The sequence below is a fragment of the Triticum aestivum genome, chromosome 7A (genome assembly GCF_018294505.1).
Source record: "Triticum aestivum cultivar Chinese Spring chromosome 7A, IWGSC CS RefSeq v2.1, whole genome shotgun sequence".
Taxonomy (NCBI): Eukaryota; Viridiplantae; Streptophyta; class Magnoliopsida; order Poales; family Poaceae; genus Triticum; species Triticum aestivum.
The window spans coordinates 23,913,484-23,985,572 of record NC_057812.1 but is presented as its reverse complement, the minus strand read 5'-3'; the positions used below and the strand labels follow the sequence as shown (position 1 = coordinate 23,985,572).

General features: G+C 43.6%; 3 protein-coding genes across 3 annotated transcripts; all 3 read right to left on the bottom strand.

Annotated features, from left to right (window-relative positions):
• Nucleotides 1-52,268: 52,268 nt before the first annotated feature.
• Nucleotides 52,269-53,958, bottom strand: LOC123152871 (uncharacterized). Its single transcript, XM_044572269.1, has 5 exons — nt 53,641-53,958; nt 53,320-53,538; nt 53,147-53,235; nt 52,951-53,053; nt 52,269-52,863 (listed from the first exon to the last, which is right to left on the bottom strand). Exons 1-5 carry the CDS (start codon nt 53,956-53,958, stop codon nt 52,405-52,407), a joined length of 1,188 nt encoding a protein of 395 aa, XP_044428204.1. The 3' UTR covers nt 52,269-52,404.
• Nucleotides 53,959-57,862: 3,904 nt separating this feature from the next.
• Nucleotides 57,863-59,828, bottom strand: LOC123152870 (uncharacterized). Its single transcript, XM_044572268.1, has 5 exons — nt 59,648-59,828; nt 58,935-59,538; nt 58,557-58,859; nt 58,375-58,483; nt 57,863-58,306 (listed from the first exon to the last, which is right to left on the bottom strand). Exons 1-5 carry the CDS (start codon nt 59,826-59,828, stop codon nt 57,878-57,880), a joined length of 1,626 nt encoding a protein of 541 aa, XP_044428203.1. The 3' UTR covers nt 57,863-57,877.
• Nucleotides 59,692-63,592, bottom strand: LOC123153426 (uncharacterized). Its single transcript, XM_044572554.1, has 3 exons — nt 63,420-63,592; nt 63,093-63,238; nt 59,692-61,422 (listed from the first exon to the last, which is right to left on the bottom strand). Exon 3 carries the CDS (start codon nt 61,416-61,418, stop codon nt 60,150-60,152), a length of 1,269 nt encoding a protein of 422 aa, XP_044428489.1. The 5' UTR covers nt 61,419-61,422; nt 63,093-63,238; nt 63,420-63,592; the 3' UTR covers nt 59,692-60,149.
• Nucleotides 63,593-72,089: the final 8,497 nt, after the last annotated feature.

The following is a 72,089-nucleotide window of genomic DNA, read 5'->3' as shown; positions in this document are numbered from 1 at the left end:
AGAAGTGATCCTAGAACAACCTACGTCAAGCATAACTCCAACACCGTGTTCACTTCCCGGACTCCGCCGAGAAGAGACCATCACGGTTACACACGCGGTTGATGTATTTTAATTAAGGTCAACTTCAGGTTTTCTACAACCAGACATTAACAAATTCCCATCTGCCCATAACCGCGGGCACGGCTTTTGAAAGTTCAAATCCCTGCAGGGGTGTCCCAACTTAGCCCATCACAAGCTCTCACGATCAACGAAGGATATTCCTTCTAGCGGGAAGACCCGATCAGACTCGGAATCCCGGTTACAAGACATCCTCGACAATAGTAAAACAAGTCCAGCAAGACCGCCCGCTGTGCCGACAATCCCAATAGGAGTTGCACATGTCTTGTTCTCAGGGCACACCTGATAAGCTAAGCGTACGCGAGCCAACGTAACCCAAGTTTCCAAGGAACGGCCCCGCACGGTGCTCTGGTTTGGACCAACAGTTAGACAAGCACTGGCCCGGGGGGGTTAAAATAAGATGACCCTTGGGCTGGCCTAACCCAAGGAAAAAAGAGGCTAGGTGGCAAATGGTAAAACCAATGTTGGGCCTTGCTGGAGGAGTTTTATTCAAAGCGAACTGTCAAGGGGTTCCCATTATAACCCAACCGCGTAAGGAACGCAAAATCCGGGAACATAACACCGATATGAGGGAAACTAGGGCGGCAAGAGTGGAACAAAACACCAGGCATAAGGCCGAGCCTTCCACCCTTTACCAAGTATATAGATGCATTAATTAGATAAGAGATATTGTGATATCCCAACAAGTAAACATGTTCCAACAAGGAACAACATCTCCATGTTCCAACAAGGAACAAACTTCAATCTTCACCTGCAACTAACAACGTTATAAGAGGGGATGAGCAAAGCGGCAACATAGCCAGACAACGGTTTGCTAGGACAAGGTGGGTTAGAGGCTTGGTTCAACAATATGGGAGGCATGATAAGCAAGTGGTAGGTATCGTAGCATAGGCATAGCAAAAGAGCGAGCAACTAGCAAGCAAAGATAGAAGTGATTTCGAGGGTATGGTCATCTTGCCTGAAATCCGCAAGGAAGAAGAACGAGTCCATGAAGAAGACAAACGGACGTAGTCGAACGGTTCCTCACAAACGTGACGTTACCGGAACCAACCCGAAGAAGCAACACTGGAAAGAAGCACACAACATAGTAAACAACCACCACATAAGCATGACATGATGCACAACCAAGTATGATGCATGTCCGGTTTAATGAAGCATGGCAAAGTGCACAAGCAATCCTACAAATTAAGTGGAGCTCAATATGCAACGAGTTGCATATTGACGGAACACCACATCAATTATTTGGTTCACTCCCGGTTAGGTACTCAACAATATTAAATTTTGTTTAAACATGGCAAGAGGTGAAGCATGATGAAACTATCTAATCTAGGCAAGTTTAAATGAGGCCGGAAGCAACGAACAACAATTCCGGGAAAACCCCATATGCATATATTAGGTTTGTTACTGTTCTGACCTAAACACAATTTTAGAGTTATTAAACATGCAAAGTAAAGCCACCATGTTAAACTAGGCATTTTTCTACCCCATTTACATGTAAAGTTTATTAAATTCCGAGTTACAGTTATTTAGTTATGAATTAAACATTTTAGCAAGTTATTTAAGAAAATTTAAACAAACAGCATATTAAACATTTTAAACATGGATGGAAAAGACATATTATGAAACTAGATGAAAAACTAAGCAAGTTTCATATTAAGTTTGTTTAATTTGGATGCACGATTTGAGAGTTATTAAATGCATGAACAGCAGGGGGTTTTCTGCAAAACTGCTCTCCTCTGGAAAAAGGAAAAACGCTGAAAGGAAAAAAACAGAAGCAGGCCAAAATTGTTGGGCCCAAGGTGCACAGGAGAGGGGGCGGCTCACCCATGGGCCGTGGCCCGGCTCGGTGGAGGGGATTGGGCCTGCTGGCGCTCGAGGGAAAGCAGCCCAGGCGCGGTGTGGTGGTCAACACGGACGAGCAGGCGAGCGCTGCTGCCCTCGTCTCTGAAAAGCAGAAACAGCAGTGGGGGCGCAAGGTACAGAGCGGCGGATGGCGGAAATGGCTGCCGGCGACGTGGGACTTGGCGACGGCATGCTTGATGGCGAGCGCCAGATCGACGCAGGGGCTTGGTTCTCCAAGGCGGCGACCGCCCACTCGAAGCAGAGGCGGGGTGAAGCTAGCGATGAATAGGGACCGCGCGTGTAGGGGTAGCAGGTTTGATGGCGGCGACGGAGCTTGCAGGGAGGTCTGACGACCTGGGGAACGGCTCCGAGCGGGTCAAAGCTTGGCGGCGAGGAACTCCGAGTCGGCGGTCGGGGTCCATGGAGGTCGCTGCCACGGCAAAGCTCTGTGCCTCGGGCTGCCATGGTGGTCTCCTGTTTCTGCGGGTTACAGAGAGAGATGGGGATCTTAGGAGATAGGGAGAAGAAGGAAAAGAGAGATGGGTAGAGTAGGGACCAGGGACGCAGCAGAGGCGGTGGTTCAGCGATCTGGTAGGCTTCGATGTGGACGAGGCGGCGGAGGGGACTCGGTCGGAAGCTCGGGGCTGCGCTCGTGGAGGCCTCGATCCGATCTGAATCGAGCGCTGTGGGAGGCTCGGGCGCTTTGGTGGCCGTTGGATCTCCATCCGGCGGTCACAAACGGATGGATCAGAGGCTGGGTGGACGGGGAAAACGATGAGGATCTGGGAAGATGGCTGGCTGCGCGTGGGTTGGTTCGGGTGGGATCCCGAGGGCGATGCTGCTGGCGGCGGCGTGAGGGACAAACAGCCTAGAATTTAGGGTTTGTCCAAAATAGGCTAGGAGTGGAGTATATATACATCACAGATTAGGTTAGGGGCTACCTCGACCCTACAATTGCAATCAGACGATTGCGGATAAAATAGCTAGGGAGTCCAAAAAAGAAAACGGTGATGTTTTGTAGACGTTTGGGGATGATTCGGATCCAACGGTGACGACTGCCCGGGTCGGCTCCGGGACAGTTTCGGACGCGCACGTGAGGGGTTCAATGCACTATGCAGAGAGGGTTTTGGGGCCTAGCGGTTGTCAGCGAACTGTGCAGAAAGCTTTGGGCTGAGAGAAGAGGAGAGAGAGACCCGGCGACTGTTTACGGAGACCGAAAACATCCGACATGTGCCCGGCTATAATGCCGCTATAGTTTAACGTTGGGGCGTCGAACGGACTCCGAATGCGGTGAAACTTGGCAGGCGACCTACTAACAACATAACAACACCGCATGCCAACTTTCAACCCATTCCGAGAACATTTTTCGGCCACTTATAAAATAATATTTCAGACGTGCCGCGGGCGCGTGCAAGTGTGTCTGGGCTCAGAACGAACAACGGACGGAACTGGGGGAACCCGGACGGATGCAAGTTTTAAAACATGATGATGCAATGCGGATGATGACATGATGAAAAGCAACACGCAAGCAAAAGACAAGCCAACAACAGCGAATAAGCGGAGGACACCTGTTACGTCGATCTCGGGGCGTTACAGTCTTCTTCTTGAAGATCGATTTATTCTCAATTGCTTGCCGATCTTTGGGCAAGTCAACCAAAGTCCATACTTTGTTCTCATACATGGATCCCATCTCAGATTTCATGGCTTCAAGCCATTTTGCGGAATCTGGGCTCACCATCGCTTCTTCATAGTTCGTAGGTTCATCATGATCTAGTAGCATGACTTCCAAAACAGGATTACCGTACCACTCTAGTGCGGATCTTACTCTGGTTGATCTACGAGGTTCAGTAGTATCTTGTTCTGAAGTTTCATGATCATCATCATTAGCTTCCTCACCAATTGGTGTAGGTGTCACAGAAACTGGTTTCTGTGATGTACTACTTTCCAATAAGGGAGCAGGTACAGTTACCTCATCAAGTTCTACTTTTCTCCCACTCAATTCTTTCGAGAGAAACTCCTTCTCTAGAAAGTTTCTGAATTTAGCAACAAAAGTCTTGCCTTCGGATCTCTGATAGAAGGTGTATCCAATAGTTTCCTTTGGATATCCTATGAAGACACATTTCTCCGATTTGGGTTCAAGCTTATCAGGTTGAAGCTTTTTCACATAAGCATCGCAGCCCCAAACTTTCAGAAATGACAACTTTGGTTTCTTGCCAAACCACAGTTCATAAGGCGTCGTCTCAACGGATTTTGAAGGTGCCCTATTTAACGTGAATGCGGTCGTCTCTAGAGCATAACCCCAAAACGATAGCGGTAAATCAGTAAGAGACATCATAGATCGCACCATATCAAGTAAAGTATGATTACGACGTTCGGACACACCATTACGATGTCGTGTTCCGGGTGGCATGAGTTGCGAAACTATTCCGCATTGTTTCAAATGTACACCAAACTCGTAACTCAAATATTCTCCTCCACGATCAGATCGTAGGAATTTTATTTTCTTGTTACGATGATTTTCAACTTCACTCTAAAATTCTTTGAACTTTTCAAATGTTTTAGACTTATGTTTCATTAAGTAGATATACCCATATCTGCTTAAGTCATCTATGAAGGTGAGAAAATAATGATATCCGCCACGAGCCTCAACATTCATTGGACCACATACATCTGTATGTATGATTTCCAACAAATCTGTTGCTCTCTCCATAGTACCGGAGAACGGTGTTTTTGTCATCTTACCCATAAGGCACGGTTTGCAAGTACCAAGTGATTCATAATCAAGTGGTTCCAAAAGTCCATCAGCATGGAGTTTCTTCATGCGCTTTATACCGATATGACCTAAACGGCAGTGCCACAAATAAGTTGCACTATCATTATCAACTCTGCATCTTTTGGTTTCAACATTATGAATATGTGTGTCACTACTATCGAGATTTAATAAGAATAGACCATTCTTCATGGGTGCATGACCATAAAAGATTTTACTCATATAAATAGAACAACCATTATTCTCTGATTTAAATGAATAACCGTCTCGCATCAAACAAGATCCAGATATAATGTTCATGCTCACCGCTGGCACCAAATAACAATTATTCAGGTCTAATACTAATCCCGAAGGTAGATGTAGAGGCAGCGTGCTGACCGCGATCACATCGACTTTGGAACCATTTCCCACGCGCATCGTCACCTCGTCCTTAGCCAATCTTCGCTTAATCCGTAGTCCCTGTTTCGAGTTGCAAATGTTAGCAACAGAACCAGTATCAAATACCCAGGTGCTACTGCGAGCATTAGTAAGGTACACATCAATAACATGTATATCGCATATACCTTTGTTCACCTTGCCATCCTTCTTATCCGCCAAATACTTGGGGCAGTTCCGCTTCCAGTGACCAGTCTGCTTGTAGTAGAAGCACTCAGTTTCAGGCTTAGGTCCAGATTTGGGTTTCTTCTCTTGAGCAGCAACTTGCTTGCTGTTCTTTTTGAAGTTCCCCTTCTTCTTCCCTTTGCCCTTTTTCTTGAAACTAGTGGTCTTGTTGACCATCAACACTTGATGCTCCTTCTTGATTTCTACCTCCGCAGCTTTCAGCATTGCGAAGATCTCGGGAATAGTCTTATTCATCCCTTGCATATTATAGTTCATCACGAAGCTCTTGTAGCTAGGTGGCAGTGATTGGAGAATTTTGTCAATGACGCAATCATCTTGAAGATTAACTCCCAATTGAATCAAGTGATTATTATACCCAGACATTTTGAGTATATGCTCACTGACAGAACTATTCTCCTCCATCTTGCAGCTATAGAACTTATTGGAGACTTCATATCTCTCAACCCGGGCATTTACTTGAAATATTAACTTCAACTCCTGGAACATCTCATATGCTCCATGACATTCAAAACGTCGTTGAAGTCCCGATTCTAAGCCGTAAAGCATGGCACACTGAACTATCGAGTAGTCATCAGCTTTGCTCTGCCTGACGTTCATAACATCTGGTGTTGCTCTAGCAGCAGGCCTGACACCCAGCGGTGCTTCTAGGACGCAATTCTTCTGTGCAGCACTGAGGATAATCCTCAAGTTACGGACCCAGTCCGTGTAATTGCTACCATCATCTTTCAACTTTGCTTTCTCAAGGAAGCATTAAAATTCAACGGAACAATAGCACGGGCCATCTATCTACAATCAAACATAAACAAGCAAGATACTATCAGGTACTAAGTTCATTATATTACTTAAGAACTCCCACTTATGTAGACATCCATCTAATCCTCTAAGTGATCACGTGATCCAAATCAACTAAACCATGTCCGATCATCACGTGAGATGGAGTAGTTTCATTGGTGACCATTACTATGTTGATCATATCTACTATATGATTCACGCTCGACCTTTCGGTCTCCGTGTTCCGAGGCCATATATGTATATGCTTGGCTCGTCAAGTATAACCTGAGTATTCCGCGTGTGCAACTGTTTTGCACCCGTTGTATTTGAACGTAGAGCCTATCACACCTGATCATCACGTGGTGTCTCAGCACGAAGAACTTTCGCAACGGTGCATACTCAGGGAGAACACTTCTTCATAATTAGTGAGAGATCATCTTAAAATGCTACCGCCAATCAAAGCAAGATAAGATGCATAAAAGATAAACATCACATGCAATCAATATAAGTGATATGATATGGCCATCATCATCTTGTGCTTGTGATCTCCATCTTCGAAGCATCGTCATGATCAGCATCGTCACCGGCGCGACACCTTGATCACCATCGTAGAATCGTTGTCGTCTCGCCAATCTTATGCTTCCACGACTATCGCTACCGCTTGGTGATAAAGTAAAGCATTACAGCGCAATTGCATTGCATACAATAAAGCGACAACCATATGGCTCCTGCCAGTTGCCGATAACTCGGTTACAAAACATGATCATCTCATACAATAAAATTTAGCATCATGTCTTGACCATATCACATCACAACATACCCTGCAAAAACAAGTTAGACGTCCTCTACTTTGTTGTTGCAAGTTTTACGTGGCTGCTACGGGCTTAAGCAAGAACCAATCTTACCTACGCATCAAAACCACAACGATAGTTTGTCAAGTTGGTGTTGTTTTAACCTTCGCAAGGACCGGGCGTAGCCACACTCGGTTCAACTAAAGTTGGAGAAACTGACACCCGCCAGCCACCTGTGTGCAAAGCACGTCGGTAGAACTAGTCTCGCGTAAGCGTACGCGTAATGTCGGTTCGGGCCGCTTCATCCAACAATACCGCCGAACCAAAGTATGACATGCTGGTAAGCAGTTTGACTTATATCGCCCACAACTCACTTGTGTTCTACTCATGCAAATAACATCAACACATAAAACCTAGGCTCGGATGCCACTGTTGGGGAACGTAGTAATTTCAAAAAAATTCCTACGCACATGCAAGATCATGGTGATGTATAGCAACGAGAGGGGAGAGTGTGATCTACGTACCCTTGTAGACCAACAGAGGAAGCGTTATGACAACACGGTTGATGTAGTCGTAGATCTTCACGGCCCGACCGATCAAGCACCGAAACTACGGCACCTCCGAGTTTTAGCACACGTTCAGCCCGATGACGATCCCCGGACTCCGATCCAGAAAAGTGTCGGGGAAGAGTTCCGTCAGCATGACGGCGTGGTGATGATCTTGATGTTCTACCGTCGCAGGGCATCTCCTAAGCACCGCTACAATAATATCGAGGAGTATGGTGGAAGGGGGCACCGCACACGGCTAAGAAAACGACCACAAGGATCAACTTGTGTGTCTAGGGGTGCCCCCTGCCCCCGTATATAAAGGAGCAAGGCGGGACGCCGGCCGGCCCTAGGGCGCGCCAAGGAGGAGGAGTCCTCCTCCTAGTAGGAGTAGGACTCCCCTCTTTTTGTTGGGGAACGTAGTAATTTCAAAAAAAATTCCTACGCACACGCAAGATCATGGTGATGCATAGCAACGAGGGAAGAGTGTGATCTACGTACCCTTGTAGACCGACAGCGGAAGCGTTAGCACAACGCGGTTGATGTAGTCGTACGTCTTCACGGCCCGACCGATCAAGCACCGAAACTATGGCACCTCCGAGTTTTAGCACACGTTCAGCTCGATGACGATCCCCGGACTCCGATCCAGCAAAGTGTCGGGGAAGAGTTCCGTCAGCACGATGACGTGGTGACGATCTTGATGTACTACTATCGCAGGGCTTCGCCTAAGCACCGCTACAATATTATCGAGGATTATTGTTGGAAATATGCCCTAGAGGCAATAATAAATTAGTTATTATTATATTTCCTTGTTCATGATAGTCGTTTATTATCCATGCTAGAATTGTATTGATTGGAAACTCAGATACATGTGTGGATACATAGACAACACCATGTCCCTAGTAAGCCTCTAGTTGACTAGCTCGTTGATCAATAGATGGTTACGGTTTCCTGACCATGGACATTGGATGTCGTTGATAACGGGATCACATCATTAGGAGAATGATGTGATGGACAAGACCCAATCCTAAGCCTAGCACAAGATCATGTAGTTCGTATGCTAAAGCTTTTCTAATGTCAAGTATCATTTCCTTAGACCATGAGATTGTGCAACTCCCGGATACCGTAGGAATACTTTGGGTGTGCCAAACGTCACAACGTAACTGGGTGGCTATAAAGGTACACTACAGGTATCTCCGAAAGTGTCTGTTGGGTTGGCACGAATCGAGACTGGGATTTGTCACTCCGTATAAATGGAGAGGTATCTCTGGGCCCACTCGGTAGGACATCATCATAATGTGCACAATGTGATCAAGGAGTTGATCACGAGATAATGTGTTACGGAACGAGTAAAGAGACTTTCCGGTAACGAGATTGAACAAGGTATCGGGATACCGACGATCGAATCTCGGGCAAGTATCGTACCGATAGACAAAGGGAATTGTATACGGGATTGATTAAGTCCTTGACATTGTGGTTCATCCGATGAGATCATCGTGGAACATGTGGGAACCAACATGGATATCCAGATCCCGCTGTTGGTTATTGGCCGGAGAGTTATCTCGGTCATGTCTGCATGGTTCCCGAACCCGTAGGGTCTACACACTTAAGGTTCGATGACGCTAGGGTTATAGGGAATAGATATACGTGGTCACCGAATGTTGTTCGGAGTCTCGGATGAGATCCCGGACGTCACGAGGAGTTCCGGAATGGTCCGGAGGTAAAGATTTATATATGGGAAGTCCTGTTTTGGTCACCGAAAAAGTTTCGGGGTTTATCGGTAACGTACCGGGACCACCGGGAGGGTCCCGGGGGTCCACCAAGTGGGGCCACCAGCCCCGAAGGGCTGCATGGGCCAAGTGTGGGAGGGGACCAGCCCCAGGTGGGCTGGTGCGCCCCCCCACCAAGGCCCAAGGCGCAAGGAAGAGGGGAAGGGGGCAAACACCTAGGGCAGATGGGCCCTAAGGCCCACCCTGGTGAGCCTCCCCCTCTCCCCTCCCCTTGGCCGCCCCTAGATGGGATCTAGGGGGCTGCCGCCACCCCTAGGGAGGGAACCCTAGGAGGGGGCGCAGACCCTCCCCTTCCCCTATATATAGTTGAGGTTTGGGCTGCCCAATACACACGAGTTCCTCTCCTTCTTGGCGCAGCCCTACCCCTCTCCCTCCTCGTCTCTTGCGGTGCTTGGCGAAGCCCTGCTGGAGTAGCACGCTCCTCCACCACCACCACGCCGTTGTGCTGCTGATGGATGGAGTCTTCCTCAACCTCTCCCTCTCTCCTTGCTGGATAAAGGCATGGGAGACGTCACCGGGCTGTACGTGTGTTGAACGCGGAGGTGCCGTCTGTTCGGCACTAGGATCTCCGGTGATTTGGATCACGACGAGTACGACTCCTTCAACCCTGTTCTCTTGAACGCTTCCGCTTAGCGATCTACAAGGGTATGTAGATGCACTCTCCTTCCCCTCGTTGCTGGTCTCTCCATAGATAGATCTTGGTGACACGTAGGAAAATTTTGAATTTCTGCTACGTTCCCCAACAGGTGGAAGGGGGCACCGCACACGGCTAAGAATATGATCACGTGGATCAACTTGTGTTCTAGGGGTGCCCCCTGCCCCCGTATATAAAGGATCAAGGGGAGGAGGCCGGCCGGCCCCTATGGCGCGCCAAGGAGGAGTCCTCCTCATAGTAGGAGCAGGACTCCTACTAGGAGGGGGAAAGAAGTGGGGAGGGAGAAGGAAAGGGGGGCACCCCCCCCCCCTCATAGTCCAATTCGGACCAGGGGGGAGGAGGCGCGTGGCCCACCTTTGGCTGCCCCTCTCTCTCTACACTAAGGCCCATATGGCCCATTACTTCTCCCGGGGGGTTCCGGTAACCCTCCGGCTCTCCGGTTTTCTCCGAAATCACCTGGAACACTTCCGGTGTCCGAATATAGCCGTCCAATATATCAATCTTTATGTCTCAACCATTTCGAGACTCCTCGTCATGTTCGTGATCACATCCGGGACTCTGAACTAACTTCGGTACATCAAAACTCATAAAGTCATAATATAACTGTCATCAAAACCTTAAGCGTGCGGACCCTATGGGTTCGAGAACAATGTAGACATGACCGAGACACGTCTCCGGTCAATAACCAATAGTGGAACCTGGATGCCCATATTGGCTCCTACATATTCTACGAAGATCTTTATCGGTCAGACCGCATAACAACATACGTTGTTCCCTTTGTCATCGGTATGTTACTTGCCCGAGATTCGATCGTCGGTATCTCAATACCTAGTTCAATCTCGTTACCGGCAAGTCTCTTTACTCGTTTCGTAATACATCATCTTGCAACTAACTCATTAGTTGTAATGCTTGCAAGGCTTATGTGATGTGCATTACCAAGAGGGCCCAGAGATACCTCTCCGACAATCGAAGTGACAAATCCTAATCTCGAAATACGCCAACCCAACATGTACCTTTGGAGACACCTATATAGCTCCTTTATAATCACCCAGTTACGTTGTGACGTTTGGTAGCACACAAAGTGTTCCTCCGGTAAACGGGAGTTGCATAATCTCATAGTCATAGAAACATGTATAAGTCATGAATAAAGCAATAGCAACATACTAAACGATCGAGTGCTAAGCTAACGAAATGGGTCAAGTCAATCACATCATTCTCCTAATGATGTGATCCCTTTAATAAAATAACAACTCTTTGTCTATGGTTAGGAAACATAACCATCTTTGATTAACGAGCTAGTCAAGTAGAGGCATACTAGTGACACTCTGTTTGTCTATGTATTCACACATGTATTATGTTTCCGGTTAATACAATTCTAGCATGAATAATAAACATTTATCATGAAATAAGGAAATAAATAATAACTTTATTATTGCCTCTAGGGCATATTTCCTTCAGTCTCCCACTTGCACTAGAGTCAATAATCTAGTTCACATTGCCATGTGATTTGACACCAATAGTTCACATCATTATGTGACCAACACTCAAAGGGTTTACTAGAGTCAATAATCTAGTTCACATCGCTATGTGATTAACACCCAAAGAGTACTAAGGTGTGATCATGTTTTGCCTGTGAGAGAAGTTTAGTCAGCGGGTCTGCCATATTCAGATCCGTATTTGTTTTGCAAATTTCTATGTCAACAATGCTCTGCACGGAGCTACTCTAGCTAATTGCTCCCACTTTCAATATGCATCCAGATTGAGACTAAGAGTCATCCGGATCAGTGCCAAAACTTGTATCGACGTAACCTTTTTACGACGAACCTTTTGTCACCTCCATAATCAAGAAAAATATCCTTATTCCACTAAGGATAATTTTGACCGATGTCCAGTGATCTACTCCTAGATCACTATTGTACTCCCTTGCTTAACACAGTGTAGGGTATACAATAGATCTGGTACACAGCATGGCATACTTTATAGAACCTATGGCTGAGGCACAGGGAATGACTTTCATTCTCTTTCTATCTTCTACCGTGGTCGGGCTTTGAGTCTTACTCAATTTCACACCTTGTAACACAGCCAAGAACTCTTTTCTTTGACGATTCCATTTTGAACTACTTCAAAATATTGTCAAGGTATGTACTCATTGAAAAAACTTATCAAGCGTCTTGATCTATCTCTATAGATCTTGATGCTTAATATGTAAGCAGCTTCGCCGAGGTCTTTCTTTGAAAAACTTCTTTCAAACACTCCTTTATGCTTTGCAGAATAATTCTACATTATTTCCGATCAATAATATGTCATTCACATATACTTGTCAGAAATGCTGTAGTGCTCCCACTCACTTTCTTGTAAATACAGGCTTCACCACAAGTCTGTATAAAACTATATACTTTGATCATCTCATCAAAGCGCATATTCCAACTCCGAGATGCTTGCACCAGTCCACAGATGGATCGCTGGAGATTGCATATTTTTTTAACATTTTTAGGATTGACAAAACCTTCTGGTTGCATCATATACAACTCTTCTTTAAGAAATCCATTAAGGAACGCAGCTTTGTTTATCCATTTGCCAGATTTCATAAAATGCGGCAATTGCTAACATGATTCGGACAGACTTAAGCATAGATACGAGTGAGAAATTCTCATCGTAGTCAACATCTTGAACTTGTCAAAAACCTTTTTGCGACAGTTCTAGCTTTGTAGATAGTAACACTACTACCAGCGTCCGTCTTCCTCTTGAAGATCCATTTATTTTCAATTGCTTGTCGATCATCGGGCAAGTCAACCAAAGTCCATAATTTGTTTTCATACATGGATCCGATCTCAGATTTCATGGCTTCAAGCCATTTTGCGGAATCTGGGCTCACCATCGCTTCTTCATAGTTCGTAGGTTCATCATGATCTAGTAGCATGATTTCCAGAACAGGATTACCGTACCACTCTGGTGCGGATCTCACTCTGGTTTACCTACGAGTTTTGGTAGTAACTTGATCTGAAGTTACATGATCATCATCATTAGCTTCCTCACTAATTGGTGTAGTAGTCACAGGAACAGATTTCTGTGATGAACTACTTTCCAATAAGGGAGCAGGTACAGTTACCTCATTAAGTTCTACTTTCCTCCCACTCACTTCTTTCGAGAGAAACTCCTTCTCTGGAAAGGATCCATTCTCAGCAACGAATATCTTGCCTTCGGATCTGTGATAGAAGGTGTACCCAACATTTTCTTTTGGGTATCCTATGAAGACGCACTTCTTCGATTTGGGTTTGAGCTTATCAGGATGAAACTTTTTCATAAAAGCATCGCAACCTCAAACTTTAAGAAACGACAACTTCGGTTTCTTGCCAAACCACAGTTCATATGGTGTCGTCTCAACGGATTTAGATGGTGCCCCTTTTTTTAACGTGAATGCAGTTGTCTCTAATGCATAACCCCAAAACTTTAGTGGTAAATCGGTAAGAAACATCACAGATTGCACTATATCCAATAACGTACGGCTATGACATTTGGACACACCATTATGCTGTGGTGTTCCAGGTGGCATGAATTTGTGAAACTATTCCACATTGTTTTAATTGAAGACCAAACTCGTAACTCAAATATTCATCTTCTGCGATCATATCGTAGAAACTTTTATTTTTGTTACGATGATTCTCCACTTCACTCTGAAATTCTTTGAACTTTTCAAATGTTTCAGACTTGTGTTTCATCAAGTAGATATACTCATATCTGCTCAAATCATCTGTGAAGATCAGAAAATAATGATACCTGCTATGAGCCTCAATATTCATCGGACCACATACATCAGTATGTATGATTTCCAACAAATCTGTTGCTCGCTCCATTGTTCCGGAGAACGGAGTCTTAGTAATCTTGCCTATGAGGCATGGTTCGCAAGCATCAACTGATTCATAATCAAGTGATTCCAAAAGCCCATCAGCATGGATTTTCTTCATGTGCTTTACACCAATATGACCTAAACGGCAGTGCCACAAATAAGTTGCACTATCATTATTAACTTTGCATCTTTTGGTTTCAATATTATGAATATGTGTATCACTATGATCGAGATCCAATGAACCATTTTCATTGGGTGTGTAACCATATAAGGTTTTATTCATGTAAACAGAACAACAATTTATTCTCTTACTTAAATGAATAACTGTATTACAATAAACATGATCAAATCATATTTATGCTCAACGCAAACACCAAATAACACTTATTTAGGTTCAACACTAATCCCGAAAGTATGGGGAGTGTGCGATGATGATCATATCAATCTTGGAACCACTTCCAACACACATCGTCACTTCACCCTTAACTAGTCTCTGTTTATTCTGCAACTCCTGTTTCGAGTTACTAATCTTAGTAACTGAACTAGTATCAAATACTGAGGGGTTGCTATAAACACTAGTAAAGTACACATCAATAACATGTATATCAAATATACTTATGTTCACTTTGCCATCCTTCTTATCCGCCAATCACTGGGGGTAGTTCCGCTTCCAGTGACCAGTTCCTTTGCAGTAGAAGCACTTAGTCTCAGGCTTAGGATCAAACTTGGGCTTCTTCACTTGAGTAGCAACTTGCTTGTCGTTCTTCTTGAAGTTCCCCTTCTTCCCTTTGCCCTTTTTCTTGAAACTAGTGGTCTTGTCAACCATCAACACTTGATGCTCTTTCTTGATTTCTACCTTCATTGATTTCATCATCATGAAAAGCTCGGGAGTCATTTTCGTCATCCCTTGCATAATATAGTTCATCATGAAGTTCTACTAACTTGGTGATGGTGACTAGAGAATTTTGTCAATCACTATTTTATCTGGAAGATTAACTCCCACTTGATTCAAGCGATTGTAGTACCCAGACAATCTGAGCACATGCTCACTAGTTGAGCGATTCTCCTCCATCTTTTAGCTATAGAACTTGTTGGAGACTTCATATCTCTCAACTCGGGTATTTGCTTGAAATATTAACTTCAACTCCTGGAACATCTCATATGGTCCATGACGTTCAAAAACGTCTTTGAAGTCCCGATTCTAAGCCGTTAAGCATGGTGCACTAAACTATCAAGTAGTCATCATATTGAGCTAGCCAAACGTTCATAACGTCTGCATCTGCTCCTGCAATAGGTCCGTCACCTAGCGGTGCATCAAGGACATAATTCTCACTTAGATAGACATCCCTCTAATCCTCTAAGTGATTACGTGATCCAAATCAACTAAACCATGTCCGATCATCACGTGAGATGGAGTAGTTTCATTGGTGATCATCACTATGTTGATCATATCTACTATATGATTCACGCTCGACCTTTCGGTCTCCGTGTTCCGAGGCCATATCTGTATATGCTTGGCTCGTCAAGTATAACCTAAGTATTCTGCATGTGCAACTGTTTTGCACCCGTTGTATTTGAACGTAGAGCCTATCACACCCGATCATCACGTGGTATCTTAGCACGAAGAACTTTCACAACGCTGCATACTCAGGGAGAACACTTCTTGATAATTAGTGAGAGATCATCTTAAAATGCTACCGTCAATCAAAGCAAGATAAGATGCATAAAAGATAAACATCACATGCAATCAATATAAGTGATATGATATGGCCATCATCATCTTGTGCTTGTGATCTCCATCTTCGAAGCACCGTCGTGATCACCATCGTCACCGGCGCGACACCTTGATCACCATCGTAGCATCGTTGTCGTCTCGCCAATCTTATGCTTCCACGACTATCGCTACCGTTTAGTGATAAAGTAAAGCATTACAGTGCAATTGCATTGCGTACAATAAAGCGACAACCATATGGCTCCTGCCAGTTGCCGATAACTTGGTTACAAAACATGATCATCTCATACAATAAAATTCAGCATCATGTCTTGACCATATCACATCACAACATGCCCTGCAAAAACAAGTTAGACGTCCTCTACTTTATTGTTGCAAGTTTTACGTGGCTGCTACGGGCTTAAGCAAGAACCAATCTTACCTACGCATCAAAACCACAAAGATAGTTTGCCAAGTTGGTGCTGTTTTAACCTTCGCAAGGACCGGGCGTAGCCATACTCGGTTCAACTAAAGTTGGAGAAACTGTCACCCGCTAGCCACCTTTGTGCAAAGCACATCGGGAGAACTGGTCTCACGTAAGCGTACGCATAATGTCGGTCCGGGCCGCTTCGTCCAACAATACCGCCAAACCAAAGTATGACATGCTGGTAAGCAGTATGACTTATATCGCCCACAACTCACTTGTGTTCTACTCGTGCATATAACATCAACACATAAAACCTAGGCTCGGATGCCACTGTTGGGGAACGTAGTAATTTCATGGTGATGCATAGCAATGAGGGAAGAGTGTGATCTACGTACCCTTGTAGATCGACAGCGGAAGCGTTACCACAACGCGGTTGATGTAGTCATACGTCTTCACGGCACGACCGATCAAGCACCGAAACTACGGCACCTCCGCGTTTTAGCACACGTTCAGCTCGATGATGATCCCCGGACTCCGATCCAGCAAAGTGTCGGGGAAGAGTTCCGTCAGCACGACGGCGTGGTGACGATCTTGATGTACTACTGTCGCAGGGCTTTGCCTAAGCACCGCTACAATATTATCAAGGATTATGGTGGAAGGGGGCACCGCACACGGCTAAGAATATGATCACGTGGATCAACTTGTGTTCTTGGGGTGCCCCCTGCCCCCGTATATAAAGGATCAAGGGGAGGAGGCCGGCCGGCCCCTATGGCGCGCCAAGGAGGAGTCCTCCTCCTAGTAGGAGTAGGACTCCTACTAGGAGGGGGAAGAAGTGGGGAGGGAGAAGGAAAGGGGGGCGCCGCCCCCCCTCTCCTAGTCCAAGTCGGACCATGGGGGAGGAGGCGCGCGGCCACCTTTGGCTGCCCCTCTCTCTCTCTCTCCACTAAGGCCCATATGGCCCATTACTTCTCCCGGGGGGATTCCAGTAACCCTCCGGCTCTTCGGTTTTCTCCGAAATCACCCGGAACACTTCCGGTGTCCGAATATAGCCGTCCAATATATCAATCTTTATGTCTCGGCCATTTCGAGACTTCTCGTCATGTCCGTGATCACATCCGGGACTCCGAACTAACTTCGGTACATCAAAACTCATAAACTCGTAATATAACTGTCATCGAAACCTTAAGCGTGCGGACCCTACGGGTTCGAGAACAATGTAGACATGACCGAGACACGTCTCCGGTGAATAACCAATAGCGGAACCTAGATGCTCATATTGGCTCCTACATATTCTATGAAGATCTTTATCGGTCAGACCGCATAACAACATACGTTGTTCCCTTTGTCATCGGTATGTTACTTGCCCAAAATTCGATCGTCGGTATCTCAATACCTAGTTCAATCTCGTTACCGGCAAGTCTCTTTACTCGTTTCGTAATACATCATATTGCAACTAACTCATTAGTTGTAATGCTTGCAAGGCTTATGTGATGTGCATTACCGAGAGGGCCCATAGATACCTCTCCGACAATCTGAGTGACAAATCCTAATCTCGAAATACGCCAACCCAACATGTACCTTTGGAGACACCTGTAGAGCTCCTTTATAATCACCCAGTTACGTTGTGACGTTTGGTAGCACACAAAGTGTTCCTCCGGTAAACAGGAGTTGCATAATCTCAGTCATAGGTGTCAGGGAACGTAGTAATTTCAAAAAAATTCCTACGCACATGCAAGATCATGGTGATGCATAGCAACGAGAGGGGAGAGTGTGATCTACGTACCCTTGTAGATCGACAGCGGAAGCGTTAGCACAACGCGGTTGATGTAGTCGTACGTCTTCAGGGCCCGACCGATCAAGCACGAAACTACGACACCTCCGAGTTCTAGCACACGTTCAGCTCGATGGCGATCCCCGGAATCCGATCCAGCAAAGTGTCGGGGAAGAGTTCAGTCAGCACGACGACATGGTGACGATCTTGATGTACTACTGTCGCAGGGCTTCACCTAAGCACCGCTACAATATTATCGAGGATTATGGTGGAAGGGGGCACCGCACACGGCTAAGAATATGATCACGTGGATCAACTTGTGTCCAGGGGTGCCCCCTGCCCCCTTATATAAAGGATCAAGGAGGGGGTGCGGCCGGCCAGGAGGAGTGCGCGCCAGGAGGAGTCCTACTCCCACCGGGAGTAGGATTCCCCCCTTTTCCTAGTTGGAATAGGATTCGGGAAGGGGGAAAGAGGAGAGAGAGAAGGAAGGGGGGCGCCGCCCCCCTCTCCTTGTCCTATTCGGACTAGGGGGAGGGGCGCGCGGCCCAGCCCTGGCCACCTCTCCTCTCTTCCACTAAACCCCACTAAGGCCCATATACCTCCCGGGGGGTTCCGGTAACCTCCCGGTACTCCGGTAAAATCCCGATTTCACCCGGAACACTTCCGATATCCAAATATAGGCTTCCAATATATCAATCTTTATGTCTCGACCATTTCGAGACTCCTCGTCATGTCCGTGATCACATCCGGGACTCCGAACAAACTTCGGTACATCAAAAAAGCATAAACTCATAATATAACTATCATCGAAACCTTAAGCGTGCGGACCCTACGGGTTCAAGAACAATGTAGACATGACCGAGACACGTCTCCGGTCAATAACCAATAGCGGAACCTGGATGCTCATATTGGCTCCTACATATTCTACGAAGATCTTTATCGGTCAGACCGCATAACAACATACTTTGTTCCCTTTGTCATCGGTATGTTACTTGCCCGAGATTCGATCGTCGGTATCTCAATACCTAGTTCAATCTCGTTATCGGCAAGTCTCTTTACTCGTTTCGTAATACATCATCTCGCAACTAACTCATTAGTTGCAATGCTTGCAAGGCTTATGTGATGTGCATTACCGAGAGGGCCCAGAGATACCTCTCCGACAATCGGAGTGACAAATCCTAATCTCAAAATACGCCAACCCAACATTTACCTTTGGAGACACCTGTAGAGCTCCTTTATAATCACCCAGTTACGTTGTGACGTTTGGTAGCACACAAAGTGTTCCTCCGGCAAACGGGAGTTGCATAATCTCATAGTCATAGGAACATGTATAAGTCATGAAGAAAGCAATAGCAACATACTAAACGATCGGGTGCTAAGCTAATGGAATGGGTCATGTCAATCAGATCATTCTCCTAATGATGTGATCCCACTAATCAAATGACAACACATGTCTATGGCTAGGAAACATAACCATCTTTGATCAACGAGCTAGTCAAGTAGAGGCATACTAGTGACGTTTGGTTTGTCTATGTATTCACACAAGTATTATGTTTCCGGATAATACAATTCTAGCATGAATAATAAACATTTATCATGATATAAGGAAATAAAATAATAACATTATTATTGCCTCTAGGGCATATTTCCTTCAGTCTCCCACTTGCACTAGAGTCAATAATCTAGATTACATGGTAATGATTCTAACACCCATGGAGCTTTGGTGTTGATCTTGTTTTGCTCGTGGCAGAGGCTTAGTCAACGGGTCTGCTATATTCAGATCCATATGTATCTTGCAAATCTCTATGTCTCCCACCTGGACTAGATCCCGGATGGAATTGAAGCGTCTCTTGATGTGCTTGGTTCTCTTGTGAAATCTGGATTCCTTTGCCAAGGCAATTGCACCAGTATTGTCACAAAAGATTTTCATTGGACCCGATGCACTAGGTATGACACCTAGATCGGATATGAACTCCTTCATCCAGACTCCTTCGTTTGCTGCTTCCGAAGCAGCTATGTACTCCGCTTCACATGTAGATCCCGCCACAACGCTTTGTTTAGAACTGCACCAACTGACAGCTCCACCGTTTAATGTAAACACGTATCCGGTTTGCGATTTAGAATCGTCTGGATCAGTGTCAAAGCTTGCATCAAGGTAACCTTTTACGATGAGCTCTTTGTCACCTCCATATATGAGAAACATATCCTTAGTCCTTTTCAGGTATTTCAGGATGTTCTTGACCGCTGTCGAGTGATCCACTCCTGGATTACTTTGGTACCTCCCTGCTAGACTTATAGCAAGACACACATCAGGTCTGGTACACGGCATTGCATACATGATAGAGCCTATGGCTGAAGCATAGGGAACATCTTTCATTTTCTCTCTATCTTCTGCATTGGTCGGGGATTGAGTCTTACTCAATTTCACACCTTGTAACACAGGCAAGAATCCTTTCTTTGCTTGATCCATTTTGAACTTCTTCAAAACTTTGTCAAGGTATGTGCTTTGTGAAAGTCCAATTAAGCGTCTTGATCTATCTCTATAGATCTTAATGCCCAATATGTAAGCAGCTTCACCGAGGTCTTTCATTGAAAAACTCTTATTCAAGTATCCTTTTATGCTATCCATAAATTCTATATCATTTCCGATTAGCAATATGTCATCTACATATAATATTAGAAATGCTACAGAGCTCCCACTCACTTTCTTGTAAATACAGGCTTCTCCAAAAGTCTGTAAAAAACCAAATGCTTTGATCACACTATCAAAGCGTCTATTCCAACTCCGAGAGGCTTGCACCAGTCCATAAATGGATCGCTGGAGCTTGCACACTTTGTTAGCTCCCTTTGGATCGACAAAACCTTCCGGCTGCATCATATACAACTCTTCTTGCAGAAATCCATTCAGGAATGTAGTTTTGACATCCATTTGCCAAATTTCATAATCATAAAATGCGGCAATTGCTAACATGATTCGGACAGACTTAAGCATCGCTACGGGTGAGAAGGTCTCATCGTAGTCAATCCCTTGAACTTGCCGAAAACCTTTTGCGACAAGTCGAGCTTTGTAAACTGTAACATTACCGTCAGCGTCAGTCTTCTTCTTGAAGATCCATTTATTCTCAATTGCTTGCGGATCATTGGGCAAGTCAACCAAAGTCCATACTTTGTTCTCATACATGGATCCCATCTCAGATTTCATGGATTCAAGCCATTTTGCGGAATCTGGGCTCACCATCGCTTCTTCATAGTTCGTAGGTTCATCATGATCTAGTAGCATGACTTCCAGAACAGGATTACCGTACCACTCTGGCGCGGATCTTACTCTGGTTGATCTACGAGGTTCAGTAGTATCTTGTTCTGCAGTTTCATGATCATTATCATTAGCTTCCTCACTAATTGGTGTAGGTGTCACAGAAACAGGTTTCTGTGATGTACTACTTTCCAATAAGGGAGCAGGTACAGTTACCTCGTCAAGTTCTACAAAAGTCTTGCCTTCGGATCTGTGATAGAAGGTGTATCCAATGCTTTCCTTTGGATATCTATGAAGACACATTTCTCCGATTTGGGTTCGAGCTTATCAGGTTGAAGCTTTTTCACATAAGCATCGCAGCCCCAAACTTTCAGAAACGGCAACTTTGGTTTCTTGCCAAACCACAGTTCATAAGGTGTCGTCTCAACGGATTTTGATGGTGCCCTATTTAACGTGAATGCGGCCGTCTCTAGAGCATATCCCCAAAACGATAGCGGTAAATCAGTAAGAGACATCATAGATCGCACCATACCTAGTAAAGTACGATTACGACGTTCGGATACACCATTACGCTGTGGTGTTCCGGGTGGCGTGAGATGCGAAACTATTCCACATTGTTTCAAATGTACACCAAACTTGTAACTCAAATATTCTCCTCCATGATCAGATCATAGGAATTTTATTTTCTTGGTACGATGATTTTCAACTTCACTCTGAAATTCTTTGAACTTTTCAAACGTTTCAGACTTATGTTTCATTAAGTCGATATACCCATATCTGCTTAAGTCATCTGTGAAGGTGAGAAAATAACGATATCCGCCACGAGCCTCAACATTCATCGGACCACATACATCTGTATGTATGATTTCCAATAAATCTGTTGCTCTCTCCATAGTACCGGAGAACGGTGTTTTTGTCATCTTACCCATAAGGCACGGTTCGCAAGTACCAAGTGATTCATAATCAAGTGGTTCCAAAAGCCCATCAGTATGGAGTTTCTTCATGCGCTTTATACCGATATGACCTAAACGGCAGTGCCACAAATAAGTTGCACTATCATTATCAACTCTGCATCTTTTGGCTTCAAAACTATGAATATGTGTGTCACTACTATCGAGATTTAATAAGAATAGACCACTCTTTAAGGGTGCATGACCATAAAAGATATTAATCATATAAATAGAACAACCATTATTCTCAGATTTAAATGAATAACCGTCTCGCATCAAACAAGATCCAGATATAATGTTCATGCTTAACGCTGGCACCAAATAACAATTATTTAGGTCTAATACTAATCCCGAAGGTAGATGTAAAGGTAGCATGCCGACTGCGATCACATCGACTTTGGAACCATTTCCCACGCACATCGTCACCTCGTCCTTAGCCAATCTTCGCTTAATCCGTAGTCCCTGTTTTGAGTTGCAAATATTAGCAACAGAACGAGTATCAAATACCCAGGTGCTACTGCGAGCATTAGTAAGGTACACATCAATAACATGTATATCACATATACCTTTGTTCACCTTGCCATCCTTCTTATCCGCCAAATACTTGGGGCAGTTCCGCTTCTAGTGACCAGTCTGCTTGCAGTAGAAGCACTCAGTTTCAGGCTTAGGTCCAGGTTTGGGTTTTTTCTCTTGAGTAGCAACTTGCTTGTTGTTCTTTTTGAAGTTCCCCTTCTTCTTCCCTTTGCCATTTTTCTTGAAACTAGTGGTCTTGTTGACCATCAACACTTGATGCTCCTTCTTGATTTCTACCTCCGCAGCTTTCAGCATTGCGAAGAGCTCGGGAATAGTCTTATTCATCCCTTGCATATTATAGTTCATCACGAAGCTCTTGTAGCTTGGTGGCAGTGATTGGAGAATTCTGTCAATGACGCAATCATCTGGAAGATTAACTCCCAATTGAATCAAGTGATTATTATACCTAGACATTTTGAGTATATGCTCACTGACAGAACTGTTCTCCTCCATCTTGCAGCTATAGAACTTATTGGAGACTTCATATCTCTCAATCCGGGCATTTGCTTGAAATATTAACTTCAACTCCTGGAACATCTCATATGCTCCATGACGTTCAAAACGTCGTTGAAGTCCCAATTCTGAGCCGTAAAGCATGGCACACTGAACTATCGAGTAGTCATCAGCTTTGCTTTGCCAGACGTTCATAACATCTGGTGTTGCTCCAGCAGCAGGCCTGGCACCCAGCGGTGCTTCCAGGACGTAATTCCTCTGTGCAGCAATGAGGATAATCCTCAAGTTACGGACCCAGTCCGTGTAATTGCTACCATCATCTTTCAACTTTGCTTTCTCAAGGAACGCATTAAAATTCAACGGAACAACAGCACGGGCCATCTATCTACAATCAAGCATAAACAAGCAAGATACTATCAGGTACTAAGTTTCATGATAAATTTAGGTTCAATTAATCATATTAGTTAAAGAACTCCCACTTAGATAGACATCCCACTAATCCTGTAAGTGATTACGTGATCCAAATCAACTAAACCATGTCCGATCATCACGTGAGATGGAGTAGTTTCATTGGTGAAACTTCACTATGTTGATCATATCTACTGTATGATTCACGCTCGACCTTTCGGTCTCCGTGTTCCGAAGCCATATCTGTATATGCTTGGCTCGTCAAGTATAACCTGAGTATTCCGCGTGTGCAACTGTTTTGCACCCATTGTATTTGAACATAGAGCCTATCACACCCGATCATCACATGGTTGTTGGAAATATGCCCTAGAGGCAATAATAAATTAGTTATTATTATATTTCCTTATTCATGATAATCGTTTATTATCCATGCTAGAATTGTATTGATAGGAAACTCAGATACATGTGTGGATACATAGACAACACCATGTCCCTAGTAAGCCTCTAGTTGACTAGCTCGTTGATCAATAGATGGTCACGGTTTCCTGACTATGGACATTGGATGTCGTTGATAACGGGATCACATCATTAGGAGAATGATGTGATGGACAAGACCCAATCCTAAGCCTAGCACAAGATCATGTAGTTCGTATGCTAAAGCTTTTCTAATGTCAAGTATCATTTCCTTAGACCATGAGATTGTGCAACTCCCGGATACCGTAGGAGTGCTTTGGGTGTGCCAAACGTCACAACGTAATTGGGTGGCTATAAAGGTACATTACAGGTATCTCCGAAAGTGTCTGTTGGGTTGGCATGAATCGAGACTGGGATTTGTCACTCCGTGTGACGGAGAGGTATCTCTGGGGCCACTCGGTAGGACATCATCATAATGTGCACAATGTGATCAAGGAGTTGATCACGGGATGATGTGTTACGGGACGAGTAAAGAGACTTGCCGGTAACGAGATTGAACAAGGTAGCGGAATACCGACGATCGAATCTCGGGCAAGTATCGTACCGATAGACAAAGGGAATTGTATACGGGATTGATTAAGTCCTTGACATCGTGGTTCATCCGATGAGATCATCGTGGAACATGTGGGAGCCAACATGGGTATCCAGATCCTGCTGTTGGTTATTGACCGGAGAGTCATCTCGGTCATGTCTGCATGTCTCCCGAACCCGTAGGGTCTACACACTTAAGGTTCGGTGACGCTAGGGTTATAGAGATATTAGTATGCGGTAACCCGAAAGTTGTTCGGAGTCCCGTATGAGATCCCGGACGTCACGAGGAGTTCCGGAATGGTCCGGAGGTAAAGAATTATATATAGGAAGTGCTATTTCGGCCATCGGGACATGTTTCGGGGTCACCGGTATTGTACCGGGACCACCGGAAGGGTCCCGGGGGTCCACCGGGTGGGGCCACCTACCCCGGGGGCCACATGGGCTGTGGGGGGTGCGCCTTGGCCTATATGGGCCAAGGGCACCAGCCCCTAGAGGCCCATGCGCCAAAGGGACAAGAGGAGGGGAGAGTCCTAAAGGGGGAAGGCACCTCCGAGGTGCCTTCGGGAGGATGGACTCCTCCTCCCCTTGGCCGCACCCTTCCTTGGAGGAAGGGGTAAGGCTGCGCCCTCCCCCTCTCCCTTGGCCCTATATATAGTGGGGGGAAGGGAGGGCAACCAAACCTAAGCCATGGCGCCTCCCTCTCCCTCCCATGACACATCTCCCTCCTCCCGCAGCGATTGGCGAAGCCCTGTTGGAATCCCGCTACTTCCACCACCACGCCGTCGTGCTGCTGGATCTCCATCAACCTCTCCTCCCCCCTTGCTGGATCAAGAAGGAGGAGATGTCGCTTCTCTGTACGTGTGTTGAACGCGGAGGTGTCGTTCGTACGGCGCTAGGATCATCGGTGATTTGGATCACGACGAGTACGACTCCATCAACCCCGTTCTCTTGAATGCTTCCGTGCGCGATCTACAAGGGTATGTAGATCCACTCCTCCCTCGTTGCTAGATGACTCCATAGATAGATCTTGGTGACACGTAGGAAAATTTTGAATTTATGCTACGTTCCCCAACAGTGGCATCATGAGCTAGGTCTATGCGTAGTTTCTATGCACGAGTAGAACACAAAGTAGTTGTGGGCGTTGATTTTGTTCAATATGCTGACCATTACTAGTCCAATCTTGATTCGGCAGCATTGTGGGATGAAGCGGCCCGGACCGACCTTACACGTACTCTTACGTGAGACTTGTTCCACCGACTGACATGCACTTGTTGCATAAGGTGGCTAGCGGGTGTTTGTCTCTCCCACTTTAGTCGGATCGGATTCGATGAAAAGGGTCCTTATGAAGGGTAAATAGCAATTGGCATATCACGTTGTGGTCTTTGCGTAGGTAAGAAACGTTCTTGCTAGAAACCCATAGCAGCCACGTAAAACATGCAAACAACAATTAGAGGACGTCTAACTTGTTTTTGCAGGGTATGCTATGTGATGTGATATGGCCAAAGGATGTGATGAATGATATATGTGATGTATGAGATGATCATGTTCTTGTAATAGGAATCACGACTTGCATGTCGATGAGTATGACAACCGGCAGGAGCCATAGGAGTTGTCTTTATTTATTTATGACCTGCGTGTCAACATAAACGTCATGTAATTACTTTACTTTATTGCTAACCGTTAGCTATAGTAGTAGAAGTAATAGTTGGCGAGACAACTTCATGAAGACACGATGATGGAGATCATGATGATGGAGATCATGGTGTCATGCCGGTGACGATAATGATCATGGAGCCCCGAGGATGGAGATCAAAAGGAGCAATATGACATTGGCCATATCATGTCACTATTTGATTGCATGTGATGTTTATCATGTTTTTGCATCTTGTTTACTTAGAACGATGGTAGTAAATAAGATGATCCCTCATAATAATTTCAAGAAAGTGTTCCCCCTAACTGTTCACCGTTGCGATAGTTCGTTGTTTTGAAGCACCACGTGATGATCGGGTGTGATAGATTCTAGCGTTCACATACAACGGGTGTAAGACAGATTTACACACGCGAAACACTTAGGTTGACTTGACGAGCCTAGCATGTACAGACATGGCCTCGGAACACAAGAGACCGAAAGGTCGAGCATGAGTCGTATAGAAGATATGATCAACATGAAGATGTTCACCGATGATGACTAGTCCGTCTCACGTGATGATCGGACACGGCCTAGTTGACTCGGATCATGTAATCACTTAGATGACTAGAGGGATGTCTATCTGAGTGGGAGTTCACAAGATGAACTTAATTATCCTGAACATAGTCAAAAGGTCTTCGCAAATTATGTCGTAGCTCGCGCTTCAGTTCTACTATTTAGATATGTTCCTAGAGAAAATTTAGTTGAAAGTTGATAGTAGTAATTATGCGGACTAGGTCGGTAAACTGAGGTTTGTCCTCATTGCTTCATAGAAGGCTTATGTCCTTAATGCACCGCTCAGTGTGCTGAACCTCGAACGTTGTCTATGGATGTTGCGAACATCTGACATACACATTTTGATAACTACGTGATAGTTCAGTTAAACGGCTTAGAGTTGAGGCACCAAAGACGTTTTGAAACGTCGCGAAACATATGAGATGTTTCGAGGGCTGAAATTGAGATTTCAGGCTCGTGCCCACGTCAAGAGGTATAAGACCTCCGACGATTTTCTTAGCCTGCAAACTAAGGGAGAAAAGCTCAATTGTTGAACTTGTGCTCAGATTGTCTGAGTACAACAATCGCTTGAATCAAGTGGGAGCTGATCTTCCAGATGAAATAGTGATGGTTCTCCGAAGTCATTACCACCAAGCTGCTTGAGCTTCGTGATGAACTATAATATATCGGGGACATATATGATGATCCTTGAGATATTCGTGATGTTTGACACCACAAAAGTAGAAATCAAGAAGGAGCATCAATTGTTGATGGTTGGTGAAACCACTAGTTTCAAGAAGGGCAAGGACACGAAGGGATACTTCATGAAACGGCAATTCAGCTGCTGCTCTAGTGAAGAAACCCAAGGTTGAACCCAAACCCGAGACTAAGTGCTTCTGTAATAAGGGGAACAGCCACTGGAGAAGAATTACCCTAGATACTTGGTAGATGAGAGGGCTGGCAAGGTCGATAGAAGTATATTGGATATACATTGTGTTGATGTGTACTTTACTAGTACTCCTAGTAGCACCAGGGTATTAGATACCGGTTCGGTTGCTAAGTGTTAGTAACTCGAAATAAAAGCTACGGAATAAACGGAGACTAGCTAAAAGGTGAGATGACGATATGTGTTGGAAGTATTTCCAAGATTGATCAAATATCGTACGCTCCCTCTACCATCGAGATTGGTATTAAAACCTAAATAATTGTTATTTGGTGTTTGCGTTGAGCATAGACATGATTGGATTATGTCTATCGCGACACAGTTATTAATTTAAGGAGAATAATGGTTACTCTGTTTATTTGAATAATACCATCCCGATCGTAGTGATACACATTTTCATGCCAAAGGTATAAGATAGTAATGATAGTACCACCAACTTGTGGCACTGCACTTAAGTCATATCGGTATAAAACGCATGAAGAAGCTCCATGTTGATGGATCTTTGGACTCACTCATTTTTGAAAAGTTTGAGACATGCGAACCATGTCTATTGGTGTATATGCATGAAGAAACTCCATGCAAATGGACCGTTTTGACTCACTTGATTTTGAATCACTTGAGACATGCAAATCATACCGCATGGGCAAGATGACTGAAAGCCTCATTTTCAGTAAAATGGAACTAGAAAGCAACTTGTTGGAAGTAATACATTTTGATGTGTGCAGTCCAATGAGTGCTGAGGCGTGTAGTGGATATCGTTATGTTCTTACTTCACAGATGATTTGAGTAGATGTTGAGTATATTTACTTGATGAATCACGAGTCTGAATTATTGAAAGGTTCAAGTAATTTCAGGGTGAAGTTGAAAGATCGTCGTGACAAGAGGATAAAATATCTATGATATGATCATAGAGATGAATATCTGAATTACGAGTTTGGCACAGAATTAAGACATTGTGGAAATTGTTTCACAACTAATACAGCCTGGAACACCATAGTGTGATGGTGTGTCCGAACATCATAACTGCACCCTATTGGATATGATGCATACCATGATGTCTCTTATCGAATTACCACGATAGTTTATGGGTTAGGCATTAGAGACAACCACATTCACTTTAAATAGGGCACCACGTAATTCCGATGAGATGACACCATATGAACTATGGTTTAGAGAAACCTAAGCTGTCATTTCTTAAAAGTTTGGGGCTGCGACGCTTATGTGAAAAGTTTCAGGCTGATAAGCTCGAACCCAAAGCGGATAAATGCATCTTCATAGGACACCCAAAACAGTTGGGTATACCTCCTGTCTCAGATTCGAAAGCAATAAGGGATTGTTTCTAGAATCGGGTCCTTTCTCGAGGAAAAGTTTCTCTCGAAAGAATTGAGTGGGAGGATGGTGAAGACTTGATGAGGTTATTGAACCATCTCTTCAACTAGTGTGTGGCAGGGCACAGGAAGTTGTTCCTGTGGCACCTACACAAATTGAAGTGGAAGCTTATGATAGTGATCATGAAACTTCAGATCAAGTCACTACCAAACCTCGTAGGATGACAAGGATGCGTACTACTTCAGAGTGGTACGTAATCCTGTCTTGGAAGTCATGTTGCTAGACAAAAATGAACCTACGAGCTATGGAGAAGCGATGGTGGGCCCGGATTCCGATAAATGGCTCGAGGCCATAAAATCCGAGAGAGGATCCATGTATGAAAACAAAGTGTAGACTTTGGCAGAATGGCTCGATGGTCGTAAGGCTATTGAGTACAGATGGATTTTAGAAGGAAGACGGACAATGATGGTAAATGTCACCATTAAGAAAGCTCGACTTGTCGTTAAGATGTTTCCCGACAAGTTCAAGGAGTTGACTACGATGAGACTTTCTCACTCATAGCGATGCTAAGAGTCTGTTGGAATTATATTAGCGATTACTGCAAATCTTGCAGATAGCATGTCAGAACATTGTTTCCTCGACGATTTTCTTGAGGAAAGGTTGTATGAGATACAACCGGAAGGTTTTTGTCAATCCTAAAAGATGCTAATAAGTATGCAAAGCTCCAGCAATCCTTCTAAGGACTGGAGTAAGCATCTCGGAGTTGGAATGTATGCTTTGATGAGATGATCAAAGATTTTGGGTTTATACAAAGTTTATGAGAAACTTGTATTTCCAAAGAAGTGAGTGGGAGCACTATGGAATTTCTGATGAGTACATGTTGTTGACATATTGTGGATCAGAAATGACGTGGAATTTCTGGTAAGCATATAGGGTTATTTGAAAAGTGTTTTTCAATGGAAAGCCTGGATTAAGCTACTTGAACATTGAGCATCAAGATCTATAAGGATAGATCAAAACGCTTAATGGTACTTCCAAATGAGCACATACCTTGACATGATCTTGAAGGTGTTCAAGATGGATCAGTCAAAGAAGGAGTTCTTGCCTGAGTTGTAAGGTATGAAGTTAAGACTTAAAGCTCGACCATGGCAGAATAGAGAGAAAGGACGAAAGTCGTCCCCTATGATTAAGACATAGGCTCTACAGTATGATATGCTGTGTACCGCACCTGAAATGTGCCTTGCCATGAGTCAGTCAAGGGGTACAAGAGTGATCCAAGAATGGATCACAAGACAGTGGACAAAGTTATCCTTAGTAACTAGTGGACTAAGGAATTTTCTCGATTATGGAGGTGGTAAAAGAGTTCGTCGTAAAGGGTTACGCCGATGCAAACTTTGACACTAATCCAGATTATTTTGAGTAGTAAACTGGATTCGTATAGTAGAACAGTTATTTGGAATAGCTCCAATTGTAGCGTAGTAGTTGCATCTACAAGATGACATAGAAATTTGTGAAGTACATATGGATCTGAAAGATTCAGACCCATTGACTATAACATCTCTCACAAGCATAACATGATCAAACCCAGAACTCATCGAGTGTTAATCACATGGTAATGTGAACTAGATTATTGACTCTAGTAAACTCTTTGGGTGTTAGTCACATGGGGATGTGACCTTGAGTGTTAATCACATATCGATGTGAACTTGATTATTGACTCTAGTGCAAGTGGGAGACTGTTGAAATATGCCCTAGAGGCAATAATAAATTAGTTATTATTATATTTCCTTGTTCGTGATAATCGTTTATTATCCATGCTAGAATTGTATTGATAGGAAACTCAGATACATGTGTGGATACATAGACAACACCATGTCCCTAGTAAGCCTCTAGTTGACTAGCTCGTTGATCAATAGATGGTCACGGTTTCCTGACCATGGACATTGGATGTCGTTGATAACGGGATCACATCATTAGGAGAATGATGTGATGGACAAGACCCAATCCTAAGCCTAGCACAAGATCATGTAGTTCGTATGCTAAAGCTTTTCTAATGTCAAGTATCATTTCCTTAGACCATGAGATTGTGCAACTCCCGGATACCGTAGGAGTGCTTTGGGTGTGCCAAACGTCACAACGTAACTGGGTGGCTATAAAGGTACACTACAGGTATCTCCGAAAGTGTCTGTTGGGTTGGCACGAATCGAGACTGGGATTTGTCACTCCGTGTAACGGAGAGGTATCTCTGGGCCCACTCGGTAGGACATCATCATAATGTGCACAATGTGATCAAGGAGTTGATCACGGGATGATGTGTTACGGAACGAGTAAAGAGACTTGCCGGTAACGAGATTGAACAAGGTATCGGGATACCGACGATCGAATCTCGGGCAAGTATCGTACCGCTAGACAAAGGGAATTGTATACGGGATTGATTAAGTCCTTGACATCGTGGTTCATCCGATGAGATCATCGTGGAACATGTGGGAGCCAACATGGGTATCCAGATCCCGCTGTTGGTTATTGACCGGAGAGTCATCTCGGTCATGTCTGCATGTCTCCCGAACCCGTAGGGTCTACACACTTAAGGTTCGGTGACGCTAGGGTTATAGAGATATTAGTATGCGGTAACCCGAAAGTTGTTCGGAGTCCCGGATGAGATCCCGGACGTCACGAGGAGTTCCGGAATGGTCCGGAGGTAAAGAATTATATATAGGAAGTGCTATTTCGGCCATCGGGACAAGTTTCGGGGTCACCGGTATTGTACCGGGACCACCGGAAGGGTCCCGGGGGTCCATCGGGTGGGGCCACCTACCCCGGGGGGGCACATGGGCTGTGGGGGGTGCGCCTTGGCCTATATGGGCCAAGGGCACCAGCCCCTAGAGGCCCATGCGCCAAAGGGACAAGAGGAGGGGAGAGTCCTAAAGGGGGAAGGCACCTCCGAGGTGCCTTGGGGAGGATGGACTCCTCCCCCCCTTGGCCGCACCCTTCCTTGGAGGAAGGGGCAAGGCTGCGCCCTCCCCCTCTCCCTTGGCCCTATATATAGTGGGGGGAAGGGAGGGCAACCAGACCTAAGCCCTGGCGCCTCCCTCTCCCTCCCATGACACATCTCCCTCCTCCCGCAGCGCTTGGCGAAGCCCTGTTGGAATCCCGCTACTTCCACCACCACGCCGTCGTGCTGCTGGATCTCCATCAACCTCTACTTCCCTCTTGCTGGATCAAGAAGGAGGAGACATCTCTGCTCCGTACGTGTGTTGAACGCGGAGGTGCCGTCCGTTCGGTGCTAGGATCATCGGTGATTTGGATCACGACGAGTACGACTCCATCAACCCCGTTCTCTTGAACGCTTCCGCGCGCGATCTACAAGGGTATGTAGATCCACACCTCCCTCGTTGCTAGATGACTCCATAGATAGATCTTGGTGACACGTAGGAAAATTTTGAATTTATGCTATGTTCCCCAACAGTGGTGTCTCAGCACGAAGAACTTTCGCAACGGTGCATACTCAGGGAGAACACTTCTTGATAATTAGTGAGAGATCATCTTATAATGCTACCGTCAATCAAAGCAAGATAAGATGCATAAAAGATAAACATCACATGCAATCAATATAAGTGATATGATATGGCCATCATCATCTTGTGCTTGTGATCTCCATCTTCGAAGCACCGTCGTGATCACCATCGTCACTGGCGCGACACCTTGATCTTCATCATAGCATCGTTGTCGTCTCGCCAATCTTATGCTTCCACGACTATTGCTACCGCTTAGTGATAAAGTAAAGCATTACAGCGTGATTGCATTGCATACAATAAAGCGACAACCCTATGGCTCCTGCCAGTTGCCGATAACTCGGTTACAAAACATGATCATCTCATACAATAAAATTGAGCATCATGTCTTGACCATATCACATCACAACATGCCGTGCAAAAACAAGTTAGACGTCCTCTACTTTGTTGTTGCAAGTTTTACGTGGCTGCTACGGGCTTAAGCAAGGACCAATCTTACCTACGCATCAAAACCACAACGATAGTTTGTCAAGTTGGTGATGTTTTAACCTTCGCAAGGACCGGGCGTAGCCACGCTCGGTTCAACTAAAGTTGGAGAAACTGTCACCCGCAAGCCACCTATGTGCAAAGCACGTCGGGAGAACCGGTCCCGCGTAAGCGTACGCGTAATGTCGGTCCGGGCCGCTTCGTCCAACAATACCGCCGAACCAAAGTATGACATGCTGCTAAGCAGTATGACTTATATCGCCCACAACTCACTTGTGTTCTACTCGTGCATATAACATCAACACATAAAACCTAGGCTCGGATGCCACTGTCTGGGAACGTAGTAATTTCAAAAAAATTCCTACGCACACGCAAGATCATTGTGATGCATAGCAACGAGAGGGGAGAGTGTGATCTACGTACCCTTGTAGACTGACAGCGGAAGCGTTAGCACAACGCGGTTGATGTAGTCGTACGTCTTCACGGCCCGACCGATCAAGCACCGAAACTACGGCACCTCCGAGTTCTAGCACACGTTCAGCTCGATGACGATCCCCGGACTCCGATCCAGCAAAGGGTCAGGGAAGAGTTCAGTCAGCACGACGGCGTGGTGACGATCTAGATGTACTACCGTCGCAGGGCTTCGCCTAAGCACCGCTACAATATTATCGAGGATTATGGTGGAAGGGGGCACCGCACACGGCTAAGAATATGATCACGTGGATCAACTTGTGTCTAGGGGTGCCCCCTGTCCCCGTAGATAAAGGATCAAGGGGGGGCGCCAGGAGGAGTCCTACTCCCACCGGGAGTAGGATTCCCCCCTTTTCCTAGTTGGAATAGGATTCGGGAAGGGGGAAAGAGGAGAGAGAGAAGGAAGGGGGGGCGCCCCCCTCTCCTTGTCCTATTCGGACTAGGGGGGAGGGGCGCGCGGCCTAGCCCTGGCCACCTCTCCTCTCTTCCACTAAAGCCCACTAAGGCCCATATACCTCCCGGGGGGTTCCGGTAACCTCCCGGTACTCCGGTAAAATCCCAATTTCACCCGGAACTCCTCCGATATCCAAATATAGGCTTCCAATATATCAATCTTTATGTCTCGACCATTTCGAGACTCCTCGTCATGTCCGTGATCACATCCGGGTCTCCGAACAAACTTTGGTACATCAAAAAAGCATAAACTCATAATATAACTGTCATCAAAACCTTAAGCGTGCGGACCCTACGGGTTCGAGAACAATGTAGACATGACCGAGACACGTCTCCGGTCAATAACCAATAGCGGAACCTGGATGCTCATATTGGCTCCTACATATTCTACGAAGATCTTTATCGGTCAGACCGCATAACAACATACTTTGTTCCCTTTGTCATCGGTATGTTACTTGCCCGAGATTCGATCGTCGGTATCTCAATACCTAGTTCAATCTCGTTACCGGCAAGTCTCTTTACTCGTTTCGTAATACATCACCTCGCAACTAACTCATTAGTTGCAATGCTTGCAAGGCTTATGTGATGTGCATTACCGAGAGGGCCCAGAGATACCTCTCCGACAATCAGAGTGACAAATCCTAATCTCGAAATACGCCAACCCAACATTTACCTTTGGAGACACCTGTAGAGCTCCTTTATAATCACCCAGTTACGTTGTGACGTTTGGTAGCACACAAAGTGTTCCTCCGGTAAACGGGAGTTGCATAATCTCATAGTCATAAGAACATGTATAAGTCATGAAGAAAGCAATAGCAACATACTAAACGATCGGGTGCTAAGCTACAATCACATCATTCTCCTAATGATGTGATCCCATTAATCAAATGACAACATATGTCTATGGCTAGGAAACATAACCATCTTTGATCAACGAGCTAGTCAAGTAGAGGCATACTAGTGACGTTTGGTTTGTCTATGTATTCACACAAGTATTATGTTTCCGGATAATACAATTCTAGCATGAATAATAAACATTTATCATGATATAAGGAAATAAAATAATAACATTATTATTGCCTCTAGGTCATATTTCCTTCAATAGGAACATGTATAAGTCATGAAGAAAGCAATAGCAACATACTAAACGATCAAGTGCTAAGCTAACGGAATGGGTCAAGTCAATCAAATCATTCTCCTAATGATGTGATCCCGTTAATCAAATAACAACTCTTTGTCTATGGTTAGGAAACATAACCATCTTTGATTAACGAGCTAGTCAAGTAGAGGCATACTAGTGACACTCTGTTTGTCTATGTATTCACACATGTATTATGTTTCCGGTTAATACAATTCTAGCATGAATAATAAACATTTATCATGAAATAAGGAAATAAATAATAACTTTATTATTGCCTCTGGGGCATATTTCCTTCACTTTCCTACTCCTACTAGGAGGGGGAAAGGAAGGGGGAGAGGGAGAAGGAAAGGGGGGGCGCCGCCCCCCTCTCCTAGTCCAATTCGGACCAGGGGGAGGGGGTGTGCGGCCCACCCTGGCCGCCCCTCTCTCTCTCCACTAGGGCCCATAAGGCCCATTACTTCTCTCGGGGGGGTTCCGGTAACCCTCCGGCACTCCGGTTTTCTCCGAAATCACCCGGAACACTTCCGGTGTCCGAATATAGCCGTCCAATATATCAATCTTTATGTCTCGACCATTTCGAGACTCCTCGTCATGTCCGTGATCACATCCGGGACTCCGAACTAACTTCGGTACATCAAAACTCATAAACTCATAATATAACTGCCATCAAAACCTTAAGCGTGTGGACCCTACGGGTTCGAGAACAATGTAGACATGACCGAGACATGTCTCCGGTCAATAACCAACAGCGGAACCTGGATGCTCATATTGGCTCCCACATATTCTACGAAGATCTTTATCGGTCAGACCGCATAACAACATACATTGTTCCCTTTGTCATCGGTATGTTACTTGCCCGAGATTCGATCGTCGGTATCTCAATACCTAGTTCAATCTCGTTACCGGCAAGTCTCTTTACTCGTTTCGTAATACATCATCTCGCAACTAACTCATTAGTTGCAATGCTTGCAAGGCTTATGTGATGTGCATTATCGAGAGGGCCCAGAGATACCTCTCCGACAATCAGAGTGACAAATCCTAATCTCGAAATACGCCAACCCAACATTTACCTTTGGAGACACCTGTAGAGCTCCTTTATAATCACCCAGTTACGTTGTGACGTTTGGTAGCACACAAAGTGTTCCTCCGGCAAACGGGAGTTGCATAATCTCATAGTCATAGGAACATGTATAAGTCATGAAGAAAGCAATAGCAACATACTAAACGATCGGGTGCTAAGCTAATGGAATGGGTCATGTCAATCACATCATTCTCCTAATAATGCGATCCCGTTAATCAAATGACAACACATGTCTATGGTTAGGAAACATAACCATCTTTGATTAGCGAGCTAGTCAAGTAGAGGCATACTAGTGACGTTTAGTTTGTCTATGTATTCACACAAGTATTATGTTTCCGGATAATACAATTCTAGCATGAATAATAAACATTTATCATGATATAAGGACATAAAATAATAACATTATTATTGCCTCTAGGGCATATTTCCTTCACTTTTATATAAACATTTTTTAAATGGTTCCTTCTATGATTTCCTTATTCTTTTATGCCGGCCACCATGTTTTTAGTTTACCCTTTTTGAGGTTCTATTTTCTATGTGTTCAACATACATATGGTAGATCAGGATTTTGACAGCAGAACGATTTTCATGCATGGAAAAATAGAGTTTGCCTGAGGTAGCATGCTAATGACCCACAAGTATAGGGGATCTATCATAGTCCTTTCGATAAGTAAGAGTGTCGAACCCAACGAGGAGCAGAAGGAAATGATAAGCGGTTTCTAGCAAGGTATTCTCTGCAAGTACTGAAATAAGTGGTAACAGATAGTTTTGTGATAGGATAATTTGTAACGAGCAACAAGTAACAAAAGTAAATAAAGTGCAGCAAGGTGGCCCAATCCTTTTTGTAGCAAAGGACAAGCCTGGACAAACTCTTATATAGAGAAAAGCGCTCCCGTGGACACATGGGAATATCATCAAGCTAGTTTTCATCACACTCATATGATTCATGTTCGGTACTTTGATAATTTGGTATGTGGGTGGACCGGTGCTTGGGTACTGGCCTTACTTGGACAAGCATCCCACTTATGATTAACCTCTATTGCAAGCATCCGCAACTACAACAAAAGTATTAAGGTAAACCTAACCATAGCATGAAACGTATGGATCCAAATCAGCCCCTTACGAAGCAACGCATAAACTAGGGTTTAAGCTTCTATCACTCTAGCAACCCATCATCTACTTATTACTCCCCAATGCCTTCCTCTAGGCCCAAACAATGGTGAAGTGTCATGTAGTCGACGTTCACATAACACCACTAGATGAGATACAACATACATCTCATCAAAATATCGAACGAATACCAAATTCACATGACTACTAATAGCAAGACTTCTCCCATGTCCTCAGGAACAAAAGTAACTACTCACAAAGCATAAACATGTTCATAATCAGAGGGGTATTAATATGCATATAGGATCTGAACATATGATCTTCCACCAAATAAACCAACTAGCATCAAGTACAAGGAGTAATTAACACTACTAGCAACCTACTAGCACCAATCCCGGACTTGGAGACAAGAATTGGATACAAGAGATGAACTAGGATTTTGAGAGGAGATGGTGCTGATGAAGATGTTTATGGAGATTGCCCGCTCCCGATGAGAGGAGCGTTGGTGATGACGATGGCGATGATTTCCCCCTCCGGGAGGGAAGTTTCCCCGGCAGAACAGCTCCGCCAGAGTCCTAGATTGGTTCCACCAAGGTTTCGCCTCGTGGCGGCGGAGTTTCGTCCGAGAAGATGGCTTATGATTTTTTTCCCATCGAAAGACTTCATATAGCAGAAGATGGTCACTGGAGGGCCACCAGGGGGCCCACGAGGTAGGGGGCATGCCCAGGGGGGTAGGGCGCGTCCCCCACCCTCGTGGGCAGGGTGTGCCCCCCTGGTGAAGTTCTTGCTCTCAATATTTTTTTTATATTTGGAAAACGTCTTCCGTGAAGTTTCAGGACTTTTGGAGCTGTGCAGAATAGGTCTCTAATATTTGCTCCTTTTCCAGCCCAGAATCCCAGCTGCCGGCATTCTCCCTCTTTATGTAAACCTTGTAAAATAAGAGAGAATAGGCATAAGTATTGTGACATAATGTGTAATAATAGCCCATAATGCAATAAATATCGATATAAAAGCACGATGCAAAATGGACGTATCAACTCCCCCAAGCTTAGACCTCGCTTGTCCTCAAGAGAAAAGCCGAAATCAAAAAAATATGTCCACATGTTTAGAGGTAGAGGTGTCGATAAAAATAAAATACGGACATGAGGGCATCATGATCATTCTTAGAACAGCAACTTATATAATGCTTGTCATATGATTTCTTATGCTAGAGTAATAATTCAATCACAATATCAAGTATGAATCGTAAACTTCATTGAAAACTAACAAACTATAATCTCAGTCATTGAAGCAATTGCAATTTATCATAACATAGGAAAGAGTCAATGTATAAGAGCTTTTCAGCAAGTCCACATACTCAACTATCATATAGTCTTTCACAATTGCTGACACTCACGCAATACTTATGGGTATGGAATTTTAATCGGACACAGAGAAAGATAGGAGCTTATAGTTTTGCCTCCCAACGTTTTACCTCAAGGGTAATGTCAACAGTAATAGTTCATGAAAACTCAAATCCAATTAGCCATATATACCAGGATCTTTCCAACATACCGTGCTTGCCAAAGGATAAAATATAAAAAGGAAGGGTGAAGATCACCATGACTCTTATGCAAGGTAGGAAATAAAAGTAAAAGATACGCCCTTCGCAGAGGGAAGCAGAGGTTGTCATGCGCTTTTATGGTTGGATGCACAAAATCTTAATGCGAAAGAACGTCACTTTATATTGCCACTTGTGATATGGACCTTTATTATGCAGTCTGTCGCCTTTATTTCTTCCATATCACACGATCATATAAAGCTTATTTTCTCCCACACTGACAAGTCATACATATTTAGAGAGCAATTTTTATTGATTGCACCGATGACAACTTACTTAGAGGATCTTACTCATCCATAGGTAGGTATGGTGGACTCTTATGGCAAAACTGGTTTAAGGATATCTGGAAGCACAAGTAGTATCTCTACTTGGTGCAATGAATTTGGCTAGCATCAGGGAGAAAGGCAAGCTCAACATGTTGGATGATCCAAGACAATATAATTTATCTCAGATGTAAGAAAACATAACCCATTACGTTGTCTTCCTTGTCCAACGTCAACTCTTTAGCATGTCATATTTTAAAGAGTGCCCACAATCATAAAAGATGTCCAAGATAGTATATCTATATGTGAAGACCTCTCTTTCTTTATTACTTCCTATTAATTTCAACGATGACCAAAACTATGTTTGTCAACCCTCAACAACTTTTATTCATCATACTTTTTCTATGTGAGCTCATTACTCTCCATAAGATCCATATGATCTCTTTGTTTCTTTTTATTTCTTTCTCTTTTCTTTTATTCACTTAAGATCATGGAAAAATAATCAAGCCCTTGACTCAACACTAATCTTTATTATATAGCTCACGGACTCGATTACATAGAGGAATCATAAAGCAAAACTCACAAATAGATCATACTAAGAACTTTTATTCTACTAGATCAAGATATTACCAAAAGGATCGGACTAAGAAAAATGGTAAAGATAAAAGTGATGGTGATACGATACCGGGGCACTCCCCCAAGCTTGGGAGTTGCCAAGGGGGGTGCCCATACTAGATATTCAAGTCTTTTTGTTGGTGGAGACGATGGTGATTTTGTTGGTGGCGTAGGCTTCTTCCTTAATTTACGCTTGAGGACAAAATTTTGGTCCCTTAGGTCCTCGATCTCCTGCTCCAGGCTCAGTATCTTTTTGCATAGTTCCTGTTTGTTTTCCTGCAAGAGGCGAAAAGGGATAAACTCGATCTTAGGTTTCTTCACTCTATTAGGGAGGCTTGACTTTTTGAACTCCACATGCATGTCCCCAAGTTGAGGTAGTGGGATTTCATCTTCATCTGAGCTCGTCTCCTCCTTTCCCTTAGGTTCATAGTCCTCTTCTTCTTCCGTAGTCCAACCACAATGCTCTACATCCTCATAGACTTTAGGATCTGCAAGGTAATCAGCCACATAGTTCTCTCCTTCCGAATCCTGGGACGACATGTTGCTCAAATCTGCAGCAGGATAGCTCGAAACAAAGAAAGGAGATTTTTGCGTGATACGGGAGTCAAAACCTTTGGGAGATTATATAATGAATTTTTACCGACCAAAATATGTGGCGTGCACGAAAACGGAGTCCGGAGAGCACACGAGGTGCCCACGAGGTAGGGGGAGCGCCCAGTAGGGTAGGGCGCGCCTTCCACCCTCGTGGAGCCCTCGTGCCCTTCCTGAAGTGCTACTTATTTTTCTATTTTTCTAAATATTCTAAAATGGGGAAATGTTGCCTTAAAAACTGTTTTGGAGTCGGTTTACTTATAGTATCACATACCTATTCCTTTTCGGAGTCTGAAACGTTCCGGAAAGTGTCCCTTATGTATTCCTCCGGGGTTACAGTTTCAATAATATTGGTTTCAACATTTATGGGATTACCTGAGATATAATGTTTGATTCTTTGACCGTTCACCACCTTCAGATTTGTGCCTTCGAAGTTGTTGATTTTTATGGCACCGGAACGATAGACCTCCTCGATAACGTAAGGGCCTTCCCATTTAGACAGAAGTTTTCCTGCAAAAAATCTTAAATGAGAGTTGTACAGCAATACATAATCACCTACACACTACAACAAAAACAGCCAGTAGACACGCCCAATTTCATACCTAGCGACGTGCTATTTCATCTCTAGCCAACTATAGAGCCATTTTAGTAAAGCGTCTTTGGAGCGTCTCCCCACGGACCGTCTCAAACAGATAGACACGCTTGGCATGGAATGAGACGCTTTCCCGGGACGTTTAAAATCGTGTCTACACGTAGAGACGTTGTCTTAGGCATGCTCAAAAATCGTATCTACATGTAGAGACGTTAAGTTAGGCATGCTCATATTACGTCTCTACTCATAGACACGTTTCATTCGCCTCTTATACTCGTCTCTAAATGTCCATCAGAATATTTATACAAATGGAATATTTTACTTCAAATATTATTTGATTAATTTCGATTTTGTTTCATCGTTTCAAATGCAATTATTTTTAGTGACATGGTTGCACATGCAAATTGGTAAAATAATATTGTGATATGAAGGCATCATTCCACTTCATAGATTCGATATGCAAACATTGGCAACCTCAGTAACAACATCAAATGCATTAATTAGCACGAACAATGTCTCCACTAAAAGTACGTGGAGTTCACAGCTGAATAATATCAAACATTCATATGAAACATGCAATGATGAAAATAAATAAGAAAATATCCTATAGACAAGAACTATTTTTCTCTATGAAGCTAAAATATGTACATAATCCAGAATATTTGTTCATTCAAAGATAGATTCATCAACTGCTCCTGACTCCTCCAGTGCACTCCCTTTTCAAATCCTCAACTACCCAGCCACTCCTAGCTCCTTTAATGCACTCACTTTTCAAATCCTCACTGCCCTGAAAAGGAGAATGAACACCATTTACATGAACATATGTTTATAGAGAACTGCAAGATAAGAGATCTTTGATGAAATTATAAGAAATGTATCATACCAATGCTTTGTGGTTGTGCTGGAGGAGTTGGCTTAACTATTTTTACCTAAAAAACAAAAAGATTTTGGATAAATAACATATCACACATGTGCAGATTGGAGCGTAGACAATGCTTGAATGAAAACATACTTACATGTGAGCGAGGCCAAGCAATAACCGAACCCATAGCATCCCTTGTTGGGGAACGTAGTAATTTCAAAAAAATTCCTACGCACACGCAAGATCATGGTGATGCATAGCAACGAGAGGGGAGAGTGTTGTCTACGTACCCTCGTAGACCAGAAGTGGAAGCGTTATGACAACGCGGTTGATGTAGTCGTACGTCTTCACGGCCCGACCGATCAAGCACCGTAACTACGGCACCTCCGAGTTTTAGCACACGTTCAGCTCGATGATGATCCTCGGACTCCGATCCAGCAAAGTGTTGGGGAAGAGTTCCATCAGCACGACGGCGTGGTGACGATCTTGATGTTCTACCGTCGCAGAGCTTCGCCTAAGCACCGCTACAATATTATCAAGGAGTATGGTGGAAGGGGGCACCGCACACGGCTAAGAAAACGATCACGAGGATCAACTTGTGTGTCTATGGGGTGCCCCCTGCCCCCGTATATAAAGGAGTGAAGGAGGGGAGGGCCAGCCCTCTCTATGGCGCGCCCTAGGGGAGTCCTACTCCCACCGGGAGTAGGATTCCCCCTTTCCTAGTCCAACTAGGAGTCCTTCCAAGTAGTAGGAGTAGGAGACAAGGAAGGGGAAGAGGGAAGAGAAGGAAGGAGGGGGCGCCGCCCCTCCCCCTAGTCCAATTCGGACTAGTCAATGGGGGGGTGCGCGGCCTGCCTCTCCCTCTCCCCTAAAGCCCAATAAGGCCCATATATTTCTTCTCCCGTATTCCCGTAACTCCCCGGTACTCCGAAAAATACCCGAACCACTCCGAACCTTTCCGATGTCCAAATATAATCGTCCAATATATCGATCTTTACGTCTCGACCATTTTGAGACTCCTCATCATGTCCCCAATCGCATCCGGGACTCCGAACTCCTTCGGTACATCAAAACTCATAAACTCATAATATAACTGTAATCGAAACCTTAAGCGTGCGGACCCTACGGGTTCGAGAACAATGTAAACATGACCGAGACACGTCTCCAGTAAATAACCAATAGCGGAACCTGGATGCTCATATTGGCTCCTACATATTCTACGAAGATCTTTATCGGTCAGACCGCATAACAACACACGTTGCTCCCTTTGTCATTGGTATGTTACTTGCCCGAGATTCGATCATCGGTATCTCAATACCTAGTTCAATCTTATTACCGGCAAGTCTCTTTACTCGTTCCGTAATACATCATCTCGCAACTAACTCATTAGTTGCAATGCTTACAAGGCGTAAGTGATGTGCATTACCGAGAGGGGCCCAGAGATACCTCTCCGACAATCAGAGTGACAAATCCTAATCTCGAAATACGCCAACCCAACATGTACCTTTGGAGACACCTGTAGAGCTCCTTTATAATCACCCAGTTACGTTGTGACGTTTGGTAGCACACAAAGTGTTCCTCTAGTAAACGGGAGTTGCATAATCTCATAGTCATAGGAACATGTATAAGTCATGAATAAAGCAATAGCAACATACTAAACGATCGAGTGCTAAGCTAACGAAATGGGTCAAGTCAATCACATCATTCTCCTAATGATGTGATCCCTTTAATCAAATAACAACTCTTTGTCTATGGTTAGGAAACATAACCATCTTTGATTAACGAGCTAGTCAAGTAGAGGCATACTAGTGACACTCTGTTTGTCTATGTATTCACACATGTATTATGTTTCCGGTTAATACAATTCTAGCATGAATAATAAACATTTATCATGAAATAAGGAAATAAATAATAACTTTATTATTGCCTCTAGGGCATATTTCCTTCAGTCTCCCACTTGCACTAGAGTCAATAATCTAGTTCACATTGCCATGTGATTTAACACCAATAGTTCACATCATTATGTGACCAACACTCAAAGGGTTTACTAGAATCAATAATCTAGTTCACATCGCTATGTGATTAACACCCAAAGAGTACTAAGGTGTGACCATGTTTTGCCTGTGAGAGAAGTTTAGTCAACGGGTCTGCCATATTCAGATCCGTATGTATTTTGCAAATTTCTATGTCAACAATGCTCTGCATGGAGCTACTATAGCTAATTGCTCCCACTTTCAATATGTATCCAGATTGAGACTTAGAGTCATCTAGATCAGTGTCAAAATTTGCATCGACGTAACTCTTTACGACGAACCTTTTTGTCATGTCCATAATCGAGAAACATATCCTTATTCAACTAAGGATAATTTTGACCAATGTCCAGTGATCTACTCCTAGATCACTATTGTACTCTCTTGCCAAACTCAGGGCAGGGTATACAATAGGTCTGGTACACAGCATGACATACTTTTTAGAACCTATGGCTAAGGCATAGGGAATGACTTTCATTCTCTCTCTATCTTCTGTCGTGGTCGGGTTTTGAGTCTTACTCAACTTCACACCTTGTAACATAGGCAAGAACTCCTTCTTTGTCTGTTCCATTTTGAACTACTTCAAAAGCTTGTCAAGGTATGTACTCATTGAAAAACTTATCAAGCATCTTGATCTATCTCTATAGATCTTGATGCTCAATATGTAAGCAGCTTCACTGAGGTCTTTATTTGAAAAACTCCTTTCAAACATTCCTTTATGCTTTGCAGAATAATTCTACATTATCTCCGATCAACAATGTGTCATTCACATATACTTATCAGAAATGTTGTAGTGCTCCCACTCACTTTCTTGTAAATACAGGCTTCACCGTAAGTCTGTATAAAACTATATGCTTTGATCAACTTATCAAAGCGTATATTCCAATTCCGAGATGTTTGCACCAGTCCATAGATGGATCGCTGGAGCTTGCATATATTGTTAGTACCTTTAGGATTGACAAAACCTTCTGGTTGCATCATATACAACTCTTCTTTAATAAATCCATTAAGGAATGCAGTTTTGTTTCTCCATTTGCCAGATTTCATAAAATGCGGCAATTGCTAACATGATTCGAACAGACTTAAGCATAGATACGATCAGTGAGAAACTCTCATCGTAGTCAACACCTTGAACTTGTCAAAAACCTTTTTGAGACAATTCTAGCTTTGTAGATAGTAACACTACTATCAGCGTCCGTCTTCCTCTTGAAGATCCATTTAATTTCTATGGCTTGCCGATCATCGGGCAAATCCATCAAAGTCCATACCTTGTTCTCATACATGGATCATATCTCAGATTTCATGGCCTCAAACCATTTCGCGGAATCTGGGCTCATCATCGCTTCCTCATAGTTCGCAAGTTCATCATGGTCTAGTAACATGACTTCCAGAACAGGATTACCGTACCACTTTGGTGCGGATCTCACTCTGGTTTACCTAAGAGATTCGGTAGTAACTTGATCTGAAGTTACATGATCATCATCATTAACTTCCTCACTAATTGGTGTAGTAGTCACAGGAACAGATTTCTGTGATGAACTACTTTCCAATAAGGGAGCAGGTACAGTTACCTCATTAAGTTCTACTTTCCTCCCACTCACTTCTTTCGAGAGAAACTCCTTCTCTGGAAAGGATCCATTCTCAGCAACGAATATCTTGCCTTCGGATCTGTGATAGAAGGTGTACCCAACATTTTATTTTGGGTATCATATGAAGACACACTTCTCCGATTTGGGTTTGAGCTTATCAGGATGAAACTTTTTCATATAAGCATTGCAACCCCGAACTTTAAGAAACGACAACTTCGGTTTCTTGCCAAAACACAGTTCATACGGTGCCGTCTCAACGGATTTAGATGGTGCCCTTTTTTAACGTGAATGCAGCTATCTCTAATGCATAACCCCAAAACTATAGTGGTAAATCAGTAAGAAACATCATAGATTGCACTATATCCAATAATGTACGGTTATGACGTTCGGACACACCATTACACTGTGGTGTTCCAGGTGGCGTGAGTAGTGAAACTATTTCACATTGTTTTTAACTGAAGGCCAAACTCGTAACTCAAATATTTTACTTCTGCGATCATATCGTAGAAACCTTTTATTTTTGTTACGATCATTCTCCACTTCACTCTGAAATTCTTTGAACTTTTCATATGTTTCAGACTGTGTTTCATCAAGTAGATATACTCATATCTGCTTAGATCATCTGTGAAGATCAGAAAATAATGATACCTGCCGTGAGCCTCAACACTCATCGGATCGCATACATCAGTATGTTTTATTTCCAATAAGTCAGTTGCTTGCTCCATTGTTCCGGAGAACGGCATTTTAGTCATCTTGCCCATGAGGCATGGTTCGCAAGCATCAAGTGATTCCAAAAACCCATCAGCATGGAGTTTCTTCATGCGCTTTACACCAATATGACCTAAACGGCGGTGCCACAAATAAGTTGCACTATCATTATTAACTTTGCATCTTTTGGTTTCAATATTATGAATATGTGTATCACTAGATCGAGATCCAACGAACCATTTTCATTGGGTGTGTAACCATATAAGGTTTTATTCATGTAAACAGAACAACAATTTATTCTCTTACTTAAATGAATAACCGTATTCCAATAAACATGATAAAATCATATTTATGCTCAACGCAAACACCAAATAACACTTATTTAGGTTCAACACTAATCCCGAAAGTATAGGGAGTGTGCGATGATGATCATATCAATCTTGGAACTACTTCAAACACACATCGTCACCTTACCCTTAACTAGTCTCTGTTCATTCTGCAACCCCCGATTCAAGTTACTAATCTTAGCAACTGAACTAGTACCAAATACTGAGGGGTTGCTATGAACACTAGTAAAGTACACATCAATAACATGTATATCAAATTTACCTTTGTTTACTTTGCCATCCTTTCTTATCCGCCAAATACTTGGGTAGTTCCGCTTCCAGTGACCAGTCCCTTTGCAGTAGAAGCACTTAGTCTCAGGCTTAGGACCAGACTTGGGCTTCTTCACTTGAGCAGAAAGTTGCTTGTTGTTCTTCTTGAAGTTCCCCTTTTTCCCTTTGCCCTTTTCTTGAAACTAGTGATCTTGTCAACCATCAACACTTGATGCTCTTTCTTGATTTCTACCTTCATCGATTTCATCATCATGAAAAACTCGGGAGTCGTTTTCGTCATCCCTTGCATACTATAGTTCATCACGAAGTTCTACTAACTTGGTGATGGTGACTAGAGAATTCTGTCAATCACTATCTTATCTGGAAGATTAACTCCCACTTGATTCAAGCGATTGTAGTACCCAGACAATCTAAGCACATGCTCACTAGTTGAGCGATTCTCCTCCATCTTTTAGCTATAGAACTTGTTGGAGACTTCATATCTCTCAACTCGGGTATTTGCTTGAAATATTAAATTCAACTCCTGGAACATCTCATATGGTCCATGACGTTCAAAACGTCTTTGAATTCCCGATTCTAAGCCGTTAAGCATGGTGCACTAAACTATCAAGTAGTCATCATATTAAGCTAGCCAAACATTCATAACGTCTGCATCTGCTCCTGCAATAGGTCTGTCATCTAGCGGTGCATCAAGGACATAATTCTTCTGTGCAGCAATGAGGATAAACCTCAGATCACGGATCCAATCCGCATAATTGCTACTAACATCTTTCAACACAATTTTCTCTAGGAACATATCAAAATAAACATATGAAAGCAACAACGCGAGCTATTGATTTACAACATAAATATGCTAATACTACCAGGACTAAGTTCATGATAAATTTAAGTTCAATTAATCATATTACTTAAGAACTCCCACTTAGATAGACATCCCTCTAATCCTCTAAGTGATTACGTGATCCATATCAACTAAACCATGTCCGATCATCACGTGAGATGGAGTAGTTTCAACGGTGAACATCACTATGTTGATCATATCTACTATATGATTCACGCTCGACCTTTCGGTCTCCGTGTTCCAAGGCCATATCTGTATATGCTTGGCTCGTCAAGTATAACCTGAGTATTCCGCGTGTGCAACTGTTTTGCACCCGTTGTATTTGAACGTAGATCCTATCACACCCGATCATCACGTGGTGTCTCAGCACGAAGAACTTTCGCAACGGTACATACTCAGGGAGAACACTTATACCTTGAAATTTAGTGAGAGATCATCTTATAAAGCTACTGTCGAACTAAGCAAAATAAGATGTATAAATGATAAACATCATATGCAATCAAAATATGTGACATGATATGGCCATGATCATCTTGCGCCTTTGATCTCCATCTCCAAAGTACTGTCATGATCTCTATCGTCACCGGCATGACACCATGATCTCCATCATCTTGATCTATATCAATGTGTCGTTGCATTGTCGTCTTGCCAACAATTACTCTTGCAACTATTGCTATCGCATAGCGATAAAGTAAAGCAATTATTTGGCGCTTGCATCTTATGCAATAGAGAGACAACCATAAGGATTTTGCCAGTTGCCGATAGCTTCAACAAAACATGATCATCTCATACAACAACTTATATCTCATCACGTCTTGACCATATCACATCACAACATGCCCTGCAAAAACAAGTTAGACGTCCTCTACTTTATTGTTGCAAGTTTTACGTGGCTGCTACGGGCTTAGCAAGAACCAATCTTACCTACGCATCAAAACCACAACGATAGTTTGTCAAGTTGGTGCTGTTTTAACCTTCACAAGGACCGGGCGTAGCCACACTCGGTTCAACTGAAGTTGAAGAAACTGACACCCGCCAGCCACCTGTGTGCAAAGCATGTCGGTAGAACCAGTCTCGCGTAAGCGTACGCGTAATGTCGGTCCGGGCCGCTTCATCCAACAATACCGCCGAACCAAAGTATGACAATGCTGGTAAGCAGTATGACTTATATCGCCGAACTCACTTGTGTTCTACTCGTGCAAATAACATCAACGCATAAAACCTAGGCTCGGATGTCACTGTTGGGGAACGTAGTAATTTCAAAAAAAATCCTACGCACACGCAAGATCATAGTGATGCATAGCAACGAGAGGGAAGAGTGTTGTCTACGTACCCTCGTAGACCGGAAGCGGAAGCGTTATGACAACGCGGTTGATGTAGTCGTACGTCTTCACGGCCCGACCGATCAAGCACCGAAACTACGGCACCTCCGAGTTTTAGCACACGTTCAGCTCGATGACGATCCGCGGACTCCGATCCAGCAAAGTGTCGGGGAAGAGTTCCGTCAGCACGACAGCATGGTGACGATCTTGATGTTCTACCGTCGTAGGGCTTCGCCTAAGCACCGCTACAATATTATCGAGGAGTATGGTGGAAGGGGGCACCGCACACGGCTAAGAAAACGATCATGAGGATCAACTTGTGTGTCTATGGGGTGCCCCCTGCCCCCGTATATAAAGGAGTGGAGGAGGGGAGGGCCGGCCCTCTCTATGGCGCGCCCTAGGGGAGTCCTACTCCCACCGGGAGTAGGATTCCCCCTTTCCTAGTCCAACTAGGAGTCCTTCCAAGTAGTAGGAGTAGGAGACAAGGAAGGGGAAGAGGGAAGAGAAGGAAGGAGGGGGCGCCGCCCCTCCCCCTAGTCCAATTCGGACTAGTCAATGGGGGGGCGCGCGGCCTGCCTCTCCCTCTCCCCTAAAGCCCAATAAGGCCCATATATTTCTTCTCCCGTATTCCCGTAACTCCCTGGTACTCCGAAAAATACCCGAACCACTCGGAACCTTTCCGATGTCCGAATATAGTCGTCCAATATATCGATCTTTACATCTCGACCATTTCGAGACTCCTCGTCATGTCCCCGATCTCATCCGGGACTCCGAACTCCTTCGGTACATCAAAACTCATAAACTCATAATATAACTATCATCGAAACCTTAAGCGTGTGGACCCTACGGGTTCGAGAACAATGTAGACATGACCGAGACACGTCTTCAGTCAATAACCAATAGCGGAACCTGGATGCTCATATTGGCTCCTACATATTCTACGAAGATCTTTATTGGTCAGACCGCATAATAACATACGTTGTTCCCTTTGTCATCGGTATGTTACTTGCCCGAGATTCGATCGTCGGTATCTCAATACCTAGTTCAATCTTGTTACCGGCAAGTCCCTTTACTCATTCCGTAATACATCATCTCGCAACTAACTCAGTAGTTGCAATGCTTGCAAGGCGTAAGTGATGTGCATTACCGAGAGGGGCCCAGAGATACCTCTCCGACAATCAGAGTGACAAATCCTAATCTCGAAATACGCCAACCCAACATGTACCTTTGGAGACACCTGTAGAGCTCCTTTATAATCACCCAGTTACGTTGTGACGTTTGGTAGCACACAAAATGTTCCTCCGGTAAATGGGAGTTGCATAATCTCATAGTTATAGGAACATCTATAAGTCATGAAGAAAGCAATAGCAACATACTAAACGATCGAGTGCTAAGCTAACGGAATGGGTCAAGTCAATCACATCATTTTCCTAATGATGTGATCCCGTTAATCAAATAACAACTCTTTGTCTATGATTAGGAAACATAATCATCTTTGATTAACGAGCTAGTCAAGTAGAGGCATACTAGTGACACTCTGTTTGTCTATGTATTCACACATGTATTATGTTTCCGGTTAATACAATTCTAGCATGAATAATAAACATTTATCATGAAATAAGGAAATAAATAATAACTTTATTATTGCCTCTAGAGCATATTTCTTTCATCCCTTACTGTTTGGAATTTTTCATATGGTCTAACTAGTTTCTCATCTCCAAGATATGTACAACCACGAACCACAACTGAAACATATTCCACTCCAAGCATGTTTCCTCCAACCACATATGTTTTCTCTTTACTCACTAAAGTTCCTTTGGCCACGAGTTTGTCTTTGTTTCTCAAGTTCATTGAATACAACACGACTTCAACTTTATCCTATTTTTCAAGAAATGAAACATTTGTTATTGATGAACCTGAGAAGATTTCATTTTAAACAAATTAGAACAATTTCACAAATAATTAGACCAACTATCTATTATACAATCATTGTCATTTGGATATGTAGCCTATATGTACCTGCTTAGTGACTTGGTGATGACCACATGGCTTGGTTGCATTGCTATTTTGAGCATGAGCATTCTGCAATTAAATAGGAATACGCGTGAAGGGAGACACATGATCAACTACAATCAAGAATGATAGTTTTGAAGAGTTGCGATACATGCATCAAGGAGCCTTATTCTACATGTACTTTTAGTCTGCACATTTTGCTATCAAATTAGATTAAGGTCTTAATACAAAATTATTTATTGTAAAAACTAAGCATGAATGCAGTATGCAAACAAATGAAGTTGACGTCATGTAAATTTATACACTGAAAACAGAATTCAACTAATATTCAAGGGCCAGGTGTTCCTCAAAATCTATACAGGGTTACCACCAAAAAGAACATGTATGCAAGATTGGTGTTCTATTAGTACTCATGTATCAGTTCAAAAGTGATTAATTAGTTTATTTGAATAGGAGATCTCTTGGAGCAACGATGATATGTGTGTGTGTGTGACTAACTTTTGGTTCCATCGGGCCAAATCATGTTATTGTTGTATGCAATACAAATTTTTAATACTTGGTTGAATCTGACTTGTGATCTACTAGTAGTGTCACGACAGTATTTGAAACGAGCTTGTCTAAATGGGATTGCTGTTTCATAATAATGTCATTTACCTTGCACTTAAATACAAAATTAGACAACCTTTTGTACAATCATTGTCATTTAGATATGTAGCATATGTTTACCTGCTTAGTGACTTGGTGAAGTCGTAAACTTGGTTCAGGACCATCTTGCTGCATGGCAAGATTATTTTCAGCATGGGCATTCTGCAATTTAATAGGAAAAGATGTCATCGTCATCATTGATAAAAAGCTGGATAAGTCCTTTCACGTTGGTTAAGATTACTATGAAGGTATATACAAACCCAATCAGGTTATAGTTTCTAACCAAAAGTTTAATATTTCACAAAGTTTTAACTTGACGGTAAGATATCTTTCCAATATTTGACTAGTATAAGGGTTCGACCAATACCAAAATTACTGGAAGGAGATAATTAGTAACTGAGTGCAGGTTAGTTGACACACCTTAGTGATCACATGTCCATGTGGTAGAGGGGCACTGCCACAACCCTCTTTTGATTTGGTTTGTTCCGGTTCCTATTAAAGCAATAGTTGTAAGACATTAGAATGGACCTGCATTAAATAATACATGAAAATGTTGGAATCAACCACGTAGTGTGACCAGTCCGGTACGGACTTGGTACAGTCACCAAGTAGGATTCGTATTTGGACTAGGACTGGGACTAATAGGACTAGCTTAGCTAATATATATACTGCTGTACCCCGTGTAATCAGACCAGATCTAACAAAGCAATAAAAATCCAAAGGCTCGACACGAGCCTTTTGCGATCAACTCAAGCGTGTCTCCTGTGCTTGTTTCTTGTGCTAAGCTAGCTAGACATCCAAAGCATCCATCAGGCTGCCTGCTTGCTAGCTTTAGCTAGTACGTGCGTATTGCGTCTCCGTCGTCCGGCGACTCGGAAGCTAATCGCACAAGCTCGTACACGTATATTGTCGGAAGGTACTCGGCAGCATCGTGATCTGGGCCAACAGAAAAGCCCATTACATTACCTGCATGGTAGTTCGTGGCTCCTGCACATCATTATTTGATTGTTTAAGGACATTATAAGATTCACATTGGAGATGGTTATCTCTTTGAGGTAGAGTGACCTGCAATAAAATTATAGTAATAGCACATCAGTATTCATTAATTTCATCTTTGCACATTTATAACTAGATTTCGTATGCTAACTTCATAATTTTCTGTTGGAGAATCCACTTCATTTCTCAAACTCTCTCCAGGAAACTTTTTGGCAAGGAATGCAGCAATCATAGCTATCTGACCTCTAACGTCCCCTACATCACCTTTGACGTCCTTTACATCACCCTTGACGTCCTTTACATCATCTTTGACGTCCTTTACATCATCTTTGACATCTTCTACATTATCTTTGACCATGCGTACTTCAAACTGAAGATTGTCTTGATCAGACTTCCCAACAAAAGTTATTCCCTGAGAAACATTTACTCCGCTCCAATACTTTTCATCATAGTAACCACGAAGTTTTGCCTTTTCAGCAAGTGCGCCTTTAAAGGCTTCACTGTAATCGTTAGTGGAAAGGCTACCATTGTGATCCATTTTCCTTTTTTTTAACTCCTCATTAGCTGCATCCTATTGAATAGGACTAATTATTAATTTATTATTATTTATATGGAATAGATTGTATGTTGGACTGTAGGCATAATACGTAGAATGTACCATTATTGTCTTCACATTGTCGCTTGTGTTAATTGCCATCTTTTTTCTTATGAGCTTCATCGCAAAGGTCAATCTTGTGGATCGGTGCTTTCCTTTTGATTTCCTATCCATCAAAGTACGTTAGGTCCAGTAATAGTTATTTTTGAAGAAAATTGATTCGTCATATAATAAAAATTATAAAAAGGATAGTTGTCACCATCTCTTTTTGTAGCCTGGCATGGCTTTTTCTCCCGGTTGTGTGTGGATTCTTTTGTTGCTTTGCACAGTGTTTTTCTCGCATAACTTCTGCAAACAAATTAGATGCAGCCACATAATGTTAGCGAACTAATTTTGGAGTTTAGTTTGATCATGAGAGGATGAGATAATAACCATGTGTGAATCCTGACACCACATTCCAACTAGAGTCTCCCATTGATGCACATTAACACCTATTGGAACATTACTAATAATTTCCTGGAGAGACTTCTCTTTGCGTTTGAAATATTTTTGCTTCAAGCGAGATTTGTAGGCTCTCCATCTTTTGCAAACAGTCATTAGGACCCAGTCTCGTGTAAGTTGCTTTGTCTCAGATGGATAGACAAATTTCTCCTTCAACAAAGTAAATTTAATTGTTTACATGTGAAACGATAATAAAGATGTATGTGATGATACGTTAAAAAAATGTATGTGATGATGTTGCTTAGAAATTACCTCTACATCCTTGATCATGTTGTTCTTTCTCTGGACAAATAGTTCATTGTCCCATCTTGGAATGTTCAGTGGTGCAAATGTGGAGTTCTCTGCAAGGTCACTAAGATAGCTGCTAAGAATGGAACCAGACCTTTCATTCGGAACACCTTTTTCATTAGTCTCCACAATTATCCTTCCTCCATCTACCTGGGATAAATTCTTCAGCCGAAATTCCCCTACAATCTGTCGTGTCTCTCCATTTGGCCCTGCAAGCATGAATATCCCCACACATGTGAAACCAGTCGTATTAAAAACCTCATTCTGAAGAAGTTTAGTCATTGAGACTTACAAATTATCTTGATTTGGCTAGTAGATTCATGAGATCTTCCTGGTAATATATTATCAATCTCTGGAGGACCTTGCAGATTTTCTTCACCAAGCTGCACATGTTCTGGATCATGCATTGTAAGGTCCAAGTCCCGTAGTCGTCTTGGTATCCTTGCCATTATTAATCTGCCAAAGTAACATAAACTACAGATCAACCAAAAGTTCAGTGCGGCATGGCATGTACAGAGAGAAAATGCCTCATTCTATAGCAATTCACATGATCGAAATGACTGGTCATCAAGTAGCACATACGAAACTAGTTTCATATGTTTGATTGACTTCTTCTCACAGCTGATGAATCCAAAAACGACATACTCATGTCCCATTTTCAAGTTTTGCTAATATAATTGATTAGAAGTGGTATAGAATACTACTTGTGCATGCAACCTGTGATGGATTACTAGTTACTCTGCTCCTACCATGGAGCAGAGCTCCTGCAGTTTGCACAACCGGACAGCAAACCTCCCTTTCAGCATTTTCCTAAAACTGGTTCGCCCTCTAGGTATGAGTCTTCTCTGTCAGTTGCTCTATGGACTCAGGATCGGTTGTTATTAACGTGGATGTTTAACTGTTCTCGAGCTCTCGAAGGATGGGGATCGGCGTCGTGTTATGGAACCACAACGGAGAATGCTTGTTGGTCTGTAACAAGCAGTCTGAAGGGATCATGATGCCTGAACTTTTTGAGGCATTGGCTTGCCCGTGATGACGATTTCTCTAAAATAATCCTAGCCCATGACTGTCTCTCTTTGGTCTAGAGACTTGGTGCTGCCTCCAGGGATCGATCTACAGGAGGTACGGTGATTGCTGACATTAAATCGCTGGCAGCAGGTTTTCAATCTTGCTCTTTTATTCATGTAAAATGTTTGTTGGATGTACCAGCACACAAACTTCCTCGTAGCTGTGAGCCTCCTAGTCAGATCTATAGTGGTCTAATCCCTGAACTTATTAAGGATACTCTGTGTACTGGTGTTGCTATCTGAATAAAGTGGTGTTACTCTCAAAAACCGGACAGCAAACCTTTACACCGATTAAGCCGCAAGAAATCAAACTATGCCTTGAGTTTGAGATCTAAGAATTTCAGTAATTTCTGTACCAAGACCTGAGAGAGTACAGCACAATTGTAAGACGAATACGAACCTGGGGCTGGGGCGTAGCTACCCTAAGACAGGATGGCTGTACCAACGTGCTTTCTCTGCTTAATCCGCAAGTTGAAGACGAAATTGCTCGTTGCAGAAGACTTCCTCCGACCTTCCAGCCCAATCGCCGCTGTTGGCCCCAACGCACACACCGGCCGGTCTCTGTCCCCCAACCTCCACGGCCTCCAATCGCCCGCCCGCCCGCCCACTGAGTCTCCGTCAGACTGCCCACCAAGCCAATCGATCTTTGTTTATCTGATTCAGCCGATGCACATCAGTGGGCAACGGGTTGGAAGTATCCCATTAGATGGATTGGGATGGATTAGGAGGTGGAAGAAGAGGAGAAGTGGAGAGAGGGCGGCGTGGGTGAGGAGAAGTAGAGAGAGGGCAGCGTGGCGGAGTGACTGACGGGGATTTTTTTTTTCAATAATAAGAGCGCTGGCGCGCTATTTCCTGGCGGCAAATGGAAAATAGTTGCCCCAAATGCCATACATTGTGAAATGTTTTCTCCTAGAAAAAGTAGAATTCCATTGTATTATAATGTATAATGAATTTTTGCGTCTAAAGGCATCTTCAATGCCGACCCTCAAACCGTCCCCATACGTCTAGACTACGCGGTCCGGACATTTTTTGGCGTCCAACACGATGTTGTATCGGTCCGCTCGGCGGTCCGGACACACTTCTTCCCAAAAACTAGAAACAAAGTGAGGGGGGGGGGGGGGGGAGTTGCGGCGTCCGGACCGCTGCCACGTCTGCTTCTGACTACCCTGGCCGACCCAAAAACCCCACATGCCCCTCCTGCGCTTTCCATCGAACGCCCATGCGGCTTGCCGCACCGCATTCATGTCGGGATAGAGCATGCATCGGCTCGCATTGATGCTCATGATTTGACCAAACGGGAGGGCGGCACTGGCAGACATGACCACTCAGGCTTAGCCGCTTCAATGCGGACATCGCGCACTGAAAACCCACTTCATCCGCTGCGCCGCATTGTAATAGGCTGACTGCCACTTCGCCTAGCCTGGTCGTGGCTATTTAAGCCGTGCGCAAGCGATACATAGAGCTGCACCCCCCTCCCCGACCACCATCCCCTCCTCTTCCCTGTCACCATCCCCGAGCCCAGCGGTGATGTAAAGTTCTCGTTCTCCATGACGAGGACCAGTAGTCGTAGCAGCTTCCCCATCTTCTCGTGGAGGCCCCGCGTGAAGGAGGAGCCACCGTCCCCGACGCGTGCGTCCGCGTGAAACGGGAGTCAACATCCCCCCAATGCCTCTGCCACGTGAAGGATGAGCCCGCATTGACAGACCCTCATCGCCGCCACGCTGCAATCGCCGCCCGATAAAGGAGGATCTTCCACCCGTGATCATGAAGGAGCGTGGTGCATCCTCCACTACCTCGGAGGAGGTGGTTACGGCAGTGCGTCGGGCTCGAGCGCCATCGTATTTGAGGAGGAGCGCGCGGTGAGGCAACATGAGCAGTACGGCTGGCGCAATGCCACTCCCCGCTTTGCGTTCGTCAAGAGCGACGTGCCGCCGGAATGGGTCCCCAATGACCTGGACCTCGCTGCTGCGTGGGCGCTCGACCGCTCTGTTACGACCACTGAGACAGCTGCTAGGCACCGACTGCGCCGCAGCAAGAGGCTGAGCATGCTTGTCCTTGTGTCAAAATTTCATAATCCATATGAATGCTTATTTGGGTTCAATTTTTTTGCCAATAGGCGGTGAATTGGTTTTTCAATTTTATTTGTTATTCTGTTCAGCCAAAATCATTGAAAATTTCCCACGATAATAATCATATGGTTGTCGTTGTGTAAAAATTTCATTATTTTCTGGACACTTTGTTTTCGGTTCAAGTTTTAGGCCAAATTTTGGCTGAAAATGAAGAATGGATGATTTTCTCAAACGGTGACTCTAAATTTGATGAAAATTTGACAGAATAGTAGCCATCATATGGTTGTCCTTGTGTCAAAATTTCATCAAACTCTGGACACTTTATTTTCGGTTCTAAATTTGGCAGTTGGTACTGAAATGGTAGCAAAATGCTGCCAAACTTGGTAATGTTGGACCCACCATTTGGATCCCAGCAAGGTAAAAGAAATCTACAATCCGAACAAAATGACTCGGTCCATGGATATCACAGAATGTTTCTGTCTAACTGCATTGCCAGTTTGCCACTTCCAAGTTCTGATAGTCAACAGTTTTAGAAAAATGCACTTGTGACATTGTGGCAACACATTTTACAATGGCCAGACAAAAGAACATCAGTCTGATAAAACCTAGTTTCTTACATTGAAAAAGACGAGTGTCTAAGGCATGATCTTAAAAAGAAGAATTCACAATTGTATATTCAACATTTCTCAGCCATGTGATATAACAATACGAGATAACTGCAACATGTGGGAATAATCAATAAACCAAATGTGATACTTAATTTCCAGAACAGAAATTCTACAGAATCAACTTGCAATTCACAACCAAGTACACTTGGGCTGTGCCCTGAATTAGTACGAAAAAAATACAACCACAAACTATAATAAAGCATTCTGACTTTGTGCTTGTAAACCGCTACCAAAACCATAACTAAAATTGTAGTTGCATGCAAAGAACCACACCAGCAAAGAGCTTCCACCATACTTCAGCCTGAACCAAAAGCACAATGCTCTAATATGTTTCATCCGATGATTCCTCAACAACCATGTCAAAAAGATCACGAGGCCTGACTTCCACTACTACATTTCATAGTTCAGCTTTTGGGTCTTGAACGTAGAAAACCTGCTGCACTTGGGAGGAAAATACAAAAGGATCATCATCTAGCTCATCTCCTGTGTGTATTTTCCGAGATTTGTTCACAAGAGTGAACCCAAACTCATCCGTTTGAATGCCAACTTTGTGGTAGACATCGTACCAATCACAATTAAAGAACACCACCTTGTAATCATTGTATGACAATTCAAAGATGTCACTTAATCTGCCATAATATCTAACACCATTTTCTGCAATGTTCACTACACCACTATTTTGTGTGACATGCCCTGACTCATGACTCATCGTGTGGAACCTGAAGCCGTTGATGACATAGCCACTGTAGCGCACCCCGTATCTGTTGGGTTTTGCAGCCAAAGCTCTTACCTTTTCTGTAATAGTTGATCCATCGCTTTGTAAAACCTGTATGTTCAATTTGTTAAATTCAGGTGCCTATATAATTCAGAGTACATGAATACGGTAAAATGTACCTTTTGTTCCAACCAGTCAGCAAAGTGTTCATTAGTTAACTTAGTGGTATCAGCTTCTGTCAAATTAGCTGAGTCACATCGTTTGCTATTCTCTTCGGCCACAAATTCACTGTAACAATTAAATTATATGAACTTCTTGGCAAACTCTAAACAAATTAATTAAAGATAGAAGTGATACATACTTGCGGAAATCTGCAAGCTCATCACAATGTCGCAAGACATATCGATGCGCTTGAATAAGAAGCCGGCTATTAAACTGCCCAACTGGGACAGCCTTTCCAATTGGCTCACCAGCACTATGGAACATGTACAAATCTTTTATCTTGTCTGAAGGATCGGGGTTTCTTGATGGTCTTGTAAAACGTGTAGTTCCTTCTAGAAATCTTGAACAAAAGGTCAAGCATTCTTGGGCAAGATACCCTTCAGCAATTGAACCTTCAGGAAATGCTCTATTGCGCACAAGTGCTTTCAGCCGAACAAATGATCTAAATTTAATTAAGCAGGATGTTACTTCTCAAAACTATTGAAGATTAAATAAAATCAAAGTTAAAGTGCCATACCTCTCTAGGGGGTACATCCACCGATAGTGCACTGGACCACCAAGTTTAACTTCTTCAACCAAGTGCACCATTAGATGCACCATGATAGTAAAGAATGATGGAACAAAAATTCTCTCCATATTGCAAAGTGTCATCACAATACTCTCTTGAAGTTCGTCAAGCTCAGAGACATCTAACACTTTCGAGCATAGTTTCTTGAAGAAATTAGACAGCCCGATAACTATTTCCATGACCTCTTTGTGTGGGTAACAGGATCGAAGTGCTAGAGGAAGAATATCTTCCAGAATAACATGACAATCATGACTTTTGAGATCTGAGATTGTACAATCTTTCATGTTGACATGCCTAGAAAAATTTGATGCATATCCATCGGAGGTCCTAATATTGTGCATCACTGAACAAAGTATTTCTTGCTGTTTTCTAGACATAGTAAATGGTGCATCAGGCAATACTATTTTTCCATTATCATCTACAGCAGGATGAAGATTATGTCGAATTCCATTTTCACCAATTTCTTCCAAATCAAGACGTGCATTAAGGCCATCCTTTGTTTTAGAATCAATATCCAACAACGTTCCAATTAAATTATCAAACACATTCTTTTCTATGTGCATTACATCAAGATTGTGCCTTAACTTGTTAAGTTCCCAATATGGCAAGTTGAAAAATATTGATTTTTTTTAACCAATCCTCAGGCTTCTTCTCAGGCTTACCTTGGTTCTTAATTGACTTGTTGCCTGCCTTCCTTTTACACTTTGGTTCTTGATTCTTTTCATTTTCTTTTTCACTGTTTTTGACCTTCTTTCCGCCCTTTGCTTTCTTTGCTATATTGCCTTTTTTGCCTAACACAAACACTCTGCCTTGCAACATTTTCAAAGCTGAACTACCACTCATAGTTGTCGGTGCCAATTCTGTCTCTTTAGTGCCATCAAATTCCTGCCTTCTTCGGTTTCGAAATACATGACCCTGTGGTAACCAGCGACGGTGACCCATATAACAAAGTTTCATACCCTTATTCAGGCGAAATGATCTTGTAGAAGGACCACATGATGGACACCCATATTTACCACTTGTGCTCCAACCGTACATGTAAGCTAATGCTGGAAAATCATTTAAAGTCCATAACGGTGCAGCCTTGAGTGGAAATATCTCCTGCGAGGAAGCGTCAAATGTGTCTACACCATCCCATAACTGTAAGAGCTCATCAATCAGTGGCTACAAATATATATCAATGTCATTCCCAGGGGAAGCTGGTCCAGGAATGATCATCGATAAAATTAGAGATGTTTCTTTCATGCAAATCCAAGGCGGTAGGTTGTACGGGATAAGCATCACTGGCCAAGTACTATGTTTTGAACTCATACTCCGAAAAGGGTTAAATCCATCACTCGAAATGCCAAGGCACGGATTACGAGGATCAGCAGCAAAACTGGGGTATCTAGCATCAAGATCTTTCCAACACTCGCCATCAGCTGGATGTCGTATCTTTCCATCTTTGGTACGACCCTCATCATGCCAAGGCATGTCATCTGATGTTTTTGTTGTTGCAAAGAGCCTTTGAATCCTCGGTATCAAAGGAAAGTAACGCAACACCTTGGCTGGTTTCTTCTTCTGCTTAGATACAGATTCAGCTTGGGAGTCTTTCTTCTCATTTGTAACCCAACGCGAGCTGCCACACACATGGCAAGACTCTTGATCAGCTCGTTCACCTCGGAAAAGCATGCAATCATTGGGGCATGCATGAATTTTCTCGTAGTCAAGGCCTAAGCCATGGATGATTTTTTGTACCTCATAGTACTTCTTTGGTAGTTGTGCCTGTGGAAGTGCATCAGACAAAACACCAAGTAGCGTTGTAAATGATTCTTGTGACCATCCATGTAAGCATTTCATGTGATACAAGGTGATGAGAAATGACAACTTAGAAAATGCTTTACATCCAGGGTATAACTCCATGTTTGCATCCTCCAAGAAGCTTGCATATGTATCAGGTTTCTTCCTTGTTTGAGCATCTGCATTCTCATCCTCAACTGAATTAGGTACCATATTCTCAAATTCAACGCCATCTAATTCACCATCAGATGTGCTTGATAAAGATTCACAACTGTTAGCCATAGCAAAGACAGCACTTAATAGTCCTGGCATGTCATCCAACCTTCCATGGTTGCCTTCTCCAACAACATTCCTTGGGATGCCAGGAATAGAAAGATTGCCACTGTTATATGATACATGAGCAAATGCAAATGATGGTTCACTATAATCCTCTCCATGGCAAACCCACTTAGTGTAACCTTGAAGAATACCATCACATCTCAAGTGAGTTTTCACTCCATCATAACTCTGCATAGCTTTATTTCGGCAATTTACACAAGGACAGAGAATTCTATCACCAGCCGGAACATCATGGAATGCAAAAGACAGAAATTGCTCGACACCATCTTTGTAAGCAGCACTAGCTCTTGGTTGACTCATCCAACCTCGATCCATCGCCCTTTGATATGCCGAAGTAATGAAACAAAAAAACATATGTCAGTGTATAACTTTACATGTGTTATTTAAGAGATGAAAGTTGATTTAAATCTTTTTGCAAGAAAAGCATGGAATACATAGATATTTTAATTCAATGATTGGATCCTAAAATATTTCATCAACATTGAATTGAAAAACATCAAAGGAAATGTGCCATTGTAGGTTTAACTAGTACGCAAAGACGCCACTCAGTTCAATACAATTGCACATAAGCTGCCATCTTTCTCCCCCTAATCCCAACTCTGGCTACATCGAAAGGAAACACACACCACATGAACAAACAAAAATATAAAACAGGACACATGATTGATATTATATTTGCAGGGCCTTCAATTATCTAGAAATATTTACTCTTCTAATCGCTGTAGGGACTTCTTTCCTTCTGCAAAACTACTAAGATTGTTGGACTATCTAAGTATCCAAACTGAGCATAAAAACCATATAATAGGGTGCTTTAAAAAACAACTGTGTTAATTTCCCTGCTTTATATCATCATGTTATTGATGATCTTGTGAGCATCTCAGGTAAGCACCATATACAAAAATCAAGGTACAAAGAAGGTAAAAAAAAGGCCAATGATCACAGTCATTATTATTATATATACAATTATCACCATACTGGAAATACACTCCTTCCCAATTACAGAAACCTGGAGGATATGTGCAGCCACCTGAATGAATAATGAAAAGCATGTATAAAAGGGCGTTTGCAATGCAATCTAAATAATTAGTGGGCTGCAATGCATACATGTCATATCTATTTGTTCTAAGGAAAACAGGAAAAAGGATATTAAGTTGGACTGATTAACGAGTCAGATAAGACATCATTGAACAAGAAACGGAGAACATATGTGATGATCTACAATACTAGATTGAAACTTAAGACCAAATTAACACCCTAGTTTGGTTAAAAGCTTACTTTGCCACAACTAAGCCAAAAGTAGTAATTATTACCCCTCGGGACAGAGTGTGGCTTGCCACAAAAGTGTGGCCAAAATATACTCCTTAATCATGTGACTAGTAAAGTCGCAAGCCACAACTGTGTCAGCCAACCGAACACTCACTCACCTCAGAAATTATGTGTGCCTAACCATAGGTCTGGCAACATTTGGCTGGAAACCAAACAGTCCCCAGGTGACTTGCAGTTGTTGAAGGGTAGCCGGTCGCATATTTTTACAAAGTTAGCAAGCAGGGCCCAAGAGAGTAATTATCAAACAGTGCATTCTAATGCACACGATCAGTTGCTGCATGTGTTTACACCTTCAGGAAAAGGGGATTTTTAGGATACACTACCACTTGCCTCGTTGGCGCATGGTAGGATACGCTGAAAAGACAACTTAGGTGAGTGGCATGTTGCTGATTTATTTATAAAAAATCCTGGAAGATTGCAGCTACTTACTTGCATTATGGAAGTTACTGTGCTCTTCAGTGTTATAAGCATGATTCAGCTTCATACATGCTACATATATTGTTTCAGTACCGAATAGGTTGTCCACTTTACATCCAATGATTGATACTTTTGGACAAATGGTATGTCTCTCTAGAATTTAAACTCAATTCTTAATGATACAACAAAATAGATAAAAACAAGCCAAAAACTTCAAAAAAAGAGTATGGGATACAAAAGAGGTACTTTCTCGAGTTGAGATTGAAGCCGGGTTGTTTGAAGCCAAAGGCGGTGGTCCAATCTATGGTTGTTCCAATTTGTGGAGTTGATTCAGTCCAACTGAAACACTGGGTGTTGAAACTTGCAATGAAATATATCTTCCCCTTCTTTTTCTACAAAATGAAATGAAATTGATATTAAAATGCATTCCCTTCCAAATCAACAATACGTTATATATACACACAGTCCCCTGCATATATGCTGATACACAAATTTGCAGTTCAAATTTAATTTCATTTTCATCATATACTGATAGGAAGAACAGAAGAAAGAAGAGCTTTCTCAGAACATTACCCCTGTCCCAGCCTGCTTGCAGTTTGTTGACAGCAAGTCTTGGGCGGCAGAGTTCGGCCGAGCAGGCGAGCAGCACCGGGATTGGCCGGAGCAAAGGGCCAGAGCCGGCGCGGGGAGTAGCACGTCCCTGGCGACCAGGCAGAGGGCCGGGGACGGCCGAGGAGCGCCGGAGCAGAGGGGCTAGGGGCAGTCCTTGCGGAGGGCATTCATCAGCCACGGACGCGGCGCACTGGCAGGACCAGTTGCAGGAGGCAGGAGATGGGATTGGTCGCTGGAGGCTATGGAAATTGGCAGGGGGCGCCGGGGTGGAGGAGGAGCCAGCCCGGCGGCGGCATAGATGGGAGGCTCAGGACGTGGCGGCGGATAAGGTGAAGGAGGGGGCGCGCTGAGTTCGGTACGTGGGCTCTTTTTACTGCATAGATGGGCCCGGTAATTTCCAATTTCTGTAAAAAAAATACTTGCTTTATTTGTTAAACTCTTTTATGTATCCTAAAAACGTCTCAAAAAACGTCTATACCTATTTACACATGTAAAAAAACAGGATATACTCTAAAAAATAAGATTTGTGACGGTACTTATATCGTCTCAAAAAGCGTGTCTATATACTGATACTTTCTAGTATAGGGATGAATATAACAACGTCTTAGAAAAAGCGTGCCTACTGACATGTTTTGTTGTAGTGACATTAAACTCACGCTTTTGTATCCTTTTGTCATGCCATCTTTTGACTTTTTCTTTAAACAACTTGGCATTTTCATAAGCTTGGGTTATCCATTCATCAAGTGAGCTAATATCAAATAACCTCTTCTCACCGGCAAGTTTGAAATCATAATTGATCTCTTTAATAGCCCAATATGCCTTGTGTTCTAGTTCGAGAGGTAAGTGACATGCTTTTCCATAAACCATTTTATACGGAGACATAACCATACGATTTTTATATGCAGTTCTATAGGCCCATAATGCATCATCAAGTTTCTTGGACCAATTCTTTCTAGATCTATTAACAGTCTTTTGCAAAATTAATTTGAGTTCTCTATTACTCAATTCTACTTGACCACTAGACTGAGGGTGATAAGGAGATGCAAATCTATGATTAACATCATATTTAGCTAGCATTTTTCGGAAAGCACCATGAATAAAATGTGAACCACCATCAGTCATTAAATATCTAGGGACTCCGAATCTTGGAAAAATAACTTTTTTAAGCATTTTAATAGAAGTGTTATGATCAGCACTACTAGTTGGAATAGCTTCTACCCACTTAATAACGTAATCAACAACAACTAAAATATGTGTATATCCATTAGAGGAAGGAAAGGGTCCCATATAGTCAAAGCCCCAAACATCAAATGGTTCAATAACGAGTGAATAGTTCATAGGCATTTCTTGACGTCTATTAATATTACCAATTCTTTGACATTCATCACAAGATAAGACAAACTTACGAGCATCCTTGAAGAGAGTAGGCCAATAAAAACCAGATTGCAATACCTTATGTGCAGTTCTATCTCCAGCATGGTGTCCCCCATAAGCTTCGGAGTGACACTTGCGTAGGATCTGTTCCTGTTCATGCTCAGGTACACAACGTCTAATAACACCATCTACTCCTTCTTTATAAAGATGTGGGTCATCCCAAAAGTAATGCCTCAAATCATAGAAGAACTTTTTCTTTTGCTGGTATGTGAAACTAGGTGGTATAAACTTAGCAACAATGTAATTAGCATAATCAGCATACCATGGAGCAGTATGAGAAGCATTTATGACATTTAATTGCTCATCAGGAAAGCTATCACCAATAGGTAGTGGGTCATCAAGAACATTTTCTAACCTAGACAAGTTGTCTGCAACGGGGTTCTCAGCTCCCTTTCTATCAACAATATGTAAATCAAATTCTTGTAGCAAGAGAACCCATCTAATAAGTCTAGGTTTAGCATCTTTCTTTTCCATAAGATATTTAATAGCAGCATGATCAGTGTGAATAGTTACTTTAGAATCAACAATATAAGGTATGAACTTATCACAAGCAAATACAACTGCTAAGAATTCTTTTTCAGTGGTAGCATAATTTCTTTGAGCATTATCTAGGGTTTTACTAGCATATTGAATAACATTTAATTTCTTATCAACTCTTTGTCCTAGAACATCACCTACAGCATAATAACTAGCATCACACATAATTTCAAAAGGTAAATTGCAATCAGGTGGTTGAACAATAGGTGCAGAAATCGATGCTTTCTTAAGTATTTCAAATGCTTCTACACAATCATCATCAAAAACAAATGGTATATCTTTTTGTAATAAATTAGTCAGATGCCGAGAAATTTTTGAGAAGTCCTAAATGAACCTCCTATAAAATCCGGCATGACCAAGGAAACTTCTTATACCTTTGATGTCCTTGGGACATGGCATCTTTTCAATAGCATCAACTTTGGCTTTATCAACTTCAATACCTCTTTCAGAAACTTTATGCCCCAAGACAATAACTTCATTTACCATAAAATGGCACTTTCCCAATTCAAGAAAAGATTAGTTTCTTCACATCTCTGCAAAACTCGATCAAGGTTGCTCAAGCAATCATCAAAAGAAGATCCATAGAAGGAGAAATCGTCCATGAAAACCTCACAAATATTTTCACAAAAGTCAGAGAATATAGCCATCATGCATCTTTGAAAGGTAGCAGGTGCATTACATAAACCAAAAGGCATACGTCTATAAGCAAAAGTACCAAAAGGGCATGTAAAAGTAGTCTTTGATTGATTTTTGGCTGACACAGGTATTTGAGAGAAACCAGAATAACCATCTAGAAAGCAAAAATGTGTATGTTTGGATAATCTTTCTAGCATTTGATCGATAAAAGGTAAGGGGTAATGATCCTTTTTAGTTGCCTTATTTAATTTGCGGAAATCAATTACCATCCTATAACATGTAATAATTCTTTGAGGAATCAATTCATCTTTATCATTAGGAACGACAGTAATACCTCCCTTCTTAGGGACACAATGGACAGGACTTACCCACTGACTATCAGCAAGGAGATAGATTATACCTGCCTCAAGGAGCTTTAGTATTTCCTTTCTTACCACTTCTTTCATTTTAGGATTCAGACGTCGTTGATGATCACGAACTGGTTTAGCATCTTTTTCCAAATTAATTTTACGTTGACATAGAGTGGGACTAATGCCCTTAAGATCATCAAGAGTATACCCAATAGCAGCACGGTGCTTCTTCAAAGTTTTCAATAATCTCTCTTCCTCATGCTCTGAAAGGTTAGCAGTAATAATAACAGGATATATCTTTTTCTCATCAAGATAAGCATATTTAAGAATATCAGGTAACGGTTTAATCTCAAACACGGGATCACCCTTGGGTGGAGGAGTGTGGCGCCCCCGGTTTGACCGTACATTAATCATACACGCAAACGTGTACGATCAAGATCAGGGACTCACGGGAAGATATCACAACACAACTCTACAAATAAAATAAGTCATACAAGCATCATATTACAAGCCAGGGGCCTCGAAGGCTCGAATACAAGAGCTCGATCATAGACGAGTCAGAGGAAGCAACAATATCTGAGTACAGACATAAGTTAAACAAGTTTGCCTTAAGAAGACTAGCACAAACTGGGATACAGATCGAAAGAGGCGCAGGCCTCCTGCCTGGGATCCTCCTAAACTATTCCTGGTCGTCGTCAGCAGGCAACACGTAGTAGTAGGCACCTCCGGTGTAGTAGGAGTCGTCGTCGAAGGTGGCGTCTGGCTCCTGGGCTCCAACATCTGGTTGCGACAACCAGGTAGAAGGGATAGGGGGAAAAGAGGGAGAAAGCAACCGTGAGTACTCATCCAAAGTACTCGCAAGCAAGGAGCTACACTACATATGTATGCATTGGTATCAACTGGAATAAAGCTATCATATGTGGACTGAACTGCAGAATGCCGGAATAAGAGGGGGATAGCTAGTCCTTTCGAAGACTACGCTTCTGGCAGCCTCCGTCTTGCAGCATGTAGAAGAGAGTAGACTGAAGTCCTCCAAGTATCATCACGTAGCATAATCCTAACCGATGATCCTCCCCTCGTCGCCCTGTGAGAGAGCGATCACCGGTTGTATCTGGCACTTGGAAGGGTGTGTTTTATTAAGTATCCGGTTCTAGTTGTCATAAGGTCAAGGTACAACTCCAAGTCGTCCTGTTACCGAAGATCACGGCTATTCGAATAGATTAACTTCCCTGCAGGGGTGCACCACATAACCCAACACGCTCGATCCCATTTGGCCGGACACACTTTTCTGGGTCATGCCCGGCCTCGGAAGATCAACACGTCGCAGCCCCACCTAGACCAACAGAGAGGTCAGCACGCCGGTCTAAACCTAAGCGCCCAGGGGTCTGGGCCCATCGCCCTTAGCACACCTGCACGTTGCGTGGGCGGCCGGAAGCAGACCTAGCCTAGTAGGCGTTCCAGTCCAATCCAGCGCGCGCCGCTCCGTTGCTGACGTCACGAAGGCTTCGGCTGATACCACGACGTCGAGTGCCCATAACTGTCCCCGCGTAGATGGTTAGTGCGTATAGGCCAGTAGCCAGACTCAGATCAAAAACCAAGATCTCGTTAAACGTGTTAAGTATCTGTGAACGCCGACCAGGGCCAGGCCCACCTCTCTCCTAGGTGGTCTCAACCTGCCCTGTCGCTCCGCCTCAAAGTAACAGTCGGGGGCCGTCGGGAACTCAGGCCCACCTCTACCGGGATGGAGCCACCTGCCCCTTCAGCCCCCAACTCCGTACAGTACCACAGGTAATGTAACTATGTAAAGTATATAGTATATGCCCGTGATCACCTCCCGAAGTGATCACGGCCCAGTAGTATAGCATGGCAGACAGACAAGAGTGTAGGGCCACTGATGGAACACTAGCATCCTATACTAAGCAGTAGGATAGCAGGTAATGGTAACAACAGTAGTAACAAGGACATGCTATGCATCAGGATAGGAATAACGGAAAGCAGTAACATGCTACACTACTCTAATGCAAGCAGTATAGAGAAGAGTAGGCGATATCTAGTGATCAAAGGGGGGGCTTGCCTGGTTGCTCTGGCAAGAGAGAGTGGTCGTCAACACCGTAGTCGTACTGGGTAGCAGCGGCGTCGATCTCGGTGTCTAGCGAGAGAAGAGGGGGAAGAAACAATAAATATAATGCAAACAAATGCATGACGATGCATGACATGACAAAGCGTGATGCTAGGTGTGCCCTAACGAGGTACGAGGTGGTACCGGTGAAGGGGGGAAACATCCGGGAAATTATCCCCGATGTTTCGCGTTTTCGGACAGACGAACCGGAGGGGGAAAGTTGTGTGTTCGCTATGCTAGGGATGCGTGGCGTACGAACGGGCTGCGTATCCGGATTCGTCTCGTCGTTCTGAGCAACTTTCATGTAGAAAGTATTTTCATCTGAGCTACGGTTTATTTTATATTAATTTTAAAAGATTTAAATCATTTTTAGGATTAATTTAAATATTTTAAATCAACATTATCCAGAACAGTGTTTGATGACGTCAGCATGACATCAGCAGTCAATAGAGGTGTTGACTGGGTCGCTGACGTGTGGGTCCCACTGGCCATTGACTGTTTAGCCTAATTAATGTTTAACTAATCTAATTACTATTTAATTTAACTAATTAGGTTAATCTAATTATGATTAATTAACTTAATTAATTCCTTAATTAATTATTTAATTTAATTATTATTATTTATTTAATTATTTTTATTATTATTATGTTTAATTCCCCTTTTTTTAATTAAAACATTCTGGGCGGGGTGGGGCCCCACATGTCATAGGCCCCTGGGGCCTTAGCGGGTCGGGCGCGGTTTTCGGGCAGCGGCGATGCGGGCGTCGGGCACCAGCCCGCCCGGCAGGCCACAGCAGGGCTTGTGCGCGCGGCCGCCCACGGAGGGGCGCCGGCGGCCAACTCGCAGCGCGTCGGGGGGGAAAACAGGGCGCGGCCCCGGCAGTGGCCGCCCTGGTGAGCGCGGTGGCCGCGGGCGAACGAGGCGAGGCCGGGGCGCAGGCAAGACGGCGTGGTTGCAGAGGAGCAGGGGCGAACGGGGCGCGGGCAGCGCGCATGCGGAGGCACGCCGGTCAAGGCGAGACCACGGTGAGCAGGGGCGCGAGTGCGTCGCGCACACGGGACGGCGCGGGCGCGCGTGCCGGCATGAAGCTGCGGGACGAGGGAGGGAGCGTGGAGACGAGCGTGGCGGCGAGGCTCACGTTGCCGGTAGGGGAGTGGCAGCGGGGGTTGAGTTGGAAGATGGCGACGACGTCGTAGAGGAGGCAGGCCGGTGGGGTGGAGGAAGCAGTCCGGCGGGGGGGCTCCGGGCGCCGGCGTCGGCGTCGACGTGCAGGGGCGAGGGGATCGGGAGTCCTCCCGATCCAGATCCAGCGGGGGTGGAGTGGTGCGAGTGGGGGGTGGTTAGGTTAGGGTTCGGGTGAGGGAGTGGATAAGGAGGGGGTAGTGGGCCGGCCGGCTGGGCCTGGAGGGCGAATGGGCCGGCCTGCTGGGTCTGCTGGCTCGGGGGGTCTTCCTCCCTCCTTTCTTCCAATTTATTTTTAGTTTTTCTGTTTTGTTTTTATCTATTTGCATTTCTGTTTTAAAACATTTTAAATTATTTAGACATTTTATAAAAATGTGTTTGCTGCACCATAATTACCTTTGTAATATTTGGCAACCACCGAACATTTTTGTTTCAATTTTTGAAAACTTTTATTGCCGACATTAATTTTACATTTGAATTTGACGCGATTTGAACTAACAGACGTTTAGCAACAGTAATCGGGATGACGTGGCATGATTAGCGTGGGATTACTGTAGCAAGATTATCCGGGCGTTACAAATCTCCTCCACTACAAGAAATCTCGTCCCAAGATTTAGGAGGTAGAAGGAAACAGTGCGGGGTATTCATCACGAAGACGATCCTCGCGTTCCCAGGTGGCTTCGTCTTCAGAGTGATTCGACCACTGGACCTTGAGGAACTTGATCGCCTTCTGACGCGTGCGGCGTTCAGCTTGGTCGAGAATGCGGACCGGATGCTCTTTATAGGAGAGGTCCTGTTGCAATTCAAGCACTTCATGATCCACTGCTCGGATTGGGTCCTTGAAGCAGCGTCGGAGTTGTGACACGTGGAACACATCGTGAACCTGAGAAAGGTTCGGCGGGAGCTCCAGTTGATATGCCACCTTTCCACGCCTTTCGAGAATAGTGAAAGGACCAATATAGCGGGGAGCTAGCTTTCCTTTGATCCCGAAGCGGTGTGCACCCTTCATTGGTGTAACTCGAAGATAAGCCTTTTCGCCAGGTTGATAGACCATGTCTTGGTGATGACGGTCATACTGACTTTTCTGACGTGACTGAGCAGTCTTGAGATTCTCGCGAATAATGCGAACTTGTCCTTCGGCCTGTTGGATAATATCCGGACCAAAGAGTGGACGTTCCCCCGTTTCTGACCAGTTCAGAGGGGTTCGACACTTTCGTCCATATAGCACTTCGAAGGGGGACATCTTCAGACTAGCTTGATAGCTATTATTATAAGAGAACTCGGCATATGGAAGAGATTCCTCCCATTTCTTGCCGAATGATATTACACAAGCTCGAAGCATGTCTTCGAGAACTTGGTTGACACGCTCAACCTGTCCTTGCGACTGAGGATGAAACGCAGTACTGAACGACAGATGAGTCCCCATAGCTTCTTGGAAACTTGCCCAGAATCTTGAAGTGAATAAGCTGCCACGGTCTGAACTGATAACCAGTGGAATACCGTGAAGTGAAACAATTCTGGCCATGTAGAGAGTAGCAAGCTGACTAGCAGTGATTGTCTCTTTGACCGCCAGAAAATGTGCAACTTTAGAAAGCCGGTCAATGACGACAAGAATAGCATCATTACCTTTCTGCGATTTGGGAAATCCAGTGACGAAGTCCATCTCAACATGGTCCCATTTCCATTCAGGAATAGAGATAGGTTGCAGAGTTCCAGCAGGCCTCTGATGCTCTGCTTTGATACGGCGACATACGTCACACTCAGCAACATAACGAGCAATGTCCTGCTTCATATTAGACCACCAGAATCTTTGACGAATATCCTGGTACATCTTTGTACTACCAGGATGGATGGACAGAGGCGTATCATGAGCTTCTTGCATAACCCTTTTAGTCTTATCCAGGTTTTTCTTCGAACATGGTACCACTAGGCGGCCTTTGAAATACAAGGCGCCATCGTCGGCGATAGTGAAGAATGAGGGCTTTCCTTCTGCTAGATGGCGTTTAATCTTATGGACTTCAGAGTCATAACCTTGTATAGTCTTTATACCAGCTACGAGATCTGGTACGACAGTCAGGGTATTTAGAGAACCCTTAGTAATAACAAGAAGATTCATCTTGCGGAATTCCGGGGGAGGGGGAGCGAGTGCTCCAGGAGGAACAATATGGAGGTTCAGCTTTCTAAATTCTTCGACAAGCGAGGGCTGAACTTTATGAACCTGGAGGTGGTTGCAGTAAGACTTGCGGCTCAAGGCATCAGCCATTACATTAGCCTTGCCGGGGGTATAGGATATACCCACGTCAAAGTCTGCAACAGTCTCCATCCATCTCTGCTGACGGAGGTTCAGATCTGGCTGAGTAAACAGATACTTCA

Bases quoted from the DNA above. Each gene is read 5' to 3' on its own strand.
- LOC123152871 (XM_044572269.1), bottom strand. From the start codon at position 53,958: ATGACTAAACTTCTTCAGAATGAGGTTTTTAATACGACTGGTTTCACA. The intron at 53,539-53,640 runs GTAATTTCTAAG...ACTTTGTTGAAG, and splicing joins ACATGATCAAGGATGTAGAG to GAGAAATTTGTCTATCCATC. The intron at 53,236-53,319 runs GTTATTATCTCA...ATTTGTTTGCAG, and splicing joins GGTGTCAGGATTCACACATG to AAGTTATGCGAGAAAAACAC.
- LOC123152870 (XM_044572268.1), bottom strand. From the start codon at position 59,828: ATGAGTGGTAGTTCAGCTTTGAAAATGTTGCAAGGCAGAGTGTTTGTG. The intron at 59,539-59,647 runs GTAAGCCTGAGA...TAATGCACATAG, and splicing joins CAAGTCAATTAAGAACCAAG to AAAAGAATGTGTTTGATAAT. The intron at 58,307-58,374 runs GTACATTTTACC...TTGAACATACAG, and splicing joins CTGACTGGTTGGAACAAAAG to GTTTTACAAAGCGATGGATC.
- LOC123153426 (XM_044572554.1), bottom strand. From the start codon at position 61,418: ATGGATCGAGGTTGGATGAGTCAACCAAGAGCTAGTGCTGCTTACAAA.